Here is a 72,089-nt window from a genome sequence, read left to right on the forward strand (position 1 = left end):
TTCCACTTTGCTATTACCACTACATGTGCACTCCGTGTTGCTGCACCATACTGCGACCCTTCAACGATAGCCCCTAATAGCGTGGAAATTCGCAATGGCAATGGGCCTGCCAATGGGTTGGAAAAATCGCTGCAAACCGTTTTACCGCTGCGATGTTTTTTCGTTGTGCAAAGGCAAATAGGACCAGGGGTTTGCTGTTGGCCAGTGTGCCGTGAACACCGTTGAGGATCGTCCTCCTATTGGATGCATAATTCAAACGCCTCTCGGCCACCTGCCCTTATGCACATACACACACACACACACACACACACACATACACACACACACACACACACACACACACACACACACACACACACACACACACACACATACACACACACACACACACACACACACACACACACACACACACACACACACACACACACACACACACACACACACACACACACACACACAGACAGACACACACACACACACACACACACACACACACACACACACACACACACACACACACACACACACACACACACACACACACACACACACACACACACACACACACACACACACACACACACACACACACACACACACACACACACACACACACACACACACACACACACACACACACACACACACACACACACAAACACACACACACACAAACACACACACACACACACACACACACACACACACACACACACACACACACACACACACACACACACACACACACACACACACACACACACACACACACACACACACACACACACACACACACACACACACAAACACACACACAAACACACACACACACACACACACACACACACACACACACACACACACACACACACACACACACACACACACACACACACACACACACACACACACACACACACACACACACACACACATACATGCACGCGCCCACATCCACTGGTCTGAGCGGTTGATGAGTGAGGCCGGTTTCGACAGGCGGACATGTCGGGATGTGGGCCCCACAAGTGGAGTCGACGAACAGCGGGCCGAGGGGGGTGGGGAGTAAGCCATGGCAAGAAAGAAAGCACTACGAAACGTTCAAACCTTTTTTGGACGTCTCGGTTTCGGAGACATGGTCCGCCTGCAGGACATGCGACACTTGATGCTGATGCTGGTGAAGGACCCTTACGCCCGACCGTCAGAGAAAAAGAGGGTGCCAAGCAGCGTTTGTGCATGCCTTAAATTATGTGCCTGTCCATTGCGCTGCTGGTAGCTTTGCCTAAACACACCGCCACACTCACGGACGCGCGAACAAAGAGCGGAGTGGAGTAAATATGCTGCTAGACGCCCTAGTCCTGGCTGGGGGACAACAGTTCTGCACGATGGATGCACATCGAGCATGAGCTTGAAGGCGGAAGCGGATTTGAAGCCGTCGGTTGAACGCGTTGAACACAAACGACTCCCGCTGGCTAGCATGTTACCCGGGAACAGCAATACATATTTGAGGCATCCGAGCGAAAAGCGGATTGCGTTCCAGGTTTGGTTTGAAATTAAGCACACGCATTGGTGTGGGTACAAAGCAGTACGCTAAATGTTAAAGGAAATAAAAATGATTTGCCATCAAGACCGGTGAGTTAAAGTAGTTCACCGTTGGAACAAGATATTCCAGTGACCTTTCAGACCGAAAGCGCCTGTCCGGTGGGATGATGTGTACGCCATGCTCGTCTACAGATACCGAATAAGGCTTCACGAGAGGACATCAAGTTGGTAGGTGCTTTTAAGGAAATTTACCCTTCCGAAGTCGTCGGCAAAGGTCCAACAGTGCCGGGCACGATCGTGTGGGCCGAGACGTTTCCACTCGGGTCACCGTGTACGAGAGCTTGTGTTGTGTGTTCCATCGATGCGTACCTTCTCGGAAGCAATTTTGAACTGCGCGCTGCAAAGAAGAACGGTACTTCGCTGCAGAAGTCCTTCCGATCCCGGTTGGTCCCGGTTGGCCGTGACAGCGTAGCGATGCGGTGAGGTTGCACTTGCCTTTGCCCACCACCAAGTGGCCACCCAATGGACGGACGACTGCTTGCACCAAGCACCAAGCGAGAGCGGGCCTGCGTCATCATGAGTGCAATCATAATTGAACAGATGGGGACGTCCAACAAATTGAATTCATTCGTTTGCATCTCCTTTTGCATGCCCGTTCTGTTCTGTCCTGTGTGTGTGTGTGTGTGTGTTCTTCTGCCAGTGGAATCGTTTCGACCGAATGTTAGCTTTGATCAACCCACCGGTACCCACGTGTGACCGTTCGGTGAAAAGCAATGCCGGAGGCAGTCCACACTCCTTCCCCGTAACCCGCTGTGGCTGTGGCCAGAAACCGTACTTTTCGTCGTGCCCGCGCTTGGCAAGCAGAAATTCGAAGCAAAATTGTGTTCCTTCCGCTCTGTAGCCGGTGTTGCCGGCTCGTGTTCATTATTTGACCCGCTCGTCAGGCAACATCATTATACGTGGTTGTGCATGGTGCACATGCATGGCACCGCACCGGCACGGATGCACATGATGCCCCGGGATGCCGAATTTGCTGCTGTTGCGCTGCTGAGCGTAAACACAGAATGGAACCGTTTCGACGGGGATGGGCTGAGACTCGATTTTCGGAGCACAATTTTTGCATGACCAACCGGAAACCGGAAGGGTCAAATTTGAGAACAAAGGTGCGCTTAGTTCGTTGGGAATGGGTTAGATTTGGTGTTTGGTTCGGTAGAAAAGATGTGTTGAAGGACAACATAAAAGGATGAGGGCTTGAGTATAGTTTTGCAAATGCAATTATTAGGTTTGATCGGAACGTTTCATTTTAATAACATTAATTTTTAACGTTAAGTAATTTTAAGTTGTGGGTCAAGCTCAGAAAAAAAATGTATTGAAACGTATTCCAGGTCATGGAAAATGTATATTAAATAACCAACAATAACGTGAAAAACTGTGTATTTTTTGCATTCAATTGTTTCTTAAATTCTTGTTTCCTAACTTTTTTGACTGGTACGCTTCATTTTCATCAAATTAATTTATGTGGATTAACAGTTCTACTGTAGTTAATGCGTGACTTTTACACATCTATTATACAGTACGAATGCAATAAAATGTTTAACCATATTTCAGATCCTCGGATCTGTTTTTAATATAAGCATCAATGAAAAACGCTTAAAACGAATTGCTGCTCATGTTATTAGAATGCTACCGGACGATCCAGCCCGTGCAGTCATTTTAGACCTTCCGCACAGTGGAGGATCAATCCTCTTGGAGGCCAAGGGCGGAATTTATCGGTGTTAGGGAGGTGTACTTCAAACATGATTTAAAAACACCAGCAAAGCCTCGGTCTGAGCAAACCTCAGACTTCTGTTGCGTAGCTCTATAAATGGGCCATTAAGCTAGTCTCTTCTGTATATATAAATCGGCATAGTTCGGTTATCGTTTTACGAGTACACATGTACCGGACCCTCCTTCATTTAATGGTACCAAAAGAAAAATCGCACTCACATGCTAACTTAAGAGAAATGTTCCATTGTAGGAGAGGGAAGGGATGTGGGAAGGTGTTGTGGAGGATAAATCCATTGCGCAATGTTACATGTGATCTAGCAATCATAGTTCATATCGAGCAACCATATTACCGTCAAACATGAGAAATTTTTCAATGAGTCGAGGATGGGATGGAGGGAGGAGGGAGGGAGAGGGAGGGATTAACACAACCGAGGCATCCCTTTAAAGCTTACACCGGAAACTACACTGAATGCCATACGATTTATTATGTTTTTATGTTTTATGTAGAGAGGATTTTGTTGATTTTTTCATACATTATAGCAAAGGTTTTTCAAAACTGGAACATTCCCGAAGGGAAAATAGAAAAGGAACGGGTAATTGCAAACCTGCAATTAATAATTGCAAACAACGCAAAAGGCTAGGTCATGTTTTTGTGTTGAAAGACTACCTCCATGATCATTCGCTCACGTCGATGTTTTAGGCGATGAACAAAAATTAACGGTTGATTTCTGTGGTGAGCTTCTACTTACTGAACTTTTTCAACAGTTGATCATGTTTTATAGCATTCATTGATCCATTAGGTGCAGGGCCACGAGAGTTGACAAAATGCTGACAAATTTGTCAAGTGACAAAATTAGCTGGTCAACTGCGAAACACCACTATACCGTTGCCGCGCATACAATTGTTTTTAGATTTTCGTTACCAGGAGAGCATGTTTTTCAAGAGGTGACATTTGCAGCTTGGGATAAATGTGCCCATCACTATTGCATTGCATATTATCAAACCCGTGAAAGCGATCGCTAGTGTAAGGAAGATGGATAAAACGGAAAGCATCTGTAGCATATCTGCTATACAGTCTTAAAAACATTCCAAAATCTATTTATGTTGAAATTCACCCCATGCTCCTCTATTGAGAACAAGAACTGCAATAAACAATTAACGCAAACAGCATAAACCTCAGGCGCAATTAGATCAAATATTAATCGCTTACAAGTTACAGGTACATATTCAATGCACACAAGTTACAGGTACAAATCCAATATGCAAAACATAGAAAAAAAACATACACCATAGGCATCGACCGCGCAAAGAGCTTAAGCAATGCCAATCCATACCCAATCAATACGCTATGTCAAAAAAAACCCATCGCGACCTCATTGCAAGACAGTACAGGTGCGCTTCACGCCAGAGTTGCAACCTTTGCAATATAGCAATAGACCCTGCGCTTGACTTGGATGAAGTTAGCAACAGGAAATGACCTGTCCATACATAGCTTATATGAAACAGAACTACGCCACTCAATTAATAAGAACTAGAACTCAAGAAAACAATTAAACCAACCAATCAAAATTTAGACAAACAAAAGCATCAAATTTCAACTAGTTCGATATTTAGTTTAATGGAAATTTCCATCAAATTTGTTCTCACGATGTATACCCGTAATTATGATATAAAATAAAGATTGACCGATGATTAGACAGTCACTCGCAGCCACGTGCACACGCGGTTACTGTCGTAGTTGATCGTCATAACCAAAAGTCATACCAGTAAAGTGTTATTAGTGTTATGGGGGACTCTGTTCCATAGTCCGTCCGAAAGAACTATCGCATAGTGATCAATGCGCATCTATAATATAACGCGTCGGCAAATATATTACAAGGCGACTGTGACACGTTATATCTATAATATTACATGGCGACCGTGTTAGTCCAAAAAACATGGTGAAATAACAACGATATATGGTGAACAAGAATAAACAATATTCAAGTATATTACACATCCTTCATCTCGCTCAAACTTTCCGTCTGCTGGTACGAAATTCCATTCAAAACCAGCTGTTTTCAGATTGCCGATACCAGGAAAGCATCCGCGGAAGAGGTAGCACCTAGTACAGCAAATTTGCTCGAAAACCGCCGAAAAGTATGCAATGTTTAAACACTAACTTTCCCGTTGGTCGAGCAAAATTTTTCAGCAATTTTGGTCGAAAACCGCCGAGAGGTATGCAATTTTTAAACACTAACTTTCCCGTTGGTCGTGAAAAATTTCTTCGAAAACTACCAGTTTTCGAATGTATAGTACCAGGATAGCATGCACGGAGGAGGTAGCTCCTGGTACTAGCGCCGTAAGGTATGCAATGTTTATACACTAACTTTGCAACCAACTTGCAACGCAATGCGCCGTAAGGTATGCAATGTTTATACACTAACCTTGCAACCAAGTAAACAAGTAGCAAGCAAGTAACTTGCAGCAAGATGGCGCCCAACTTCGTACTTGCATGCAACAAACTTGTATGCAAGCTTGCATGCAAGTTCTTGCAAGCAAATTCTTGCATGCAAACTTGCATACAAACTTGCATGCAAACTTGCATGCAAACTTGCATGCAAGTTCTTGCAAGCAAACTTGCATGCAAACTTGCATGCAAGTTTGCATGCAAGAATTTGCTTCCAAGAACTTGCATGCAAGTTTGCATGCAAGCTTGCATGCAAGTTTGTTGCATGCAAGTACGAAGTTGGGCGCCATCTTGCGCGCCATCATGCTGCAAGTTTCTTGCATGCTCCAAACTCGCATTGCAAGTTGGTTGCAAGGTTAGTGTACAAACATTGCATACCTTACGGCGCTAGTACCAGGAGCTACCTCTTCCGTGCATGCTCTCCTGGTACTATACATTCGGAAACTGGTAGTTTTCGAAGAAATTTATTCGATTAACGGGAAACTTAGTGTTCAAACATTGCATACCTCTCGGCGGTTTTCGACCAAAATTGCTGTACTATGTGCTACCTCTTCCGTGGATGCTCTCCTGGTACTAAACATTCGAAAACTGGTAGTTTTCGAAGAAATTTATTCGATTAACGGGATAGTTAGTGTTTAAAAATTGCATACCTCTCGGCGGTTTTCGACCAAAATTGCTGCAAAATTTTGCTCGACCAACGGGAAAGTTAGTGTTTAAACATTGCATACTTTTCGGCGGTTTTCGACCAAAATTGCTATACTAGGTGCTACCTCTTCCGAGGATGCTTTCCTGGTACTATACATTAGGAAACTGGTAGTTTTTGAAGAAATTTTTCTCGACCAACGGGACAGTTACCCAAAGGTCGCGTTACTCAAAACTTGGAACTAATCATGACCGGTTTTGGACGTCGCGATTCGGTCTAGATTAGTTGCCAAAGAAAGCAGGTTGGACCGCTACTCCCTCGCGCGGTGAGGTGTGTGGCTTGGCTAAAGCGCTTTTTTTTAGCTTTTGCAAATATTTAACGAACCGAAATTTAGCGAAAGGCAAACAAATAAATTAAAGTGGTGGATGTGGTACACGTGTTTATTATTACTATTTGTCTTTTTTACACTACTCTTCGCCTTAGCATTTATTCTTTGGCTTGCAATGTGTTGTTCTGTCGTCCTGCTACTGCTACCACATATGAACTGTGTGTGGGGAAAGTGAAGGGAAGACATTAATGTGATATTATTTTACACGACACATTAACACCCAACAGTAGAACTTGCCATTCCGGCTAGATTTCGCTTGCTGGTCAGCTTCTTCGGCCGCGTCCATCTTTAGGAATTTAGCCACCTGTTTGTAAAAGCACTGGTACGGCGTTTGCGGTTCAAATCACTCATGTTGATAAAATAAAAATGTTTGAACACTTTCGATGTAATCACTGGAGTTGGTTGCTCAAGCTTATAGCTCAAAAATCAAGCTTATGTACTTTAAATGTAAAATAAAATATAATTTTCCGATAAAAATAATATTAACATAATGCCTTAAATAGCAAGCGGTGCAAAATTTTGTCAACATTTTGTCAGGAATTGTCGGTCAACTTTTTGTCGTGGATTTTCTACAAAATGAAGTTTGACAAAAGCTCACAAATAGTGACAATAGCTCCGTTTTGACAAATTTGTCAGCATTTTGTCAGTTCTCGTCGTTAGTTAAGGCAGTTGGCGTACGGCCGCCTGATAGGACATTAAGCAATTTTCCTGAAAGCCTGTCAAGCGAACTTCTATTCTATTATTCCTTGCAATTATTTATAATACTTGTTTTTATTTTTTGTTAATTTTTTTACCTTTCAATAACTAATGCATGCATCCAACGTTAGTTATTTATCGATTTGTTTATTTATTTATTTATTTATTTATTTAGTTATTTAGTTATATATTTATATATTTATTTATTTATTTTTTTTTATTTATTTATTTATTTAGTTATATATTTATTTATTTAATTATTTATTTTTTTAATTATTTATGTGTTCCTGTAGTTAATTATTACATATTCATTTATGTATAGTTTAGTAATTCGGTGTCGGTTCGTTCGAACAAAAAGTCTAATGGGTATTTAATAGTCATCAAAAACCGGGCAAGTACAATTAGCACACACTAGTTGGAATGACGTCTTGACTTTTGAACTTGTGAAGCTCCCACGGAACAACAGCATCCTTTTTAATTTCACAAAAACTAGTTCCACCGGATAATCATCTCAAACTGACCGGCAATAAAACCTTCTAGACCTTAGAGTTCAAATGTGATGCTGTAGTTTAAAAAACCATCACCAACACTGACCAAAGGGGGCTGTAATCCCGAATCATCTCGTTACCACAGTTGACCTCCACGAACCGGTAAACCGGATGCTGCCTACCGTACATCCCGAATCCCTATAAATGGAGAGAGAGAAAAACTTGTTTTTCCACCAAACAGAGCATCCAGTTTTCAAAACAAGACAGGTTCATCTCAATTTGCGCATCATTAAAATCCTGTTTGCCTTCCGCACGGCGTACGATTTGCTGCGAGCAAAACCCTTCATGGAATCTGTGTACCGATTGCCGGGCACAGAGGTTGGGTTTGCCTGTGCCTCCCCCTCCGGATGTTACTGTACGACAATTTATCTGTCAAAATTAACACATACTTTTCACTGCTTGACAGCAGCCGTGGAACAGTGGAGTGTGGAGGGACCGACCGGTCGAATTCGGTGTAGAGGCAGTGTAAGTAACGCTACTTCACCCCCATTTTTGGGGAAGTGATTCGCTATCCCGGACGTATCCCGTCACCGTTGTAAGTTAAATTAAAATGCGGCTTTTCACCCGTAATTCATCTTCGCGCGTCTAGTGTACTATCCCTGGTCCATCCCTTGTACCACGACAAGGACGCAGACGAGGATCACTTTATTTTGCGCTCTAATTTATGCTCCGGCAGCTCGCCGCTTTGTCTACCGTGCCGTCCCATTTCCCTCCCAGAGTGGGTTGCAGCGAGCGACAGGCAGGCGGAACCGTAACGAAACGAAGCAAATGGACCCCGTCCGTACCGTCCGATACACTCCACCGACCGTCTCGCACCTTTCACGGGCTCCTTTCTGCGCGTTCGGCCATCGTTCCGTAAGCCTCGCGTAACACTTTATCCATTTCATTTCCATATTGAGTTGCTTTTTCCGAACCAATCAATCTTCCTGTTGTTTCACGTTACACTCGGGCGGTCTCTTTCTGTCGGTTGGTATGTGTGTGTGTGTGTGTCGGTTGTCGGTTCGATTGCCCGTAGGGGTCCGATTGCGCCGGACGAACGGTTCAAGCACCGGCACAGCGGTGCGAACCCAGAGGGGATGATGTCCTTTTAGCGCTGTTTGCGTTGATTCGTTCCGGTTGGCGCGACCTGGATGGTGGAGGAGTTTGCTAGTGAACACTAACAAAACATTTGTCCCCGCTTTTCCATTCTCCGTAGGACGACCGACAACTGTTTCTTAGCTAGACGAGGTTGATTGGAAGGATTAATCGGATAGGCGAAAAGTGCTTGGTGGTTGCTTTTTTTTTGGTATCACACCAGTACACCCGGTTCCGATGAGCCTGGGGACACTAACACACACACACACATACATACACATACAAAAACCATCCCTGTCAACGGTAATCTCCCTACTCGAGGTAAAACTTTAAGCCGACCAGCAAACAGAACCTCCCCATGGCACCTAATCCTGGCCTCCTTGCCACGGTGGCACGGTGACATAAATGAGGAGAAGATAAATTAATTAATTAATGCTGTATGATATAACACTTTAACTTTTGGTCATCATCCGGCTACTATCCGCACACGTTCGCACACGTTCACACTCGCTTTACTCATTGAGCGATCGTTTCCGTGCTGGAACTGAACCCTTTGCAGACGACCGGGCCTCGGTAAAAAATCCTCTCCATTCCCTTTTCTTCCTGTCTTACCTGCGCCAAAAAAGTGGCGACGTTGGGATGGGAAACTCATCTCAAATTCGAACCCAGGCCAGCAAAAGCAAACAGAGCACCACGGAGCAACCACGGTCGTCTAATGATTGAAGACGGTGACGATGCCGATGGACGCTGGTGCATGGGTGCCGGTGGCGTCTTGTACGGGTGCAAAAGGATTAAGGGAAACCCGTCACCGGCTCGAGAAGATGATGGTCGCGCTATCGAAAGCTGGCTAATACGACGCTTCCGTGCACACGGTCGCACAGATTGAACGAGCGTGCGAGAGACGTTTTTCCGGACGGTCCGAATTCAATAAGTAGAAATATCATTTTCCTTCTGCTGACAGACCCGTACATACCCGTGCGGGTGAAATATGGAACGCATTAATTTGAATGATTTTCGGGAAGACCAACAACCCGAAGTGCTCGGCGAGACGTTAGCGACCGGTGGGAAACTTTAAATATATTGATTCGAGTGTGAAAAGGAGACAGTTACAGTTTTGTTTTAGTCACAAGCGTCCGAAAGTGTATTAATGTATTGTAGTTTAAAAACAGTAAAATCATAAATTTGTTACTCACAAAACTGTTAAGATTATTATTTCATTTTAATTACTTGCACAATTCAATCATTTTCAATACGGCAGTACCTGCATCCGCCACAGTATGCTGAATGGCGCTGCTTCGGTAAGAGGACATTTTGTGTTGCACGACTCTCCTGTTCGGCTACCGAGTTTGTTGCACGACTGTCCGCACCGTAGCGCAACGTGTAACGTCAGACAGGACGAGGATTATTTTCTCTTTCTTTCTTACATTTTTCCTCCCACTTATATAATGTTCTTATCAAACACACATACGAACAAGTTTTCTACGTTACAGATTCTTTGGTTTTAAAGAAAAAATAACTCTTTTTTGTTATTTTCTATAGCACGTATAGCATGATTGAATGAATGAAATAAACGTATTAGATGATTCATGTGATTGTTTTTGCTTCTAATAGCTATTTTCTCATACATGCACATTTTACATACCGAAGTAATTAAATTGGATGATTTTCCGATCCTGCTGTATGACGTCGTTTCTGGTATACTCATTGTCCCTTTCGCTCTCTATTGCTCTCACATTCGGTCACTCTTAAAAGCGCACACACATCCTCTTCCACATGTCCTTAAATCGAAGGTTACCGATTACCGCCCCCTGCGCTCTGCGTGCCTCAAGATATGGCACTTTTCATCCATCCAAGCATGATGTGATGTTTTGTGGACAGTTAATCGAATGGGAGCAGCATCCAGGCCGGTGCGCGGGTGGAATGATGGACCCCACATTTAACGCGCTGTACGCGTTAAACAGTACGCGTATGCTAATGCGTGAACGTGAGTGACAAATGACGCCAGCAGCCGGGAAGAACATGCTCATTGTCATTAGCGATGTATTTGTCATTTGCGAAACGGTTATAATTAATAGCACGCTGTCAGATGGTTTATGGTGGCCGGTTTGCATAACGGGGTACGATATAAACATATTCCCAGGCAAAAAACAGTACCCAGTTTTGTTGCGGTGGACAAGTCAGTACATAAAACTGACATTCATACCGGGTTTTAATTATATGAGCAAATTTTTCTATTGCAAATGGTAAGTAGAGCAGGGTTTAGAAGTAGCTTTCTTCGATGTAGTAGGGTGATGAAACGCTTGTGGACTTAATTTTGTGTTTATTTATTTTGCTCAAGGATCTACATAAGTTTTACCTACCATTTATTGCATTAAATCAAACATTTTTCTAATATAATAGCAGAAACTCTAGAAAAAAGTGTTATTCAGCTACTCAAAATTCGTCATAAAATCAGTAAAGCGTGAATTAAAAAACTTCCTTAATCGCTAATGTAACTTATTATGCTATTTTGACTACTTAATTTAAAAGTTACTTCACTAAAGAACATTTACAAGGGATTTTAAAGTAGAATTATCAAATAATGAAAAGCTAACACCAAAAAGCAACATTGCTGCGCTTTGCGTGAACACACGTGTGGGGTCTCACTGTGTCATACGCATTGCATACCCACAGGAGTATTTGTGTGTTATTCATAGTGCGTTATTCTCTCACCTGCGTAATGCCCCTTTACGTTCGGCAATCCGCACAACACACGAGGACCCCGGTCCGATTGGGTGTGTATGCTTTTCTTCATTGCAATCATTTTATGCTGTTAAGAAATTCTCCTCATTGTTTACTAAATTACATTTTAACGATAACAAATTCTCGACAAAAAATATTAAATTCAACGTATCTTACCTTGCTTGTTTCCCATCGTGCGTTTCGGATAGCAAATTAACCTTAATTTAACTCCACTTGAATTGTTTCATTTTTGTAAACATTTATAGTTTTTTATTTACCGTGGTTTTTGTAAGTACGTTTTGCATCATCGTTATACAATATAAGTGATTTGTGTTTATTATTTTTTAAATTGTTTTCTTATCCTTTTCTTCCCGCCCAGCACGTTTCGGGTGCGTTAAAGTGTGTGGGTGTGTGTGTGTTTCTGTGTCTGGTTTCACTGTCTTCAATTTAATTCTCTGTACACTGTTCGGTCTTTTTGTTATAATTTGCTCTATATGTATATATTCTTTTCCCCATTTTTTTGGATTTATTTTACCGTGACGTTTGGCTCTCATTCGTGCTGTGAGAGCAGACGATACAGCGTTTCGTCTTTTTAAAGTTTCCTGCTTGGTTTTTGTGGTTTGTTGTCTTCTTGCATTTACTACATTTCTATTAATTGCCATGTTTTTCAACGCATCCATGCACAGTTCACATTCCATTACCTTACTACGGTGAACAGTGTTTCTCTAGTACACGCACGCTCGAGCCCATTACTTGGAATGAGATGCCGTTTCGCAGCAGCCTTCATTTCGATACGATTTGATTCGTGTTTAGTAATCTACTTCTTCACGCACACCTTCTACTGTATGATGTGTGTTGTTTTCCCACTTTTTCCCCGTTTATTTCTTGTTCTGTTTATAAGTTTAATGCCTTTGTTTTCAATCGTACAAAAAAGCTTACAGCGAAACGGTACTGGTTCCAGCGGGTTGCCTTTGCACACAAGATTAACACATGCCAGGATCGCTTTCGTCCCCGGTTTGGTCTGCACGCCACATTACCTCACAAACACTTAGCTTCAATTTGTACATTTATATAAATTCATAAAGTTTAATAGGAATCTTTCATTGTTTTCTTGTTTTATATTCGTTTTGCTGAGAATGTTCATAATTCTACTGTCCTTGTTTTCTTGTCCGTTTTGGTTGCAGTATATGCGTGTGTGTGTGTAAGTGTGTGTGTGTGCGTGGAAATTTCACTGGATTCAAACGGTACCACACACCTCCGTTTTTTCATTAAAATAATCCCCACCTACAAACAGGTGGAAATGGATACTGTCGTGTTTTCATGATCGCGCAATGATCGCAAGTGTGTTTGTGTCGCATTGGGAAAAGTCTTCATTTATCACGTGAGGAATGTACGAAAATGGATGCAAGGGGAAAGAAATACTTGAAAATTAACAACTACACCCTTGTTGCTAGATTGTATCATTGTTACATTCATCTTTATTCACCACATTTCCACATACCTTGTTTCACATTCTGCTAACCGTAGCGCACAAACTGAACTTTAGTGACGTTTTTTTACGTTTTTAAAAACAGTAAACAATTCGTTCCATCCTCGTTATCACTCCGGGGGAAACTGGAAGCGAGATAATCTCGGGCGTCAGTTCGTAACGGAGAGTAGGCTGTAAGGAATTGTTTAGCTTGTGGTGTTTTTTTTTTTCTTTGTGTTACACCCTATCAGCCTAACTTAAATCCACTTGCTTCGCTGCAATAAATAAGGTGCATTTACGACGATGAAAACAAATAAAAAAAAAACAAATCCTTGCTGTCCGCGTTCTGTTTTCGCGCTAATGGTTTCGTTTATAGGATATAATATGTGCATTCTTTCCACCAAAAACAAAAAAAATAGTTCAAAGGCAATTTATCAACATTCTTAATCAGTCTTAACGTAGGTAGAAGGAAACAATTGAACGGTGTCGTGTATAGGTTTAGTAAACTAAAAAAGGAAACACTTTCTTCCCCAAATAAGGAGAACAATAGACGAAAATGAGGAGCCTTTTTCCTACGCTATATGGTACAGCTGCCACAATCGGTTGCTAATAAAACCGGTAAACGGTCAATAAAACAAGAGAAATAAAATACCTTAAAAACACCTTCAAACATCTCACATCGATCAAGGTTTGTGAAGGGAAAACAGAAAGAAAAATTGCAAAACGTTCACAATTTCACAAACACTTGTCAAAAAGATTAAATGATCAACAGGGGACAGAGACAAAGGGAGAAAGAGAAAGAGAAAGCTAGAAATAAGGCATAAAATGGGAACAAAAAAAAAAAAAGAGTGCAAAACAACACATTGCAATCGAAGGCAAACAAGTCGGCAATCATCCGGCGTTAAGAAAGAAAAACAAACGATACAATTATCCTATTACAAAAAGGGTAAAGTTTCACAACTCAACAAAACAACGTTCCTAGGTAGAAATAAATTTGTGCAAGTAATGGTATAGCAATGCTACTACAAATTACAAACTGGCCAACATCCTTGCTTGCGGTTGTTTTTCTTCCTGCGCCCGCCCACACTACGGGCGCACGCACCAAAAACCCAATCAATTGTTCTAACGTTTCCCACCAGGCGGCGCTCCAACAGTTTGGTGTACGTCTGTATGAACGTGTGTGTGTGCGTGCATGTGTTTATGTGTATTTTCCGTCGAATTAACTACTACTTAAACCACTAGTTTCCTTTAGTGTATCGTTTCGCTTTTATTTGTCACTTTACTTTGCACCCTTCTGCACATTTCTTCATAATGTCGATAATGTGATCGCGGGAGGGGGGGAGTTTTTTTGTGTTGTTTGCTTAAAATACTGTACACTTGTTTGCAAGCGTCTGGCAGCAACGGTGTCGTTTAGTGAAGTAAAAAAGGAAGGATAATAATTTAAAACATTTACCATGTTTGGTTGTGTGTGTGTATGTGTGCTGCCAGCTTGTTACAAACTAAAAACGAGAAGAAAAAAACCTTCCTAATATATAAATGCCTTTACTGTTCCATCTGTATTCGTCTTTTTGTTGTTGTCCGGAAGGGATTCATATACAGCTAATATATACAACAAACATGCTTGTATGTTTGTGTGGGAGTGTGTGTGTGTGTGTGTGTGTGTGTGTGTGTGTGTGTGGAGGGGTGTATACGTTTATGGACTTTGCATCCAATAAACCATCCTTAAACAAAAAGAGGAAAACAAGGGATGAAGAAAATCTTCTAAAACCTGTATCGAGGTGGCAGTCGCTTGGCCACTCGGCTCGGCTCAGTTACTATAACTTTGGTATTAATGCCTCGAAGAAAACAACTAATCAGCAGGGATGGGAGAAAACCGGATTTCCGGGAGAATATAATGTGTATATGTGTGTTTGTGTGTGTGTGTGTGTGTGTGTGTGTGCTGTGTTTTAAACTGCTTACTGCTTATCGATCACGTTGTGCTTATATCATGTTTGTCGTCGTCGCCCCACATAGGTTCACCGTTCATCCGAGATGCAAAAAAGGACGTACCGGTCAGGGCATGCGCGGGTGGGTGGTGGCGGTAGGTCGCCATGGTGACGGCCCCCCTCGGTTGCATGCCGTGACCGATCGTCCGCCGTCCGTCGAAGGCGGCCATTGCTGGCGGCTAGTAGATGCGGGACATCATCCGGTTGGGCGGCAGCTCGTACCCACTCCAGGGAGGGTAAAGTCATGCCGTTGCTGCCTCCTCCTTGATGAGGGCGGCTGCGGCGGCGGCTGCTGCTGCGGCTGCTGCGGCGGCTGCAGCTGAAGAAGACGACGAACCGGACGGTGAACAGGATGCACTGTCGTCCGTCGAGACGCCAGCGGCGGCGGCTGCGGCTGCTGCGACGGCGGCCGGCAACGGTGGCAGCAGCAAACCGGGCGGTAGCTGCGGTGGCCCAACGTGCGAGGGTGAAGCGGCGGCGGCGGCCGCCAACATCGAGACGGGTGGCTGCGGCTGCTGCTGCTGCTGCTGGTGATGGTGATGGTCGCGGTCCCGTTCCCGGTCCGGGCGCTCCCGGTGATGGTCCCGATCCCGGTGGGCGGCGAGCGCCATCTGCTGGGCGGCCAGCTGCTGCTGCTGGGCGGCCAGCTGCTGATGGTGCTGCAGTTCCCGCTGCTGCTGCTGCTGCAGGTGCTGCAGTTCGCGCTGTTGCTGCTGCTGCAGCTTACCCTGGTTGACGACACACTTGCGCATGTGCTTCTCGAGCGTGGAGGGCACACTGAAGGGCATCTCGCAGAACCGGCACCGGTACACGTCCTTGCCGAGCCGCCCGTGCGTCTTCATGTGGCGCGTCAGCTTCGAGCTCTGGGCGCAGGCGTACGAGCACAGTTCGCACTTGTACGGCTTCTCGCCCGTGTGGCTGCGCCGGTGCACCGTCAGGTTGGAGCAGTTCTTGAACACCTTGCCGCAGAACTCGCAAGTGTCGTTGCGCAGCTTGCTCTCCTTCTTCATCATCGGCTGCAGCAAACCGGCGCCGGATCCACGCCCAACGCTCCCATCCCGGCCCGGTTTCATGTCGTCGAACAGGGCGTCCCCGCGGTGCAGCCCGGGCAGGCCCCACCAGCTATCGCTGCCCTCGAGCTTCATGCGCTTCGATGCGTCGAACGGGTTTTCGAAGGGGTTGAACAGCGGAACCTGGGGCAGCTGGGCGTTGTGGTGCTGCAGCATGTTCTTCGCCAGCTCCTGCTTGATGCGCAGGGCCGTGGGCAACCCGTTCAGCTTTTCCGCCAGCCCGGGGATGGCCATGGCGCTGTTGTTGTTGTCGCGATCCTTACTCGTTAGCTGCAGCTTGAGCGCATTGCCCGACTCCTGCAGGGCCTGTTTGTACGCCTCCGAGTACTGGGCGATGTTGGACAGCCCGAACTTATCCATCAGCTCCCCGACGAGCGAGGTGGACATTGGCAGCGATCCTCCGCTACCGTCCTTCTTGGACTGGCTCTGCGTGCTGCTCATGCTGAGATCTTCGGCCTCGTCGTCCTCATCCTCGTCATCCTCATCCTCATCGTCCTCATCGTCCTCGCCGTTGTCGTCGTCCACATCGGCGCCACCGTCGTGGCTCATCCGGCGATCGTCACCATCCGCGTCCAGATCGTCCATCAGCTCGTTGTCCGTATCGTCCGGATCGCTCTTGATCGAGTCCGCATTGCTCGCACCCGAGTCCGGTTCCGAGACGGCCGCCGACGAACGCCGCCGCCCATGGACCATCTTCATGTGCTGCTTCAGCTTCGCATCCTTCGCACACGAGAACTCGCAGCTGGTGCACTTGAACGGTAGCTCCCGCGTGTGGGTCCGCCGGTGCACCAGCAGGTTGCTCTGGAACCGGAACTTCTTGCCGCAGAACTCGCACGAGTACAGCGCATTATCGGAGGCGGACTGGATCGACTGCTTGTTCGGTGGCGTCGAGGCGGACCGGGGCGTATTGCTGATGCTGATGCCCGCATCCATGCCGAGCAGCTCGGTGTGCTTCTCCGGCGGCGTCAGGCTCTGCGGGCGCGAATTGTTCGTTAGCGGCGTCGGCGGCAGCTGCGACGGGGACGGGCTGGCGAAGTGGGACGGTGAGTGCGGCTGCTTGCGGGGGCTGGGCGAGTTGGAGGAGTTGGAGGTTAGGTTCGCGCCCGGGCTCGTCGTTCCGGCGAGCTGCCGCAGCCGCTGGGAGTAGTAGTCCATGTGCGGCTCGAGCCCTCCACCGGGGGTGAGCGTTAGGGCGGCCCCGCCAGCCGATGGTGGACGTTCGGAGGCGGTCGCACCGGTCGCTGGATTGAACTGCTGACTGTGCGACTTTAGCTGGTTCGCTGCGGCAACGGCGGCCGCCGCAAGGTTGAGCCCGTGGCTGCGGAACTGCTCCGACATCAGGTGCTCCATGCGGAAGTCATGGTGCGCTCGGCCGAACAGCGGGCTGTGCGGATGGTGCGGCGGCATCCGGAGCAACCCGAACGGGTTTGGGTGCAGCTCGGGCGGTGGCAGTAGTGTGTGGTGAGCCCGCAGTGACGTCGGTGGAAGGCTTTGTGTCGATTCGCTGCGCGACGGTGCTAGCGAGGGCGCTGTCGTGACCGCACTGCTGGATGGTGGAGAATGGTGCACGGAATGGGATGGTGAGGGGGCTGCGGTGCTGAAGGGCGCCGCTGGTGGTTGCGGAGTGCTCGATTGCCGCAGCGATTGTGGCGCGGTGGAGCTGGTGGTGAGGGCCTGCGGACTGGTGAGTGCCAGAGCTACCTCCATCGTGTGATTGACCGTACTGTGACTTCCGTTCGAACTGCTGCTGCTGCTGCTGACTGTGGTGGTCAGCTTCGGTCGCTTCGTTCGCACCTCGAGCTCCTCATCGGACTCCGCGTCCACACCGTTCGCGGTTGCGGCGCTGACCGTCAGCTCTAACCCGTTGCTCGGTGTGTCCTTTTCTTTAAGCGCTGGCGACCGGATCTTCGGCGGCTGCTCCTGTTCCCGCTCGATGGAATCTTCATTTCGGCTGCGGCTTGCACATCTGGAGCGCGGCAAGATCGGTTCCGGCTCGTCACTGATGTCAGTCACCTTCTGCGACTCCGGACGCGTCGTTGCCGGTCCGTTCGCTTCCTCGGAAGCGGCCGCCGATTCCGGTGCGTCGGATTCTTCGGTCGGTGCCGCACCACCGTCCTGGTTGCCGGTGCTCGCCAACGATTCGACGTAGATCTTCACACCGTGTGCATGCTGGACGTGTTGCACCAACCGCCACGCCGAATGGTACTTGGTTTTGCACGTGGAACAGACGTAGTTGCTCGGTTCTGCATCACAACAACGCATTGCGGTGGGAAGAAACAAACAGACAGAAAAGAGAAAATAAATACGATTAAAAATAAATAACATTACGAGATGAATTATTTGTTGTTGTTGCTGCTGTTGTTGCTGTGGGTTGATGGTTCTGTCGCACATTGTATAAACGTTGCACATCCGCTGTGGATCAAAGGATTGCCGGCACGGCGGGCGTAGTTTTCCCGCTAGAGAGCACAACAACAAACAACAAAAAATCGGAATCGGAAAATGATATAAATATTTGCAAACCCACCAACCAGATAGAATGCACTCGCCGGGGTGGGGCGAAAGAGTCCCACTGGGAGAAGGGGGGTTGTGAAGGGGTAGAAAATGTTTTTGATGGAATTCACTACCAGAGGCAATCCGTATTAATTCCACTACTTTTTGCCCGATGTGCCACAAACCGAAGCCGGATTAAAGATACGGCAGGGCGGGACTTTTCCATTGGCACAATATTTACATGTCGGTCGGTCGCAATGTCCTGTTTATAAAATTGCATCCCCCAAAAACGACACTGGGAGTGGATGGACGTAGTGGTGGCCGTCACCGTGCATGTGCATCGAAACCAGCAGCAATTTGAGTACGCTTTCACGAATGTTTTAATTAAAAAATAGCTGCAATGTTTTCCCCCTTTTGCTTTGTTCGATTTTTTTCCCTTTTTGTTTTTGAAGGTTTCCGAACCATTGTGTAGTAGGCATTGCGTTTGCGTTTATGGTCACGGGGGTTGAAAAGTCCAGCGCTAGTGTGGCTGGTGCAAAATTTCATCCATTTGTGTGTGCGTGTGTGTGTGTGTGGGGCTTAAAAAAATGTAACATACACTCAAATTTAATGTGCTTCAACTGTCCATAACCCACATATGGGTTCGTGGTTTTTTTTTATTTTTGTTTTTGCAAATTTTCCCGTTTCTGCTGTTCTCGGGGAAAAGTTTCCCCAACAGACCTACGTTTGAACTGCACATACGCGAGCGCGTTTCGTTCCGGGCATCATTTGAATACCAATGAGCGGACACTTGGTGTAACCAACCACGGTTGGGTATTACTACCCCCCCCCCCCTTCCCCTTCCTATTCCCTTCCCTTTACACCACCCCTGAAAAGAAGGCTCCAAAGAAGCTAAATGGCGATTCGCATTTCACCCCTACACCCACACACCCACGCACAGGACATAACCGGATGCTACGAAACCGGATGAGCAGCAGATGGTTCACGGGAAAACGTTTTATTGCAGCATCTTACAACCACGAACATAGCGGGTAGAACACACCGTCCACAACATCCATCTCGTACGGATGCGACGACGCGAGTCTGGCGAGTTTGGTTCCATTACATCCCATTACGCTGGCCGCTCGGTTCGGTTTGCTAAAGTTCCACAGCCTAATCCCCCACCCCCTCCTCCCACCCTCTCTTTACATTCACACCTATCGGAAACAACAAAGGGGACTTTTCTATATTGCGTTATGGAAATTTATAGTGTTTTTATTAAAAAAACAACAGCAGCAGCACCACCACAAAAAAAACCATTATCAAACAGGCCGACAGGGTTTTCCCTTCTTTTTTTTTGGCTGTTGGTACTATGCTCGTTTTACAGTGACAAAGGATGGCCGCAATGGACACCGTATGGATTAAAAAAAAAAGAAGCAATAGGGTGCACAATACGGTAACTATTGGGCCCGAGCTGCTACTTACCGCTACCTTCTTCAAAGCGATTTTTTTTAAAATCCTCCCGCCCCCCCCCTACCAACCCCGATGACGGTGGCTTCGTTTTGGCGGTGATTGAAAAACTACCGCATCCAATTGACCGTAGCCGGAACATTGGGTAGCCGTCCGCGTGAACACGGTGTGTGACCATAATCACCTTCGATGCGAGGCCGGGTTGATAAATATCGAAGCAAAAAAAAAAAAGTACGGGGATGTGAACATTTATTTTATTGTCCTGACAAGACTTAATCAGCCGGCGGAGTGCCTCCTGATTTGCTGACTCCCCTCACTCCCCCCCCCCCTCCCCCCTTTCGTTCCGTCCACGGTGTTCAGTTAGTTTCGATTTTTGACACATTTTCACCGCACCATCATTCCGGGCACGTACGAATGGAAAGCGGCCGGATTTTGTCCGGTTTGTGTGAGGGTTTGCTGTGTTACTGTTTTATTTTCCGTATTCTTTGTGCCCTCTAACATGGGGGATGGTTGGGTAAATAACAAAGAAAAAAAAAAAGGAAAGGAAAGCGACACAACCGCAGGGCGGAGAAAACCGTTGGCTACGGCATTTATGAGCCGTGGCCGGAAACCGCATCCCATATGTGTCGGTTCGATATCGATATATCGGTAGGAGGAATTTCCAATTTTGTTGAGCTTTATGATTACTTTAAAGCCAAAATTCGACACGATTTTCACTTCATTTATCATGGCTAATCATCGGGTTGTGTTCTAGTTTTTATGAGTGATGCAATCGATCGAGGGTTGTTGTTGAAGAAGCGTTACAAAATAGACGCGAGACGACAGTTCTACGTTGAAGGGATGTATGTGTTTCCTGCAGGGCAAACATATTCATGTCTATATCATCATCATCATGTCAACGAACTTTAGAAGGGATATGATCGGCAAACGGACAGAATGCTCCAGACAGTTTGCTGTGGGATGAATTCGGTTCGAAAACGGGGTGGAATAAAGCACAACAATGCTGATATTGTTTTCCCCTTTCGCCAACGCATTTCTAGACATCGCCCCATTATAGAGTTGACCGTTTCTGTGCGATCACAGCACATTGGTGCACACCTACCAATGACAATTAATCACCCGAGGATGGGTTCCTGAGCATCCCCCATCCCCTGCACCGCTTATAAGTGAGACATACATGCGTACACGCCCCTTCGGTACGAAAATGGGCGAAGGCGAACCCTGCAATTACAGCTCTCGCGTCTCCACAGGGCCACACAGGTACGTGCCCAATTTCCCGCGTGCGCATTGTTCTTGCGAATTGTCCACCGCGGTGATGCTGTCATCACACCGGGCGATGGAAACCGCCCCAAGCCCATGATCCTGCGGGATGATGTTGATAATGTCTACGGCATCACACCCCATCCCACCGTGTCCCGTCGACGTCCGTCGATACTGGCATTCCGCTGCAAATGCTCCGCGCAATCATACACAAGAGCTTTGATTGCACGACCAATTTTTAAGGTGTGCCACGCGTTTCCCGACCTTACCCCGTCCGCGATGCTTATGGTAATCATCTCGCGCTCTGTCTTGCCCATCGAAAACAGGGAGAAAAAAAAAGATTAATGAACAAATAACGCCACGATCGGTCGGTGCGGCAGTGTTCGATCGCGACGGAGACCTTTAGCATACCGCCCACTCACCCACTACCACCGCGATTATGTGTGTGTGTGTCGTGCATTTATTATTGCCCTCCATTTGAAAGATGTGCATGGCATGCTGAGATGCGTTACCCTGTAGCCCTGTAAATGCAGCTGAATATACACGACTATCAAAATCAAGAAAAAGAGCAGTAAAAGGCCAAGTTCTCTAGCAAGTTGTCGTTGGTTTCAGGTATGGGATGGGTGGCTGAAAATATGCATCCCCCAGACAAGGTGTGTAGCGTACGGGTAGCGAAACAAAACAGATGACCCTCAATACACACTTTTTTTATGACGCATCTCTTCTCGCAGGGTTAACCGTGTGTACAGTGTCATTTATTTTTTTCCAAACGATTTTTTCCTACTCATTTGATTAATACCGAAAAAAAAGGAAGGGTTTAAATGCCGACCACATCAACACCTTCCGGAGTAGTTCGAACATAAGGTTCACCCTTTTCCCTTTCATTTTCATTCCAGCATTCGCTTCCGTTTTCGTGGAAACAGACAGCAGGGGATAAGACAAAACGCCAAGGAAGAACCCTTTTATTTTAATACAACAAAAACACACACAGAAGCATGATGATCCTCGGGTTAAAACGTGCACTTGAACGAGCGCACGGAAGCACGCACGCGCGCGCGCGCGCACGAACAAAATCCACGTGCGACGCATAACCCCCCCTAATCACTGTACCTTTACTGCGTGAAAACTCCGAGCCAGGTGAGCTTCTGTAGCTCGGCCCAGCGTAAAGCGAAAGTGAATTAAGGCAGCAAGGAATACAACCAAACATTAAAAAAAGACCTTCGAACCCTTTCAAAAAGGTCGGAGCGAAAAAAAAAAATAGACGCGGAGTTGGGAGCAAATGTAAATGAATCGAAAGTGATGCGCCCGTTGCGTGTGTTAGCCACGAGCCAACAGGATACGTGGCCGCTTCCGTTCCGTCCTCGGCGAAAGGGGTGAGAACGGGAAAAAAAAGCGGACAGACAGTTACGGGTCGACAGCATACGGTGCGTTTGCGTACCAGCTGGACCACTCGATCGAAATCGAAAGCAACTGATCAAACGCAATCCGTCGGAATGCTCGTAAGTGGAGGGGAACGGTAGAATCGATAAGATTACAAAATAATCTACAATACAGAATTTTTAAAAAAATCTGGATACACCTCCCACGAAAATGTGTCTTGAAAGGCAAACAGCGACAAGGGGTTGTAGGGTTATAAATCGATCGATTTTACTTGGCTTTTTTTAAAGGAGCCACGATCGCGCTGAGAAATGATGTCAATAAGAAAGATGATCTGATAATGATCAAGGTTTGTTTTTTGTCTTCTTAGAACTGTGGATAAAAAAACGCGCCCAAAACACCCATTGACCCATTAATCATGAAATGAAAGATCGAATATGGTAGATCGGCAAACAGGACAAAAAAGGGGTCTGAAAAGATCTATCTGGGGGTTGGTTTTGTTATAATTCTCCTGTGAGTCAGCCATCTGATATTGAGCAGTATTTATTACACAGCCGGGTGAGTGCCTGCCATATGTCCTTTTTTAGGTGAACTTCCTCCTGCAGCATGTGTGTGGAAATGGAAAATGGATTGCAATAGAGCAGAACCCTGATTGACCATTGATGTATGTACCAAACATACACTCACTTGTCGATGCTTATTTAGAGAAATATTTTATTCACTCCATATATGATTCCAACTCAGGAATGCCTTAAAATACGGATAAGCCTCCCCCCAGTCTGGAGGGGTTAAACACATAAATCACACATCGTAACCACAATCCGGTCATTTTGCCAATCACATCGACCGTGGAAGGAGCCGCCCTTAGTGCCGTCCGAACCGTTTTCCCTGAGTAGTCACGTACGCGTGGGAACCCTTCTCAGTGGGTTTGATTTACATATCCGTGTTGGTCCCGTCAGGAAAAAAATGGACCCAAAATACGGATATAGCCGCTAGAGTGGAGAGACTGCCATCCGGGAAAAAATCTGACCGGTTGGACCTTTACCTTTTTAACCGGGAGAAGGGTTAGGGCACCCCCTTTTTTCCTCTTCCAACAAGATGCCGTGCCCTTCGCAAAGGAAACTGCTGGGCGCGTTTAATCTGCCGAAGGACGAAAAATTGTTATCACTTCCGGTGGTGGGGAATCCGCACTTAGCCTTATGGTGTGCGCTTTTCAATGGTCAAACCCAGTTCGTTTTTTTTTTGTCGAATCTCCCTTGCCCTTTTTTTCAAATGGACACCTTACAACGGACGTGGTGTCGAATTTTTACCTCGCAACAAATAAAAAAAAAGGAATCCCATTATCAGCTTAGAAAGGTTACTTTGCCTTACTTATCCTGGCTAGCCGGGGATGAATATTTCTTTTATGGGTGAAACGAAAGAAGCGAGATTTATGCCGTTTTCGCCCCTCGTGGACGATGTCAATCCATCGTCCGAAAGAAAATCGGATGTGGAGATACATTTTCAACACCACTTCCGACGCGCCTCCGTTTTTACGACGCACCTTGGGCGGGAGGACCGAAAACGGTGGGTTTGGGACATTGTCCAATCCACTTGCGATGGCGGATGTTTAATTGTTAACCCATTCATCTGCCAGTACACGGCAGAAGGAACGCAAGTGAGAGCGGATAAAGACGACACCCGCCAACCGGAAGCTCAAAAGGAGTCGAAAGAAGAAGGAGCCAGCATGGAGAGAGGAAAAAAGGGAATCCCTTAAGCAACCGGTTCGGTAACCGGGGGAGAAAAAAAACTACGTAAAATGAATTGGAAATCAGTGAGAAGAAATACAAAAAACAGACACACACAAACGACACGCCATTAAAACAGACAACGTGAGCAGGTCGTGATGAGTCCTGTTTCCTCTAATTTTAAACCGAGAACCCAACCGGCGGCTCGTGACCGGCCGTGGCACGCGAGCTTACGCATCAAACTTGTTTTTTTATTTTGTCTACGAGGAGTTTCCCGGCCAGGACGGATGCTTCGGGTGTGCAGTGAGGCCAACCATAAAAAAAAAAACACCGAGAGGATAATTAACATAAGTACGCCGTGGCGGTAACATGGCTTTAATATTTATGTCAACCGTGAAAGCCAAACGGTTTTGTGCATGGTTTGTGGCCCAAAGACGGTTCAAACGGTCGGCGTGTGTTTTTTCGGGTGGGATTTTTTTTTGTTAACCTTCAGGCGCGATGAGCTTGTTGAATCAAATGGATAAATTTTGGGAATTCTTGACTCCATCCCGGCCAAAGGTGCGTACGGTACGCGGATGCTTCCGGTTTTCCCGTCGTTTATGATCCTTCCGGCACCGGGAAGAGTTGAGCGTTGATGCACGATTCCGGGGCGTAGGGAAATTTAATAAAACATTGTATAATGAAGCACCTTTGCCAGGGAGAGTTGAAGCCGGGTTTTTGTTTATTTCTAATGAAAATGGTCTGTTAAGTGTGTGTGTTTTAATTAACTCTTTGTGGAATATAATTCGTTCTATTCGTTAATTTTTCACTTTCCCTGTTGTTTGGTAGGAATTTTCCTGTCTCTGTAGTTGACTGAAGCTGTTTAGTTTTGTGTCTATCAATTTAATTTCTCTCTCCCAATATTGGACACAGTTGGAAAAACACCCGGTGCGATCATCTGTGCCAACCCGGAAAAGCTAACCAGGGCTAAGCTTAATAACCCCTTACTTACAGCCCGAAAACGTTCGACACACGCTCGGTACGCAACGCAACGCAAAAGTCTAACCGCTCGCCGGATCAACGACAAATGAAGGTTAATAAATCGGTTATAGGGACCTCCGGTCGGTTTGGTTTCTTTTGTTTGAAAGTGAAATTTTTCCTACACACGGGCCAGAAATAATGTGTAACGGCACCGTACGGCAACCCCTTTCCCGGCACCAGGTTCCAGGCAGGCAGGCGCAGGCAAGCGCATTGTCCCCGGGAGCCGTTGCAGTTTTTTGTTTGTTGAATGCGCCCGGATACTGGCCGGGAACAGCACGGAACGGTTTGCTACTGCTGCTGCTGCTGCTGATTATGATGATCTCGGGACCGGACCGATTATGGTGGCGTAACGTACGCGGCAAAAGGTGAAGGTGACGGAGGTGAACGTGGGATGGGTTTAAATTTATGCAGCCAGATGCTGCGTCATTCACCAGCGTAAACCCTTTTCGAACGGCGGGCGACATGCAGTGCGTACCTTTGTTCTCACCCTGGAGGAAAGCCCTTCGGAGGTCCTGCCGGTTTGTCAGCAGAAAACCGCTCACAGACAGTACGTGTGTGTGTGCGTGTGTGGGGGGAAAACGTTTCGTAATGTGACCACTTGTGTCAGGCTCCCTCAAAACCATCCCCCATCAGACATTGCGCAAGGATGGGCCACTTCTTGATGGAAAAGGATTGATTTCCAATAGTGTCGGTGCGGTGACAAATAAACTCGCCTCTTTGTTAATGTACCGGCTTCTTTGCGTGATGCGTAATCCGCCACACATTGAAAGATACCACCACCCGAGGAAAACGCGTCGAGTGCGTGTATCAATTACGGTTCGTTTTGTCAATCGGGCGGGCATCGGTTTTTGCCATTTTAGTCACGCAAAAGGGAAAGACACCCGAGCGGCTAGTGGCGAGTGTAGAAAAACAAATATTACCGAAGAAAGAAAGGATTATCTCCGGCTGGGAGGATTACGGGTACCGTCTCCGGTCTCAGGGTGCCCATATGGTCGAACAGCGCGAGACCCGGGTCCGCCTGGCCCCGTCGTCGACTGTCAAGCGCAGATGGCGAACAGGGAGTTCGTCTTGGCGGAGTATCCTTCGCAACCGGGTTAAGTAGCCGCCAATCTTCTCGGTCCGCCGCTCTCGGTGCGACACTGCTGCCCGTGACACATGACGTCATCCGTCTGTCCGTTCGTGCCACGATAACTCACCGCTGGCCCCGATCCCCCCGGGCCCCCTCTCTTCGGGGGCTAATATTGACATTTTAATTTTCCCCGTCCCGGTGTGTACCATCTGCACACGAAATTTCCCCTGTTGGAGGGGACGTTACTCCTGTCGGTCGCGTCGAGAAAGGATTGCGAGATTGACGATCTTGCCGCTATTGAAAACGCAAGGACGCCAGCTTAGCGCGAGCTTCTCTATTCGATCCGATATCCATCATCATGCATTGATGCGATTGAAAAAGGGAATTAGTGCTCGGAATAGGATTTCACTTCGCCCACGTAGCGCAAAGCCGTGACTGTGGACGTGGAAATGAATTTCTTTTCAGTCAGACCAGTTGGTGTTGGTATTGGGATATTGAGCGTGTCTCAACGCGCAACCGGAACACTCTGATGGCGTAAGAGTCCGAGAGGCCCTCCTTTACCTACTGCGGGCAGACGAAAAAGAATTACAAATCATCTGACGCTTGAGGCAAAGTGGTCTCCATGCGACATGCAGATCTGGTCACTCCACCTCCCAGCAAAACATCTTGGTACGATGCCAGCCCGGTTATGAACGCGAACGGATGAACCGCAAAACCACAAGGGCAATAACGGAGGCACAAAGTGCCACAATCGACCGGATCCCGTACCGTGCCTGGTGACCATATTTCTTCACGATGCATGAACAACGAAAAAAAAAACCCTTCCGTTTTTGGTGGCCAAAAACCAGCGAGACAACAATTCGCTCCAAACAAAAGTGTCTGAACGGGGTTCCCTGGAGAGGGGGATGGGATGGGAAGTTGACTTTGCATACGACATCCGGAAGTCATCGGAATCTCTGGATGGGGTGGGGTTAGATGCGAGACAGCAGCCAGATATTGCTCGCGAGTGCAATAAAATAACACCATAAAGACCGCTGGTGGTGGACAAACGAAATTCGCGCGCTGGCAAAGGGGACCGTTTTGCGGTGGGACATCGCTCAGTGCGAAAAAAGAAATAATAAACTGAAAACTTTTTTGGTTTGGTGGCCATGGTGTGGTCGTGCTTGAGACATACTGCAAGCAAAACCCCCACCCGATTGCATGAGATTAAGTCCGGACGATGCGAGGCGAAGAAACGATCTCAGCTTGTCGCTCAGTGGTCAACTTCCGACTCGGAGGGCGATACATGATGCTTCAGGACGGTGAAATGGTTGGTTTCCGGTTGCTTAGCCATCCACTGTACACACACCTCACTTCAAACCCCCCCACCTCCACAACATTCCCCAACACTTCATCCCCAGCGGAGAAGTCATTGAGACATTTGACAGCTTAACCCCTTTGCATTTTTGCGCTGAAAACTCTTTGATGGTAAAGCCACCCAGGGTGCCCGGCATTCCCGGCAAGCAAAAAAAAAAACACACACACACACGCTTGACGGCAAACGGAAGTTACTGTCCTTCCGGGGCTGGGCTTTACCGGCCCATGGGCCCGTCGTTTGCGTCATTATCCCACCCGGTGCCGCACCGCATTGCAAACGGTGCCCCGGGAGCCTGAGCCGTACGGCAAACAGAGTGAGCACACGTCCGCAGCACCAGGTAGCCGGGCAGGGTCTCATATGAATGGGAAATACAAAAAAACACACGAAAACCCCCAGCGAAACAAAGAACCGAAAAGGATTCGTAAGAGAAATGCCACCTACGGTGGTGGTGCGACGGTACCACAAAACCGTTCGGACATGACATTCGGTGTGGGTCGTCGGATTACTTCCGGCCGGACCCGGCGTTCCGGCGGGGCCGCAGTAATGCGGGTAGGTAGTGGAGGGGCGTGAGGACAAAGGATGAGAACATGCAAAAGTGGGCCCTACTCGATGGGCCACCACACCGTGCTAGGTCCGTCACGTGGGCACGTCCATCCAGAGGTGGAGTGGACACGAACACCGAACCGATGTGTGTGGAAGAATCGTGACACTTTCAATAGCCACCGCAAGGAGCACTAGCACAATAAAGGCCGTTTTTTTTTTTTTTTTGATTCGTCCTCTCGACTCCTCAACGCCGGTGGTTCTACGTGGACAGGGCGAATTGTTTTTCGTGTCTTTGTCGAGTGAGATGGAATCGATTTTTCTTCCCGCTGCACACACCGGCCAAATGCTGTGGTGGCTGGTCTGCTTTTAATCAAATGGCACTGGCAATGAAGGTTTTAATCACCTGGGGTTCGTTTCTGTTCCACCTATCCCCTTCCCTTCATCAGCTGTTGACCAGAACGCATTAATGCCACTTACTGTCTTGCTGTTGCCATGGTTGGATGGATTTGCACAAGTGTTTTGCAGTGATTAGGTCGATTGCAGCCCGTTTTTTCCCGTCTCTTGCCGTTGTTTTGTGCGTCCCTGCGTTAGTGCACAGCCGGCCGGCCCGGATGGGTTAGGTCATTTAGCAAAGCATGCCAATTCTGGGTCGTGAAAAAAGAACTGCTCGTTGCCGGGCTTGCAAGCATCATACAGGGGTGATGTGATGAATAATTAATCAAGCGTAATTGATATGACCGGACATGGAAGCCCTCCTGCTTCGTTCCGTCCAGTGGTGAAGTGGTCAACTCAATGGAATGGGATTTTTATCCTCCGGTTGTCGACAACAACAAAAAAAAAACCCCTTTTTGCATAAAGAATGTGTAAGGATTCTTCGGTAGATAGTGTCAAACATGTAGCAGGCACCCTGCTGACCAACGGTCTAACATTGAACCGGGTGTTTGTGTTGCTTCCTCTCTCTCTCTCTCTCTCTCTCTCTCTCTATATCTTTCTCTCTCACTTCAAGTGTATGCAAACCGACCACAGCCGGTGACGGAGCGCCATCAATGAGTGCAATTTTAATTGAAGTGGTCCGAAGGGTTTTCCGTACGTTGCCTACTTACCGCTGGCGGTGTTGTTGGATTCGGGCGCATCGGAACCACCCTTCAGCCGGCTCTCGTGCGAACCGTTCCGGTGGGTGGTCTGGGATGGTTTTCGGCTGACGAACTCGTCCTCGCCGCACGACGACGGATCGATGTCCATGCGTTCCTGCTTGATATCGGCCGTTCGGGCGGACGGTTTGTGGCTGCTGTCGTGTAGGTTGCAACCGAGCGGACTGGCTCCTCGCGACGTGCAGTGGGTGGATGCGTTTTCTGGTTCTGTGAGTAAAGGAGAATGCAAGAAATGTTTGCAAAAAGAGAAAACACACACACAATGATTAATAAAAGTTAGCACGAAAAAGAGTTTGTTTAAAATGACATAAACATAGAGCTAGGAAAAACATCGAGCACAAAGTTTTATGTGTATGAATATATATATATGTTTGGAAAAGACATTTAAATAAAAAACATAAAAGCAACCCACAAAACTAACTAACAAACAACAAAACAAAACGGAGAGGGAGAGCATTGAAATAGGAAGTAAAACGAATTATCATCGAAAAGGACACGGCTTTGCTTTGCTTTCGCGCTTTGGCTTCGCACTTTCGCACAACTTCAACGGCACTCATTGCTTAACACTAGGCAATCATTTATTTATCGTAACGTATCACAGCAAATCGACGACTTCAAACGGGTAGCGTGGGGTGGGGGGAAAATAACAGATTGGATAAGGAAACAGTAGAAGGTAACACGATAGAGCGAAAGGGAAGAGTGAATAGGAATAGAAAGAGAAAGAGATAAGAAATAGAAAGTTCCTCGTTGCTGTTGCTCAGCGCTAGAAAAACCAAGAAGAGCGTTAGTTAACTCAGTTAGCCGCAAATTGGATATCAGCACACACACGCACACACACACGCACGCACATACACGCACATACACACATAAGCAGAAACACATCAGGGTAGTTTTGTTTCTGTCACAACCCCAAACCCAACCGAAGGGGGATGGAGCGTTTCCAGGGCTTTTGTTTTACAAAATCGCAATCTAGAAAGCAAAATCGAATGCAGTCAGGACGGGCACGGACGCGAACACGGAACAGGGAAGGACGCTAAAATGAGATACTTGATAAAATTTGGTGGTTTTTTTTTCCTTTTACTAAGACAGTTGTGAAAGCTATCCAATAAAACAGATTAACAAAATCAAAAAAAAGATATGTAAGCTGAACGAAGTGAATAAAACAAAAAAAAAGGTCACAAAATGAAGGTACAACAGACTAAAGCAAACGCTAAATGAAAATAAGTAAAAGTGCAAATTAAAACCTTCTAAGGGAGAGCATAAATAATGAAACAAAAACAGAAACCTTTAGGAAGGTAAACAACAGAACGCAAGTACTAAAGTGGACAAAATAAGGCGAAAACAAAACAAACCAAAACAAAACAAAAAGAAACAACCGAAACCAAAATACTCACCATCGCCGAGCTGTTTCGGTGTGCTGGACGCACCGTCGCGCAGCAGTTCCGCCGGGCTGGTCGGGGGTGGTGTGTGGACACGATCGAACGCCGTACTGGTGCTGAGCGTGGTGGTCGTGATTTGCTTCACCCGGCAGGACACATTCGGCATGGAGGCACGTCTCGCCGTGATGCTGCTGCTGGTGTTGCTGGTCAACATCAGCCGCCGGCCATCGTCCGAGTCACGATCGGTTCCACCAGCTGTTGGAAGGGCAAACAAACAACCGCAACAGCACGGTTGCGACACGGGGATCGGCCGGTTGAGTATCGGTTAGGTTAGACATCAGGGCACGGTGATGGTGCCGGGGACTGCTTACCTTGCGTGAAGCACTGGCCATAGTTTTCCTTGTTACACTGGAGCACTTTGTGCTGGATGAATCGCACGATGTCGGAGAGGGCGAACGTTTTCTGACACGACCCGCATGTAAGGATATCCTGCGTGCCGTCCGAATCTCCCGTTTCGGAATCTAGATGTTGGGTTGGGGGAAGATGATGGTTGACGTGAAGAGTGTATGGAAAGAGCGGGAGGGATGCGAGGGACGAGAAGGACGAAAAACGGGGTAAAAGGACACACAGTCAAGCGGTAGCGCAAATGGTCGTGGTGGTGGTGGTAGTGGTAGTAGTAGTAATAGTAGTCGATAAGGAATACACAGAAATATAAAGCAAGTTGATGGTGGCATTGGTGGTGGGTGGTAAGTGCACAGGATGGGAGGAGTAGTAGGAGATTCAGATTTGGAAGGCGACAGTGAGTTCACAAGAATAGAGAGGGGGAAGAAGAAATAGGCGAAGAATTAAAAATTATTATCTCATCACAGCTAATTTAATGAATTTAATTAGATTTCTTTGGTTCGGTGGCGTTCGGCGGTCGTCTGGTGAAGGTCGGCCAGACCAGGGAGGAGTTCGAGTTCGTGCTGCTCGTGCTGCCCGTGCTGCTACTGCTGCTACATGTGCCCCCATTTGCTGACGAATTGTACGTTCCCGGGGTGGAGTGAATGAAAATTCCGAAGGGCGGAAAGAGTTGAGTCCACGGCAAAGGAGCATTTGAGGACGAGTTTAAGAAGAAGTTCTCCCCATCCTCCTCAGCTGCAACCATCCGAAGCCGACCGGATTGGGCGTCCACGGCGGCATTACGGGTATGTCCATTCGGGCATTCCAGCAGCGGGAGGACATCACCGTGTTGTTCTTTACGATTTTAATTAAAGCTACTTCGGTAGGGTTGAGGGGACTGCCGAGCGGTGGCTGACACCGAGGATGTCTTTGAGGGCTACCAAAATCTGACCAGTTATCCGTTTTGCCGGTGGAGACTGGTGGTGACTTTAGAACTCCACCGCCGTCCTAGGCGAGCGTTGGTTAGTACTGTGGAGTAGCGCATCGTACCGCACTAGACCGAGGGGGTTTGGTTTTATTTTTATGAGCTACAAGAATAATAGCCACCTTTACCAAACGGTCCACCCAGAAACCCCGGAAGGCTTTCGGGAGCGGCATTCCAGCTTGACACTTTTATAAAGTACCCAGTGGCTCCCCTCCTCACCGGGGCCGGGGTGGTGGTGGCCAGCATAAACGCCACTACATTCCAAACGCGCGGACTGGGAACTTTCTCGTCGAAAAACGGCTCAAGACAAAGGACATACCGAGGGATAACAGTTTTAGTGAGTGATAAAAGTCGGCTACCAATTTTCCCCCAACCCCCCCCCCCCCCGGGACCAGACCAGAAGGGCGCACCCGACGCGAGTCCCCGGCGGCCGCTTATTTATATCGAGTGGTGTTATAAATTGCGCTATTTTCATTTTTCGGAATTAATATAATAAATTTCTCGCCATCGGGTTTCGGGTCGTAACGAAACGGCGGCTTGACGTCTTGGCGCGGTTACACACGATACCCTACCCCCTCCCCCACGTCGGTTATCGGGGGATAAATCCGTTCGATTTTATATCGTGTCCTTTCCGCCGCTCCGATGAACACAGCAGGCAAGATGAAAGACAGGCCACACAAGGGTGTTTCGGTGCACGGGAATGAATTTCACCCCAAGCCGCCAAAAAGGATGCGAAACAAACTCCATCCTTGCATCCGATGGAAGATGTGTAATTAATGTGTTTCCCTCGTGCGACATTCAGCTAGGGTGGTGCTGTAGTGCTGGGCTGTGGCGTCCCGTCCTGTTCCCCGTTCCGAGGTGCAAACGACGCGCAATGGAACACAGATTCGAAGACGCAGAAGTGGAAATAAAATTGAAATAAAAATCTCAGCCCATCAGTTCCAGCTCCATGGTGGAGTGCACAAGGAAGAGAGAGAGACACTAGCGCGGTCAGAAGTTAGGTTAGTCATTAAACGCTGGATTGTGGCGCTGTGTGCCATAAAGTGCCATTGGGTGGCTAATCTTTTTTCCTTTTTCCTTCGACGGACAACTCCGAACTCCGGCGTCGAACGCGTCAGGATACCAATTTCCGGTGGTCTTTGGCAGATCAATCTTGGGCCACTTCTTCGAGGGCACCAGCGGGGTGGGTTTATGTGCTCCCAATGAGTTGACCCACTTGAACCCGGATTGTGTTGACTTGTGTGTTGCTACCGGTTACGGGAAATGGAAACACATTAAATGCAGAGCGATAGCACGGTCGTCAGACACTTCATGCCTGGCAATTGACCGTAAAAGTGCAGAAGCAAAACAATTAATATGATAATTTTGTTGCATTAGCCGTTGCGTCGGAAGCCTTTTCCAATTGATGTGGCAGTCACACACGCTCCCAAACGCTCGACTGTTAATGAATCTTTTTTTTTTTTGGGTGATGGTTATCGTTCCTTTCGTTTGCTGACTAGTCACAATCGATAAATTATGATTGACGCAAAGGGTAACGGCAACAATGTAGCAATATCGTAAAGTTAATATCGATGGCATAATTTTTTTTATCGTTAAAATCTGCGACATTTCAACCCACGGTCTTATGTTTTATGCACCGAATAAATGTGGATTTAATTTTTTGTTATATTGCAGCAAAGCAGTGTACGAGCATGGCGCCATTCGCTGGCGTTATGCGCTACAATTAAGTCCTGTACGAAACGAACCGCAATCGAGATGTAGTCTGAGAAGGTCTGCCGATAAGCATCACACGCGTGACACAATGTTGAGCGATATGATATGGTTGGGATTGGGCCCCGATCGTCTCTTTATGGATAGCAACTATCAATAATTTGATAAATGAATTGGACCGTCCACAGAGCACCATTAGCTCGGTCCATATTTTTCCCTTTCAGCAGGGCAACAACAACAAGAAAAAAAAACATTCCCGAACTAGTCACGCTTTGTCCAGCAGTTGTACTGCGCAGAACAATACCCACGCCCCCCCCTCAGAGAAGCATCGATTGTGTGTCGATGCACAAAAACAAAACCCATTCCGGCCGACAGAGCCGACTGGCGAAAAACTCGCACCCCACAATGACTAATGATCATGGAACGGGCTTTTATCAATCGAAGAAGTGAAAGAGTGCATACGCACAAGATAAGCCGTAGCACAAACAGAACAAAAACAACACGAAACAATAGAACAGTTTCGGGGTGGTCGCTTTTCACGCACAAACAAGAAGTGTCCTTTTTGTGCGATTGTTTTTTTGACGTTTGTTTGTCCATTCGCGTACTGGCCCCGAAAGCGCCACCTAATAGCGGGCTGGTGTTCCGTCCTAATCGGGAGCAAATTGATGTGCAAACATGTAGGTAGATGGTGGTAAAGGCAGGGGGAGGGGGGGAAATTAGGGGACAGCCCGGGCAGGGCTGCCGGTAGAATAATGCTTCGGGCCACGACCCGGCTGTCATTGCGTCATTAAATTAATAAAACCACCACATCCCGGCCCGGACCGGCTGGTTAGCGAGCGAAGGGCGACACACCAATCCACATCACAGCAGGCCGAGAAATCGATTGGAATGGATTGGAATGGATCAGCGCCGGATCAAAGCAGTCGCCGTTTCCTGGGTGTGAAGCAGATGGGGGGAGGTAGGTTCTCGCCCAGGGATTAACACCCCGGGAACGACTGGTGTGTGACTACACTTGTCGACTCCTCGGGGGACTCGCCGTCGTAAATCAGGCTTATTTAATTACCCTTATTGCGAGTGGTCAATGGGACCGTTTTCGGGAAGTTTGTCAAATCGGTGGAGGGGTGGTGGTGTGAAAATAATCCCCTCGACCAGAATGGGGGTTGGTATGCTGGACACCAAAACATTCACCACAAATCAATGTAATGTCCTGCCACGCTTCACAACTTCTGCTCCTGCTTCATGCCGTCTCATTCACTCGTTCGCTTTTCGAATTGACCGTTGCCCATCGATGCACAAGGGGATGATTGATTTTATTGCTATTGCTTCTTCGGTGTGCACGCACTTCCTACGAACAACGAACGCAAAAGAGAACGGAAAGACACGAACGGACGAGCACAGCAGCAAACGAGCAACGGGCTGACCGCTGTGCCGGTCCGGTTGTGTGAGCGAGATAATGGTGTGTGGTGGGAAAAATGGGCGTCCACTTCGATACACGCACCAGGCGCACACCATACACGCGTACACTGACCAATGGACTGCGAATGAAAGGGGTTGCGCGTGTGTTTCCGGCGAGTGACCAATGGAGAATGCGATGCGTTCGTGCTGCACGTGTACTGCGAGTGCGAGTGAGCCAGACAGAAAGGGGTGTGAAAGAACGGGACGGGACTTCTTGTACCGCGGGGGTTGCAAACGCACATCTGCACATCGCACCGGAACAGGCAGTGTTAATTACGGTGGACGAAAGGATTAACCGACCGACCCATTACTTACCCCGCTGACAGTTCGAACTGTCAATCGTTTTTCTTTTTCTTCCCTTGACGTGTGACGCGCTTTGCCGAAAAATGCATACCAAAACTGCATCCCTTCACAGTCCATTGAACGGGCCTCCCCCTCCACCACCCTCAACATGCGCCATTGTTGTGTACCGGAAAAAAGCACCCCGGGATCAAAAAGAAATGACAACCGACCAAGATTGGACTGGTTTTACGTTTCAATTCGTTTGACTGTCGGCAGGGGCAAACGATGTTCGAGCAGATCGAATATGCGCGTACCTAAATCTCGGTCAACCAATGGTGCATTTTTCGTGGCGAGTCACAAAAATCGGTCAATCATTGTCAACCATCATAATTTACCCTCCCCCCCCCGCAACACACCCCTTCGCTTTGCACCCCTGTGCTCGATCACCCGCGCGATCCAGGTTTCATCCCTTACAAAACCATATTCATCTACATGCATTTCTCGTTGCATGCTCTCGTTTCCACTTGAAAGTGCAACTGCAGCAACTGCATCGTGCGTGTGTGCGTGTGTGTGTGTGGTGTTGCAGCTGCACGGTCCGAATAAAATCACAGAAAGGTCCCTGCGATCTTGAGGGGTTGGTTTTAGGGGTTGGTTGGACGAGAAACTCGCGGCTACTTGGCGTTTGATCGCGCGCGCACACTCGTATTGGGACAATTGTCGCCCCGTTCGGATCCTTGCGTTACGTTTGTGGGCCTGCAGACGGAGAATAATCGAACCAGCCCGTTTCCTATCGATTGCTAGGATCGTAGGAAGGCATCTGAATTAGTGCTGAAAATGTGCTGTACGACCACATTCCAAAGGTTTGCCCACAGGGCGGCAAATTATTTTGATGTTCACCCTGTTTGAACGAAAAACCAACTTCTTACTAAGAACCCTTCGGTGAATTTGTTTCCTTCTTTACCACCCGAAGAACGAAATCTTGTAAAATTCTTCTCATATGCCCTGCTGCTGCTGAAACCCCGCGTGAAAGTGAGGCAAGCATTCATGCGCGCATACGCAACGCAACGCAAAGCTGGAAGAGGAAACCTTTATGTAAATCTAAACGATTGTTCCAGCATCCTTCAGACGCTAGTTGTGCGTCTTACAGATATGAAGGACATCGTGGAATACAACGCCCTTTGGTCCATCGCAATCCATTCCTAAGGTGCTTGTTGTGTGTGAGCCGAATTTTCCCTGACTGCTTTTATTCAGGGGTCCAAATGTCCTTCAAAACAGACGACAGTCTTCGGAGGGGATTTTTTGTATTTTTTTGGGAGAAGTGCTTCAAAAAAGCTGTGTACAAAATGGAAGTGTCGTAAGACGTAAAAACACCCAAACAATAAATCACTGCTCGTGCCGAATGTCTCGTGTGTCATCGGTGTAGGAAAATTGTTTCGTGAGCTTGTTGTTTATCGCGATCGCGCTCGACGGGAAAACAGGTCACCGATATCGACAGAAGCGCTATTGTGCGCGGTTCCATAACATATATCTAATCTGGTCTAACCTGTACCAAAAGCAAAAACCATAATGTCCATCGAAGGAAAATTGCTTGTCCGCAAAATAAGGCGACGAACACACACACACATACACAAGGACACTTCGGTCACTGGGGAAAAAAAAGGTCAAAAATATCGGAAAAACGTATGAGCTTTCCTGCAAACGGTAGCAATATTTCCGCTAAATGAGCTGATAGGTATCGCGGAAAAACGCCCGTTGCGCGTGCACCGTCAGCGAAAACAGGACCGGAAAAACATTCATCGCTGGTGTAATGCCTTCCCAATGGCACACAACAATCCCAACCGGACCAATATGCTTTTTCCTCCCACTCCCCCGCACGCTACCGTCCCCGTTGGATGGTCCGGAGAGCGAGCGGAATCAATGATAATAACGTTTTTCCGTTCCAATGTTTTCCACCGTTTCGGGTGATGTGGTGATCGACTATTTGATTGACTTTCGATGCATAAATTATTGGCCCTGTCCGTTTGTGAGACAATCGTCCAGGAACACCCGGAAGCAGGAAAACAAGCGCTGTGTGACACAAACGCACATCCTGCCGGAGTGGACGAGCCGTGGTGGTGGGGTGGGAAAAAAATATTTTCATTTATTTATTCATATCGATTTTGATTGAAACCGAAACCGGCCAAATAATACAGATCGGTTGGGCGGGCAAGGATGTGTGCGAACGGGGAGGAAGGCCCTGTTAACCTTCGAAACCGCACAAAAACCGTACGCACTGGACGTCAACCGTAACGGCGCGAGACGGACAAATTCGATTAGGAAGTTGTAAATGATATTTCGGGTGGTGAATTCGGTCTATTGCACGCCACCCACGGGACGGTGGCTCCTGTGTGCGTGTGTGTGTGTGTGTGTGTGATTTTTCCTTCCGCTGTTCTTCCTTATTCACCGGATCGCTAGGGTGGAGTAAGATGGAAAACAAAACCTCCCTCACGAGACAAAAAAAAGCCCCGGCGAAAACAGAGATGTAGACGCCTTGGGCTATTTCCTGATGATTATGGACATGCACTCGGATGCGAAGAATTGGGTGTTGCTTTTCGCTACCGAAAATATGTCCAATTTGGTACGTTCCTCCTGACTCCTTGCTTTTCTCTTTTGGCGGGGGGGGGGGGGGGGGGGGGGGCAGATGTCAAATTATTGATTTGATGTCACTGGCCAGAGAGAAAAGGGAGGACAACAACCACCAACCAAAAAAAAAAAACCCCCCCATGGAAAACCACCGAGGGAATTAGGAATAACTGGGACAACGGCAACACAATCGCCTGAGGACATTCCGCTACTGTCGGAGCTGATTGTTTGATGCGCGATTTGATGCGTGCCGAGGTTCGCGGGAGCGTGATTAAAGCCCGGTATTGCGGACACTCCCCTGTGCGCCCATGTGTGGTGAAAGTGTAACTTTAAGACGCGGAAGTCGCGGTAGATAGTCGCGAGAAAAATGTGATAAATTCCAACTGCCACCAAAGAAACTAGTTCACAGTAAACTTAACCAATCACTAAACAAACGTTGGTCGGTTTCGGAACGATCCACCACCTCTCCCCGGTCAATGGCTGTCCGTTGTTGTGGGTGGTGAGTAACGGTTGAGCGAAAAGGGGGTGAGTTAAAAAAAAAAGAATAAATAATGACACACCGCGAACCAACGCCACCACCAGCGCAGAAAAAAACACACACCGTCAAACCGACGTTGATAGTGGAGTCACTGAAGTATAACAACGCCAGAAAAGAATACCTTGTACATATATTTGCATTGTCGCGTGGGTGGTTATGGTGGCGAGTGAGGAGAGCGAGGGGTGGGAGGGGTGGGAAAAGGAGGGAAGGGACCCGCAGCTTAAAGCGGTAACAACCTTCTGGTCATTGGAGCAATAATCGGTTGAGGCCACCAGTACAACACCAGAACCCATATAGAGCGCGTTATCACCCGCCTTTTGTCGCGATGAGGTTGACGAGCGTCCGCTTAAGCTTTGCCTACCACCTGCCACCCATCTCCCTCCCCCTCTCCCTGATCGAGACCTGTAGCTTATCTGGGTTGGGGTTTGGAGATGAGGAGGTGGTGGGGGTAACCAAAACCCAATATTTGCCAACCCGGACCCGGAGGATCACAGACACCCGACACCCCGCAAGAATAACCGGACCGGGGCAGTGAGAAGGTGGACCGCTTTTTTTTTTGCTTCTTCCCTACTCTGTTGCTTATCAGTTTGTTTGCGGGTGTGCGAAGGTGGACTGCGTCGAAAGACCTTTTACCCGGTCCCGGCACAGCGCGAGACTTCCGGGGCGAAACAGACACAAGGTGGCCGTTGGCCGTGGCCATGTGCAGTGTTTGTTTTTTTTCCCCCCCCCCCTAACGCCGGGAGGAAACAAACCGCCACATTGTTGTTGGCTCTCGCGCGTTTATTTGCGTCGATCGTTTCGTATTTCTTTTGTCCCCGTTTGCATATCGCTAGAGCCGTGTTGCTTTCGCTCTTTCTGTTGAACCGGATTTTGAGGTACGCATAGGGTTCTGTTTTTACTTCTAGCTTTTATTGCCACCCTCCGGGAGGAACCTGCCCGACTAATCGGTATGCTGGTACGGCCAAAGGTGCGGGCCGTTTGGGTCCTCACTGTTGCCCAGGTTGCCCATACAGTGTGTTGGCATCGGTATAGGCCACCTTACCGGGCAGGTAAGCGGGCGATGCACGATAGATAAGCGATGCCAATGCGAACAAGGTCCGGTCTGTACCGCAGTGGGGTCAAATATGCTGCTGCTGCTCCGTGGTGGGTCGGTTGGAGGGTGAAACACCCACGCATCCCATATCCCCCAAAACACAAGACGGGAAGGTGGAAGGACGAAGGCGAGGGTCCTCAAATCAACACGGCGACGTTACGTTCGACAACCGTTGCGGTCTTATCAAGTGTCAAATAACGGCACGAGGGCTGCACGGCTGCAGCTGCATCTGTCTTCCCATACACTCCACGCGGTGGGTTTCGCATCCGCGATCGATAAATGATGGACGCGCGCGTACGAGCGTATCGCTTATCAGCTATCGGAAAGAATTGTGTGGGAGTTTGTAGCACACCCTTGCGAATCACTCTCGTTCTTTTTTTTTTCAAACCTCCCGTGTTGATTCGCGCTTATGGGGGGGGCAGGAGGAGGAAAAGCGGGAAAAGTTTCACATTTAAACGACCGTTGGGATTTAAATAACTGCTTGCACTGGCGAGCACTGTTTGGTGTTTAGAAGGCGCGTAAAAGGGAGCATTAGCGAAGGGTGCAAATTACACGTTTCACCGGCAAACGCGGAAGGTCCTTTGCATCGGCACTAAGGCAAGAGCCAGCAATAGGCTGCATGGTGACTCCCTGCTCGTGGTGATTCCAGGATTTTTTTTTGTTGCCCATTGAGAAGGTACCCCTTGCCGTACAATTAACCCCCGGGAAAGGTGACCGGCCAACCCTCCCGCCCTCCAAAGCGCCCGGTCACTCGAAACCAAAAGTAAACCTTTACTGTGTGCTGCTGGGAGCAAAACGGTGGTTGGAAAAGGAAAACTCACGATCGCGATTGTGCGAGTAGAATCCGGCATCCTCGCTGGTGGACAACATCTTGGTACCGGGTGTTCGGGTCGACAGGGCAAACGGGCAATTCCAACACAATTCTTCCACCATGCACAATGGAATCACAATTTTCGCTGCATACTATTCGCGCTGTTTCGCGTGCCGTTCAAACGTGAAATCAAAATGCGTGCGTACTATCCTCAGGTTATGCGCTCTCTTCACTATCGCTCGCGAGGCACAGACCTATTTATCACCGCACGCACACTGCGGTTTATCACAATACTGTAGCGAAACTCATCGGAACCATTCATTCACAAAACTTAAGGCTAAAGAGCCACCGGCAAGGAATCAACAAAACACACCAAAAACAAACGAAACGAAAAAAAAAACACGACACACAAAGGAAAACCCCCCCGTGGTAGGAAAATGTTTTCTTAAAGTGTGCACTGCTTGCCGTTGAATGGAGGGGGGGAAACGCTTTAAAAGGTTGATTCCATCGCATTGGAAACTGGCGAAAAAAAAACCACCACGAAAGACACTACGAATTTTCGCACTTTTCACACTGTTTGTCACCGAGGCACACTTTTGGCGCGTTTGGTCATGATTTTCCTGAGGGTTTTTCACGCAAAAACTGCTGCTATCAGCACTGACCAATGGCGACGAAATTGGGGCTGTGGCCAGTCGTTTCGCTTCTCCCACACTCGCCGGACGGTCTTGGTGGAAAACGGTCAGCCTTAAAACGCGAGGTGGCGGCTATTCGAGTGGATCAAACACGTACACGGTTTCGTGCTGCTGCTGCTGCTGCCGTACGGTATCGGTCCGTTCGCGACGACGATATTCCGGCGTGTGGTGGAGTTCTCCGTTCGGTTTGTCCTCGCCACGGTCGCCTCTCGTCTGGCACACGCACACAGTGAAATGTACACGCCGATACGGGCGGAAGCGAACGGAGCCAGGCAGAAACGGGTGGTGCGGTGCTTAATGCTGTGAAGACGTTGTCCACTGTGGACGCAGCAACCACGCACTCGCGTTACACGGTACGGTGGGAAGGCATGCGTACTGCTCGCACACACACGCACCGTCGGTCAGCACCGTTCTCGCTCGCGCCGCATCGCCCTGCAAGGAAAAAAGGACCAACGGACGGACCAACCGGGCACCCTTGTGTGAGTGTGAGTGCCCCCTTTTGTGTGTGGCTCGTGTTTTTTTTTTGCTTTATTTGCGAAGAAACAGAGTGCGAGAGTGAGAGAGAGAGAGCGAGCGAAGGAGAGCGAGAAGAAAAAAACAACCCTCATGACACACACAACTGCGCGGAATCGCTCATCTCGCTGTACACTGCGTTTTTGTGAATAGGGGTGGTAAAAAGAGTACACACACCCATACACACAAACACCGGGGTGAAGTATCCTTTTTTTTGGGTGACCCTTAACAAAAAAAAAACACACACACACTGGACCAAAATTCTCGCTCGCGTGGATGAGAAAAAGTGAGACAAAAAGCGAGAAGGAAGAGGGAGGACAGCACACAGAAGGTAAAAAAACCAGCGAGTAACTCTCACCGGTGCACTCTCACCGTGCGCTCACTCACCCCTAACGCAGGATCTCACCGCTGAGAAGGAGCGAGTGAGAAGGAACGACCAAAATAGAAGAAAATCTCACAGCTCACTTGCGCTATTTGAGGGGTAGCATTTTTTTTGTGTCGTTCGTGTTGTTGCTTTATAGTTTTTCCCATCAACGCACACACAAACGCACGCGTGTGGTGAAAAGAGTGTGGCCGCGAGGTCGGAAAGGAACCGGCGGCGCTGAGAGAAGCACACAAATTCACCACAATTTTCCAACAGGACGCAAAAACTCTATCCCTTTCGGGAAGGATGGAAAACTACGGCGGTCAAGGGGCAGCGTTTGAATGGGTGTTTCGGTACGTTTGGGAGCCGGAGCGAAACGAACATACCACAGCCGAGAACGTAACATGTGTAGGTGCCCCTGTATGTTGTGGGCTGTCGCCGGAGCCACACAGTGTGCCAAAAACGCTTCACCCTTTTCGGGGGGGTTTTTTTTTGCCAAAACCGACATACACGATTGGCCATCGGAGTGGCCCTCGTCCACGGCTGCACACATGGGGTGGCTCCCGGGTGACCAAACGGGATAATGCTGGTGTCCATTGGCATGTGCGGACCATCGTACGTGAGTGAGCAGGATGACCGAACGTGCGGACAAATGGAAATGGTAAGGACACATATCTTTGCCATCGATGCGCGTGTGTGATAAGAAATACTCGAGATGATTGAGAGTATTGTGCTGGTGGTGAGCGGATTTCAGAAGGCCACACACACGAGCGATTAGCTACGAGGGAGGGGGTTTTCCTCGTGCCTGGTGGGACGGGGAAACGTTTCATCATTTTAACTCTTTGTTGAAAGTTTCGGTGCGATTGTATCTGCGTTTAAACTTTAAACAATCAAATAACTTTAACATGGATTTTGAAAGGCATTTTACAATATTAAAAACTTCACATTAAAGACACTCCTTTGGAACGCCGGCAGTGAGTTGTCGTTGATCTTGGTTACCATCTAGACCGAAAAAAAAACATCCCAAATGCATCCGATGTCATCTTCCAACTGCATCATTTCTATTCCCACCAATAAGAAAAGGAAAATTCTAAAAGCTTCTGCGCGGATTTATGAACCCGTTGTGTCTTCTAGTGCAGCAGATTCTTGTTCCATCGTCGAAGATTGAAGCAAGGATGTCTTTATAATCCACATACACACCTCCTTCGAGAAATTCATTTCCGTCCAATGCATTGAGCGAACAGCAAAATGATCCTTTCGCTACGATCCCGATCTCATTCTTCATGGGGGCAGATCCGTCCCGGTTTCGGCCCACTGTGCCCTCAGCACAGCTGGCAATCGATTAACGGCACAAATGGGAATGTAAAGAAAATAATCGTCTTACACCATATACGCCGCCGCATCCTTTCGGCAAATCTCCGGTCGCCGGATCGATGTTGTGGGCGCCCCGGCCGGAAAGAGGGAACGTGCGAGAATTGGCTTATATCCGGTTGGGCGATAGTCTCTTGCTGTGTGTTTGTGGTCGGTAGCGCGCGATTCGATCGACCGTGGAAAAGCCGTTTCCCGGCAGGAATCGCGCTTCCGTTGCACCTTCGCACGCAACCACAACTGGGGTGAAGATGTGAAAATTAATCAACGTTTTTGCTTGTGGGCACAGCGACCAACCAACGGCACGGGATTCTTTTGTGCCGTTGAAGTGAAAACCACACAAAAACACACTCCTTATCATGGTCACGCAAGGATGCGTAAGAGATAGTGAAAGCTTTGAGGATTTGTTTTTTTTTTTATTACGGCTTCGATATTGTGCTTCTTGAAAAAATCTAAGAAAAGGAAACGATCCTCTCACAGGATGACAGTACAAATGACATACGAGTGCGCATACTTTTTTCTTACAACACCAAACAAAAAAAAACACGAAATAAAAAATCTCTCCCAAACAATCGCCGAATAACGGACCGTACAAAGCAGTTATGTGTGTGAATAGACGAAAAAAAACGACAGCCTTCAGAAGAAAAAAAAACATCGCTTCGGAACGTTCCATAACGCAGGATCAAATTCACCACATCCGTCGTCCTTTGGCCGATCGACTTCCGTCCGACAGCGACCGGGCTCCGGCCATATTTCTCATTCACTCTGGGCCGGATATACCGACACCGAGACGAAAACGTAAAAGGAAACAGCGACCGAACCGAGTGACGAGTGTTGGCGAAAGAGCGAGAAGCCACCAGCCCGGGGAATGAATGCTTAATTATATCTTTGATTTATATTAATAACAAAACCATTTCCTTACCGTCGACCGAGGAACCGGGCTGGGTGATGGGAAATGGGGTGAGGAATCTAAATAAAAAAAACGAACCAATACACACACACACACACACACACATACTCGGGTAGCGATACAAAAGGAGAAAAAAACGGCGCTAGAACTGATGACTGTTGAAGGAATATGAAGAAAAAACAAACGATCAAGAAAAACCAACTGCTTCGATCCTTTTGGGAAGAAATACCGTTACACACTCCGAGGGGTGGTAAGGATCCGAAGGCCCTTCGCAAGGAAGGCCAGCTATCGTGTTTTATGTTTTTTGTAGTTGAAGGGCAGATACCAACAAGAAAAAAAAGTCCTGGGGGTCTGCTTTTCACCGCCGTACCGTGTGGACCTTTCCTTCCCAATCACCTTCACTCCCTGGCACGCATTAGAATATTTTCGCGTTGAATGTGTGGCTGTTTAATTTTAAAATGCATGATTACATGCCCAACTCGAAAAGGATAGCTGGCATACGTATTGTATGTCTCTTTCTCTCGCTTAGCTTAACTTCAATAGCTTACGTCCTGCGCGTAAGATGATCGTGCATCAAATCTTAATTCCACGCATTTCCTTACGATGACGGCGAAGAAACACTCACTCATCTCGTGTGGTGCGCCAGCTATGACCGTGTAGCGACCCGCCAGCCATGGCATGTGTGTGTGTGTGTTGGAATTCCGAAAACCCGAGGGGTAACGTTTGGGAAGCGTTAAAAAACAATTTATGCGCTGGTTCGACCGACCCAATCTTCGACTCGATCACTGCCGGGAGAGCTCGCAGCCAAAGACGCGTATGGTCTGGCGGGATTAGAAGACATATCTACCCCTAAGGTTTTTTTTTTTGTTTGGTTTTGTTTTCGTGTGCCAGATTTATTTTTTCTTTTCTTCCCGTACGGACCACCGAGGCCAAAAAAAAAACAAAAAGGACGAATCGAATTTGCGCCGGTGCGTAAATGTCCTCGCGGATAGTAGCCAGGGGTCCAGGGGATGAGATTTGTGAATCCCCCAGGTTTGATTCAGAGCCTTGCAAGCAAAAAAAAGCCCCGAGATGCGGTGCTGTTTTTTCCCTTCTTTTTTGCCATCTTTTCTTCCGCAAATCAATACCTGGGAGGGGTATATAAAAATATTCGCCTGTGCGTTAAGACGCCTGGTTTATTAATAAATAAAAAAAAAAAAGAGACGAGAAGACGCTTGATGATCATTGGCAAAAATTTTCCCATTCCTCATAGGGATGCATTTTGCTAGCGCATCCTTTACGGGTAGCGGTCCATAGGGTAACCAGGACATTAAGGACATTCGGTCGGTAATCTATCTCACATTTTTTTGTTCGAAGCTTGGAGCAAGGGGAAAGGATGCGTCCTCGGACAACGTCGTGACACGGTGTCTTCCACCGGTGCGCGTGAGACACCGGGTGTGTGGACCATAATGGACCGTGAGAATTGGAATGTGTCTTAAAAATACGCCAGCAGGAACAGATGGGTTTGGGCAGCGGAATTTTTGCAAATGCAATTTGTTGTCTTTTTTGTTGTCGTTGTTGCATCGAGTTCGATAAAAAGTTACAGCTGAGATCAAGCTGAAAAAAAAATCTTCTGATCACTGCTGATCGAAAACGGGACAGGGAAACCAAAGTACAGGATATGTTGGATACAGAAATAGAGGGTTTTTTTGTGGAAGTACTCTAAACCACCAAGCGCAAATCAAAAGGTACATCTGTTGGGTTCAAACTAAACGAAGAATTTCAGGACAAGTATTTAATTTCTCATGCAAACATTGCTAGCAGAAATGATAAGTTGAAAAGCATAGCGTAAAGAATGGATACATCTATTCGAGTGAAACTATTGTGCCTTTTCGTGGAGTGTCTGGAGGAGGCCTCCAGAAAAGTGTCGAGCCAGTTGGACAGCGGCCGGACATCGAACAACATCGTTACACAGAAACAAAGCCGTTTACTTACAGAGAGATGGAAAACGAACTAATGCTCTAGGTTTTGTGGGTTGTACGTGAGGAAGCGGTGTAACAGCTGTGCCCTTACCTGTAGAAGAAAGAAAGACATTCAATTAGTATGACGTTTCGAAACGGTTCATCGAGCGGCAAGCGTTGACAGTTTGGCAATTTACTGAAATGCTTTTCCCATTGCATTGGGTTCGACAACGAATTCACTGTACGATCGGAGGTCAACCGAACGGGTCAGGTTAGAAAAAGGCACCCATCATAATGTACTCGCTCGCTGGACCAGCACCCCCCCAAAACCAAGCCATTGATCGAGACCTCCCCGCAGCATGTGATCTTTTGCGAGTGCGAGGGTTTGTTTAGTTGCTGTTGCTGCTCCGGAATCATATTCTCTGTTGCATCACTTTAGCTCGCACCACACGAGTACCAGAGCCCCAGTGGCCCCTGTCAAAGGGTGGCCCCTCCAGCCATCCCGGGGCGGGATCATGCACACCGGGGCACACCTTTTCCACCGTGGTGTTGGTCGCGAAGGTGGAAAACGTGAGTAACCCCTCATCGGTTCGGGCCGTGTAGCGTCGCTCTCTGGCCATTCCCGTGGGGGGGGTGTGTTGTTATGAGGGAGGTTTTAGGGGTAGCTGAACCGATTTGCAAGATTTGCCCAATGATAATGTGGTTTTGTGTGGGACCACGATTCCGACGCGCATACTAAACGATGCTTTTGCAGCGCAACTTAAAAACTAGATCGAATTGAAAGCGTGTTGGTCGCAAACGAGAGGAACGATTTATTTTCCCACCGAAAAAAAAAAAGATCTCTCAGCCAAATTCAGCAAAACACTACAGCAACGGCACAACAACAGCATCCCAACGGCTAATCTCTTGTCCGATAGACGCACATCAAACACATAAATCATACATCGCCAATCACTTGTTTGGGCTTCCCGTGCGGGAATTCACCCTCCAACACAGGGATTAGCTACCGAAGGAAAGGGAAAAGAAAGCAAAAAAGGAAGCGACACAATCGACAGCAATTCGTGCATTCGTTCGCCCACGCAGTGTCCGTTTGATGAAGGATTCGATCTTTCACCCGATTCCAAGGCTTCCCCTTGTGCCCTTTCTGCAAGCTACAATTATCGCATTGTGGTCTTTGTGTCCACTGTTTGTGGGGTGAATGCTTGGCGAAGGATGTGGACCTTCCCGACCCGTTGACCGATTAAAGGATGAACTTTCCAACGGGACGGCACAAGGGATCAACGGGATGACCGACGGGAATGCCGGGACACGGAAAATGAGGAGACAGATTTTATGCCGAAGACCGAACTTTGATTGATTCGTGCGTGGGAAAGTAAAAATGGGCAGGTGGATGGTTTGATGAGATGATTGGTGGAATTTCTGGGAGTCCAGAAATTATACTTCAAAGGTGTCCAATTATTTTCTTTTTATAAAATTGTGTGGAAATTAAGGATACCTTAGAAATATCCTTTTCATCCACAATAAGTTGTACTTTTTTGCGGAAAGGAAATGTCTCGTCTCATCTGTCCGTGCACGTTCAAGGGTAATATTTCTACGGTCAAGTTTGGCGGCAGCTCATCAACGAATGCTGTTGTGTCCAGGAATAATTTACATATTATTTCTAGCATAAACAATCCACCCCCTGGAAATGGAACCCCTAGGCATACGCCCCCTTTGCAAGTACGGAATAGGTATCATACCTCCGTGGGCCCGTTACAACCGCTACAGCAAAAACTGCACTACCATTGCAGCGGGTTGGACCCCTAATAAAATTAGCAACAAAAAAAAAAGAGGCACAATTAAGTTTGGACAAAAAATTTCAAACAAAAATAAGCAACCAATAAAACTGTTCGAACGAAACGAATGAAAGCGGGCCGGTGTACGTGTAGCTGTTTATGGTTTTATGGTTTGTTTTGAATGTAGGCTAATTATTGAAACAAAGACGCATCCCCGGAAGGCGACAATGGCGACCACCAGCCTCAGGGCGCAAGGCAGGTAGGCCTTCAGACGGGACGGAGGTAAAATGGTACGCTACCACCTAAAAGTGGGCAATTGATCTTCGGTAGCGGGCACAAGTGCAGCTACGGGGTTAAACAACACGGCACGATACAGGGGATGATGTGTCCTTTCCATTCCGCTTTACCACACAGCCGTAGAATGGCCGTTCGGTTCAATAAAGCAATAAAAATTCATCCCTCCACCTTCAGGGGTGGGTGAAGAAAGCGCTCGGTCTGTGTCTCCCGGTGTGTGCATCTTTATACATCGAGTGGGCATTGTTTTTCACACACACAAACACGCAAACACACAAAGACACAGATCCCGGAGAAAAACTGTGGAATGAAGCTTTTTATCTCCTGGTTGGTCTCACACCCGGCGAATGATTAACGCAGCTAGTTGGGTGGACAGTGCGGACGCGTACTTTTTTGTCGTCCTGTCTCCCTTTTTTTTTATGCGGCAAACATGCCAGCGCAGGTTCTGGACAACAGAAGCCGTGGATTCTGTGCCTTCTTTATTGGCATGCGCGTCCGTTTCGGTTCCCCGTTGGGGGTTTTCGGTAACGTATTATGTCGGTTGTAAACAGCTCGTAAATTTAATCGGTAAGTGGGTTTTTGTAGCTTGTGTGCCTTTGTTTTTCGAGTTTGAGGATTGTTTTTTGTTTTGTCCGGGTCATGATTGTCTTTTTTTGTTGTTCTCTATGTGTGTGTGTACAACAAATGTGATCCAATGAGAAGGGATGCATTTGTTTGTTTGCCTGCAATGTTTTGTTTTACAACCGGTACGGATGATGCCGAAATTTGTGATGCTATTGCAACCGAATGTTTTACTTTCGCATTTATGATCGATTTTTGGTGACATTGTGTGCTGGATTCATTTTTGGGTCCATCCAGATCATTTGCACGCGTGAGTAGTTTTGTACCTTTGCGATGGATTTTATGTGTTCTTAGTTTTTTGGCAACAAGCATTTTTAAAAGGTACCGTACGATAATGATAGTTGTTTACGGCAAACAACACAGCTCCTTCGATGTACCCAACAGATGGAGCGACGAAAACAAAATTTTGCCACACAACAGCTTGAACGGTTAAACGCACACTTAAGGCTTCACTCCGTACGATGTTCGATCGTCGCTTAACGCTTCAAAAAAAAATGTTGCTATTTATTAAACGCGCCGGTGTTAACTTTCCCATTTACGTACGTCAAAATAGAAAGCAGTGTGACATTAGAAGATAAAAAAGAAACCATCAATAAAAACGCTCCCTTTATCATGGTCGGTCTTCCCTTACGAAGGAATCACAATTTGCCGTGCGGTGGCCTGTGAGCGATTAGATATGCGGGCCGATGGGTAAGCAAATCTGGTACCATCTGTTGACCAGAACCCGGCTGGACATTGCGGAGGCATGTCACTTTCGTTTTCTTCGCCGTTTTCTTGTGCGCCACACGAAGAAGGCCCAAAGACCAAAAACTCGGGCCGAAGGCGCAAGACAAGTACAAACAAACTGGTGAAGGGATGGTGAATAGGGGATGAAGGAGTGTGAGGGGGGTTTCTTCACCCCCCCACCCCGCACCGTGTGCCGTTCTTCTTGTTTGATGGAAAAGATGCAGAACCGCAAACCGTAATGACATAATCCGCTTGCAGTGCCGTTAAGGTCGCTTCCCTGTTGGTTCCACCGTAAGGGATGTTGATGGTGCAAGAGCATGGAATCAGATCGCTTTTCATAGGGTGAGACGAGAATGGGATGGATGTCAATAGGGGGGTTGGTCCAAGTCACGATCATACTCATGCTGTTGCTGCTGCTGCTGTGGTTGATGTTTTCGGGAGGATGCAAAACGATAGCTGACCACTTGAGAAAACGGTTCTGGTTGAACATGCTCAATTCATCTTTGCAGGAGCATTAGCGCACTAACCAAACTTTTCCGAAACCTCGCTCACTCACCACACCCGGACTTTTCCAAGCCGAGATCGCGGAAAGTCACGGGGGTGGCATTTGAAGGAGAGAGAAAAAAAAACACTAAACAGACAGGCCGGTCAGGACAAACGTGGGATAAAATGCAAACAGGTTCACGGATGTTATGAAATATTATGTGTACCGAGATGCAAATTCATGTTAGCGTTAGCAGGGGCAGAGGAAGAAAAGCGAAAGAAAAACAACACCAACACAGCCCCGGTTCCGATAAGTCAAGTGATTGTGATATTCTAGAAGGACGCACAGAAATAGGAGCGCGAACATATCGAAGGATCCGAGAGGAGAGCAAAAAACGACATCCCCGAACCCGAGAACGCCTCGACCACATAACAAATTAAATTTGTCATGTTGTGCTCTGGCCATACCAATTTTTTTTTCGTGGAAAACTTGCAAGCCGTTGAACGGGAGGACATGGAGGTGGATCGTGGTGTTAAGTTTTTTTTTTTTTGACTCATGTTAGTTGATTTAAGTGTCTAAAACGCAGCAAAGGTCCGAAAAAAAACGGCCTAACGGGATGGTATCGGCTAACAACGTTCGATCGTTTTGGGTTTGTTTCTCATGATCCGCTGGTCAGTTAGAGAAGAAGCGTCCAAAGAAAGAGGCGAAAATTTAATGAGTTTTTTTTTCGGGTCTCTCGGGGTTTGTCGGAAGATGGTTTTGTGGTGTCACGGTTTGAAGGAATGGCAGGACTACATATCGGTCGGTGGCTATTCGTTTCTCACGAAGAATCTCGGGTGACGAGTGAGATGTCTCGTACGGCGTTGTGGGTACGGGTCTCTTGGGAGCCGAGGAGCGGACGATAACTCGAGTGGTCAGCATGTGGTTTGTGGTTGCATGAACACATCTCAACATCTGCATTTTGTGTTGCCGGTGGCTTACTTGTTGTTGCGTGTGGTACAAGTATTCAACAAAACTACATTTACTTTTGAATATTTTTAAGTCAATTAGTTAACCAAAAACCAGGAAAATACATCAGCAACTCTGTGAACTATCAGTTGGATTTCGTATACACTTTTGACTGTTGTCTCCAGAACTCCACATGCATCAGGCACCATTGCAGTTCTTATCCTGAGCACTGAAACTCCGCTACGTGTTCCCACCGATGTACGTGGCGTCGCCGTGTAGGAGGTCAATAAATCATAGAACCAAGCACACCGCCAAGAGTCGTCGGCCAGATCACGGCGGCTGTGTATATTTGTGTTTGTGTTTATAAGAACACTCGGTACCGGGGGGCTTCCAAGATGCGAAGAAGGGACAAAGTTACTCCGCTGCTAAAGACGCCCGCAAGGCACTCCCCAGCAGAGCCCGAGCCCGTGACTGTGGCTGGTTGAACCAATGAAGAAGAAAAAAACGGAGGCAGACTTTGCGCGCGACGGACCCGGGGCGACGACACATTTGCCAACCGATGCTACTCATATCCGCGTGATTTATGCGCACATGGGGTCCATTAAATGCAACAATTTCATCATCATCGAGCGTCGGAATGGAAACCGTACCAGTGTATGTAAGGGGGAGGTAGATGGTAGCGACTAACAAGAGTTCCGTGTGTTGTAGGCTGGAGTCTCGTCAGGAGGTCTGCAAAACTGGGCGCAATAAGAACCGATCCACAATCGTGGACATGGTCCTATCAAACGTGGTGGAAACGACAAAATGTGCAGCAGTGGACACAATTTGTGACTCCGAAAACTCGGGCGTCGGATGAGCTCCCGAGGCTCCAAAGCACACGGCCCGGCTCGGCAAAGGTTCAGGCCGAGTTTCTCCGGGAGGTCATCCGGGAAATTCACGATTTCGAATCGGCACAGTTCGGCGAAAAGGGTAGAATCAATTCTCAATCGAAATCGATAGGTCAAGCGGTGGTCACACATAAGCGGGGCCTCCTAGTGCTTTGTCTGCGAAGCTCTAGATATATCTAAAATGTTGACCAGAGTGACTTCAGAAAGCAATGCTTTACGACATACCTAACCGGAATAGAAACTTTACGGAAGCAGATGAGGGAAATTCATACAAAATGTACGACGACTGCGCTTGAAATAAATATTAGCCACTCACCCACACCGCAGCGAGCGACCCACTCCCGGAGGTCCCGTTTGAATTTCCCACGTGTCTCCCACACGTACCCTGGGTGGGTTAGGTCCCGTTTGTTTTCAATTCGGTTCGTGCAGACCATTCCTGACCTATACCACACGCTACGGGGTGTTGCATACACACATGGAATGCACTTTCTTGCAGCCGCTCTTCAGCATGTGCATTGCGCTTTACGATGCGCCCATCCCACCGTGCACCACCTCTGCACGGTAGCCGGGGAGGGGATCCCATCCCATCGTCCCCATCCACAACCTTCCCACACCGGCTTGCTCTCGTTCCAAGCCGGACGGTAAATTAATTGTAATGAGAAGATTCACACGATTGTATTCAATTTGAAGTGTCCATTTTCATAATTTACCGTGCGCAAGTGTTTGCGCCAGGGCGCACTCTAATCGTTCGCCTGGGATCTCTCACCTTTTTGCAGAAAACCGGGTGGTGCAAGCAAGCTGGAGTGTTGGAAGCAAAACAAAACAAAAAAAAAACACGAGCACAAAACGAAACTGGTGAAAGATTGCGCGAAAAAGGTTAACCAGCAATGGATGGAAGCTTACCACAGTGCTCGCACACGGCCAACGATGGCAACGGGTTGCCGATCAGCGCGTCCGTTTATGCCAGCCAGTGCCGACCGATCACACTTGCCCATGGGTCGGTGCTAAAAGATCATAAGTGAAACATGTAATTTATGCCTAACGGTCCGGCGGTTGTTACCAGCGACGAGCGACGGGCGAGGAAAAGAATTGCACCGGTACGGAAACGGGGCAGTTTGGTAGTTAATTTAACGCGTCCTTTCGGTGTCTGACGTCTGGTGTTTGGTCATTTGCTGGCGTTTTTGGAACGGTTGATGGTCATGGTCGTCACGGGGCTGGAGGTGTTGCACTTTGTGGCAGAAAAGAAGAAATTATCATCAGCGAAATCGTTTGCGGCGGTGCTTTGATGCACAAATGGACGACTATCAGGCGGTTGTATTTGAATTGCAAGCGATTTGTCGCTCGGTACAATAATACCAGTCGATGCAGTTGCGGGGCTTTTAATAGGTTTAGGTCATTCCGGGGAGATATAAATATAATCGACAGCTTTCAGTGGTGGTGCAGCTGTGAAAGTGGATTCATCATTCGACGCTGGGGGTTGGTACGGTTCGTACTGCGAGGCACAAACCAACGAATTTGCTGAGGTTTCTGTCATTCATCGAGGCAGAAAAAGGCAAACAAATCATATCTATTGAGGAAGAGCGGTTGTTCTTAAGGTGTATAGAATATATTTCGCAATTTGTTTATAAAATTTAGCATCAATATCTTCCAGAAGCGAAAAGATTCACGATTTCTAAAGGCATTTCATACTCAATTCAATTCTCAATTCTCAGTTCTAGAAGTTTGCTTCTTTTTTGTCAATCTTTATTATAGAGCCTCAATTTCATTGACTTTATTAATCCCGTGAATGTATAGGCAGTCATGCATACAGGGGATTGGGTCCGGTCGAGATCTTGAACCGGTCCTGTTCCTGTGAAGACTGACGCCATCAATACACGCCATATCAATACACTACCGAGTTGCCTCAGAGAGAAGATAACTTAACATTGCCTAATTGATTGATAACATGCCAACAAACAATTTCTATAATTATTATCAGAATATCCGTAATTCTTGTTTACTGTAGTGAAAAATATGTATTTTTAAGGAATGATAAAGATAAACCATTCTCTGTACATTAAATATTATTTACAGTAGCTCACATTGACAATCACAATATTGTTCCTGGAAAATTTCGAACAATTAAAGGCTGTGAACGAAAAAAAAAATCACTTTAAACCGTTAAGATGATTGTCAACGTAAAAAAGAACTCTTGGAAAAATGGTCAAAAGCTCGTTCTCGGTTTTATCAATGAACTCGCGAGAAAGCGCGCGCGAAAATCACGCGCCAACGTGGTAAATACACTCGCCACCACACCACACACCACCTGCGGCGCAAAGCTGCACACACACACATACACACACAATAAAAAAGCCCACCAACCCACCCTCGGTAACGCAATGGCCTCCCCCCCCCCCTCCCAAACGGGCAGCAGCGTGAAAGAAAAGAAAACGCAAACAAAAACCGCGTGCAATTTGCGAACCGCGCGCGTCTGCTGCGTTTGCGGCACGCGGTTTTAAGACGCGGAAAAGAAACGAAAAGAAACGTTAACTAAGGCGACGCGAGAAGGGCGAGGGCAGGAAGGGGGAAGAGGAGGAGGTGCCCCGAAGGGAAAACTCCCACGCTTCGTCGTGAGCTTTTCGAACCGCCCGGTTTTCCACCTTGCTTCGAATTTCCCTCCTTTCTCCGTTTGTCCACTACGCGCACTGCTGGTTCGGTTTGAAAAATTAACGAGACAAGTCAACCAGAACCAGCTGGCCGGAGTGGGTGGGTGATGCTGCGGACACGGGGGGGTGCGAAACGCGCGCGCGAGCAAAATTATGCTACGCGAAATTGCAACGCGCGTCGGCGGCACACAACAACACGGCACACAAACACAAAAGGGCAACAAACGGATAATCCTCACCTCGACGCCTGATGAAAAGCCGTCCGAAACAGAGCCGGCACTTGGTGAGATGCTGTGGTGAGCGATGAGCTGACGATGAGAGATGAGCGCGGAAGGTGATTAATCTTCGTTTCGGTGAGACAACTTTAAGGTAGGTCCGAACCATGTTGTGATTGTGTGTGTGTGTGTGTTATTTTTTTTTTTTTGGGGAAGAACGCATTTCAAAGTTTATTTTGGTGCTGTGCGGTGTGTGTTTTCCATTCAACAGTCCGAACGACTTTCTTGTCGGTGCGCTGACGTTGACACTTGAATGCGTCGAAAATAAAGCTCTCTGGACGTACGGCCGATGAAGCGGAAGGGAGTGCGCTTGCTACGATGCAACGATTGCACTTTCACCCACACGGTATGCACAGCACCCCGGTTGCTTGGACGCGGCAGCAAATGACGGCTGTATGCTCTTGTATGATGGTTATGATTTCGCAGACTCACACGCCCGCGTACTAATCACGCAGCTTTCCTCTCACGCCGCACGCAGCCGGCTCTCTCTCTCCAAGGGTCAAAAGACACCGTATATCCGGTAGGTGGCGTTGCAATTAAAAATTAGCGTTAGCAGCACACAATTGTGTGTGGCGAACAAGGCGGCCCTCCACCGTTGGTCCCGTTTCACACGGGACCAACGGAATGGGGCGCGCGAAAAGGGCAGCTTTCAACGCACCGCACGGGCTTTTCCCGATGGGCACAAATCATACACGAAGGGTCGCACAATCGCCTGGGATGGGATGGAAGAGGCAAAAGGGCAAAGTCACTTTCGTGACATCGTTTCAACACCGAACGGGATCCAATTCGCTCGATCTCTATTCCAGCAGCTGGCGGGGAGAAGCAAAAAAAAAAAAACCTCCGTTAAAACACCGGCCGTATGTGGTGCATGATGGTCCTACACCACCTGGCACGCACTCGCGGAGTTAGCGTGAAGAAGTACGGTGCCCTAGGTCCACTGATAAGATCGGCCTCGAAGCGGGTGCATCTTCGGCGGCCGACTAATGAACTTCCGCCAACTTCCGCAGCGAGTGAGCGAGCGAGTGTGTGTCTGTGTGGGATTGCAGTTCTTTTCCACACCAACTCCCACGATCATGGATTCCCAGCGTGTGTGTTTGAGCAAGGGAGCTGCTTGGGAAGCATGTGGGAATATGGTCGCTTCTGTGACCGCTTCTAATCACCGCAACAACAACAGCAAAAACACAGCGAACGAGTCCGCTTGAATTGCGAGTGTCGGTTCCAAAACGGCACCGAATGGCAACACAGTGTCACGGTGTACGTGGCGTGGCAGGAACATGGTTGTCTTACATGGTCGTCTTGTTAATCCTTTCCCCGCGTATCGAGCCATGCCGATGTCCAACTAGAACTTTGCCCTTCCATACAACACAAATCCCGGTTTGCCGGTTCCCCTGTGCAGCATGATTTATGATGTCCAAAGTCGTGGACGGAAACGGTCGAGACGGTCAAGCAGCGTATTCTTCACAGTTCCCACGACGTTTGTGTACTTCGCTTGGGCGATCGAGTGACGATCGGGGTAGAAAGCGCCCTTTTGGGTGCGGTTCCGTTCCGTTTGTGGCTGAGCAAATGCATTCGTTATGAGCGTAGTGAGCACAGGTGCGATGTATGATAAATTGAAACTGTTAGCAGGATTTGATTTTTCACGGTTCGGCTCGTGGGTAAGGCGAGATTAAGATGAATCTGCACAAAAAGCAGTTTAATCGAACTTCCTGGGGAATTTAAATTCTTAGTCGAGTCTGGTTGAGAACTAGCAGGCTCCAGGAAAGATAGCTTGGTGGTCCAGAAGAGAGAGCACGAGAGTATGAAACGAAACGTCTCGGGATCAAATCCCAATTTCATACAAGTGTTATGTGCTTTGTCAACCAGAAAACTTTCTCTCTTTATACAATATTATTAGAGTGTTACTGTTTGAAAATTGTGTGTGTAGATTTTATAAGATAATAGTGAGTTTTTAGTAAATTTTAATACAAGAAATATTAAATAAAATAACTGAAAACTATTTAATACAAAATTTTCACATTTCTATATACTTCTGCATTATTAGTTCTGTAAGCTTTAAACATATGCACATTAAATGTCCCAGTTTTAAATTATGTGTAAGTAAATGACTGACTATTCTCAATGTTTTACTAACAACAACACAATCGAATAAAAATAATTTTTAAGGTTACAATCATTGTTGCAGTTAAAAGTCAATACTATGACCTGAACTGTTATATTTTCTACCAATTCATATACAAATTGCACTATTTGTTTCAATTGGGAAGATCTTATGATGTTCAATTATGCTCCTTTATGAGTTACGTCAGCAATTCTCAAAGCCAACTGCGTTAACTGTATATCACGAATTAAAGATTTGCTTTGAAGACAGGCTATAGCTCAATTAGGAACACATATGGTATTGATGCAATTGTTAATTGAGATTTTGGAGATTTCTGATCAAAACCTCAATCTACAGACGACAGGATTCAAAGCAATATATAGCATCACCCAATATTACTTAGGATAACATTTGAAGAACCATAAAATTTCTATCGTGTGTCTTACCTCAAAAGAGGTTACCTCACGCAATGTACTCCAATATTACCTCCCCTAGATCCTTCTTCAATCAATACAATACAACTTGTAATTGTGACCCCACACCACAACACGACACGACGCACACCCGCGTCAAGTAGTATTTAAATTAGTGTTGTTTTATAAACCCACTGCTAACGAATCGTTTTGCTGCATTTTGCCCTAGTGCAGCTACAAATACTTTCACCGCTCCGCGACATTTAATCAAAATTCCACCACTAACTAGTTTTCCTTGTTGGGGGTTGTTTTGGCGCGTACCGCCGCAGCAGTCCACCACCGCTGGCACGGGGTTGGTGGTGATTTTAATTTGAACTTAATTTCCATTCCACACACCACTCGCAATCCGAACCCGGTTGTATGGCTCCAGCCATTTAACTCCTCTTTCCTCTCTCTCTCTCTCTCTCTGCACCGCAAAAGCTGCCAAAAAGGGGCTTGCGAATTCAATTAATTCCCCGTTTCACCAAAATGCACCATCGGCGCGGGATCGATTGCCTAATTAACTATGCTACTGCGCGAGTGCCGCGGGTAAACGGCACACACATCTCGCGCGTGTCGCACGACGCATTGACATTCCACCCATAAACCGAACGCACGGAGATGGTCGGCCCGGCTGTGTACGTGTGTACGAGCCACCTTCGCCACAGGCCACAGGAACAAGGCAAAAGACAAAGTTATTTCATATTTGTCGCCAACAGTTACGCGTGTTTGCATAGAAACACCGCATTTCGTCCACGACCTTACCCAATGGGAAACTTCTTCGGAGGTTGTTGCAGGTTGTGCCGTTTGCCGTGTTGCTTTCTTCCTGCTTTACACAACCCCGTATGCTCCCCGCTCCCCGGCATGTATGCCGCTTAGGCGATCTTTTGTCATCTGTTTGGGCCATGTCCGCCGAGAGGGCTGCGAGTCCGCCGTGTTTTGTCGTCCGGTCGCTGGCTGGAGGAGCTTCCAGCAGCAGAGGATGGGCAGAAAGGTCTTTCAATGGGTTTATTGAATTCGATCAACACAGCCATCCCGCCGGCATCCACATTCGTCGGATGCTGCTTCGTCGAAACGCAAAACCCTAATGGCCATCCACAGGCGCGCATCGATCGAGCGTGAGAAATTATATGCACGGACGGCTCCGGGTGGACCGTCGGTTCGTTCCTTCCCGGCTGTTTGTTCGCTACGCCCGTCACCTTTTGGGTGCGATTGTCCGGATTTCGGGTGCGCCGTGGGTGGAACGCCGGTTGGTAAGCCTTTATGCTTTATGCATAAAGTGAGGCGCACACAGCTCACCTCCTACACCCCAAACCCCCTCCCACCCCCCCACGGTCGGAGGAAACCAGAAAAGAAACGAAGAAAATGGCTTAGGAAAAAGGGGTTTTTGTCTTCGCGGGGAATTTTTTTTCGCCGGCCCTTTTCAGGTTCGTTCTCCCGGTCCCGGAGCCTTTTGTCACTTGCAGGAGACGATGATCGGGGCTGTTTTTTTTTGTGTTCCACTTCTTCGCCTTCGTTCTGACCCATCGTGCTGGCGGCGGCGGCGGTGAGAATGGTTCTTTTGCTGCATCGTTCTTTAAAAGCCCAACTCGACGACAACCGGCCGAATTCAAAAGTGACTTCAACCAGAAAGGACTCCCGCGTTCCAACCGCACAACGTTCCCGGTTGACCGTGGGGCGAAGGGTGAAACTATAAATAATATTTACTATTATAGAAGTTGATTTATTGTGGGGCAAAATTGAAAGCCTACCCAACGTACAGCGTCCTCTCCCTCTCCCTTCCAGCCGAATGTATGTTTATTTTTTGTGTGTGTGCTTCCGCGAGTGTGCTTATTGGCCCTGGGATGCTGATGCTTTTAAGTCGTGACCGCCGTTTAAGTAGTGGCATGGCACGAACCGACAGCAAAACAGCGCACAGGGCAAGGCGAAAACAGAACAGGAAGGAGTTAATATTTAGAGTGACAAATTTTTATCCTTCACCCGGCGGCGGCCGGCGTGTGGATGATGATTTAGCAGCAATCGAAAGGTGTTGGCCTGCCAGATCGATGGTGTTTTGTTTGCATCGTGTTGGGTTGTTTCTCTCTTTGCTGGGTGTATTCTCTGCTCAAGGACTGATTTATTGGGGCGCGTCAGGACAATAATGGTGCGCGAGGTGTGATCTCGTTTTGATGGTTTTAGGATGGTGTAAGGATGTCGTGTGCATTGATGCATTCGGACAGTCGGTTTTGGGATAATTTTAATAGATGGTGTGTGAAATTACGTATCAATCAGGATGGTTTTGTGTGATTTATTAAATATGTTTCTTTAAGGATTATTAGTGATTTGATTGAAAGGTAAAGAATTCTAATTCCAAGTCTAGTTCCAAAGGTGTGCTGCTGTATTGTCTTGAAACAATTTACATCTATAACAGGGTTTGACAATAGAAAGGATGTGGCGTGCTTAACTTACTGACTCTCGCAAGCGAATAAGAAAAAAAACATGAGAATGTTAGAAAAATGCAAAATATTTGACGGTATCGCAAAAACTGGATATGGAATCGCGTGCACAATTTAGTGAATGTCAAGTCTTCCAGGCTGTTTATGCGCAAGCGGATTCAAGAGTTGAGTAGTAAAATAAAATTTTTGACGATTATTTTTGATAAAATCTTAACACAAATATCACAAACAACACAAATCTTATTCGCTTTCGTGAGGCATGCCAAGTTAAGTTAGGCATGCCATATCCTTTCTATTGCCAAACCCTGTAAGCATCCCCTAAATCAGACAATGAAATAATATTAACAATTTCAAGTACAAGTTAGATAATAAATTAGCAAGCATTTTTCGTCAAAACGATGCGCAATCGGAAACCTCGTAGCTTGATGACTCGATAAACTGTGATCGGAACAAGCGATTGGAATGCAAAGAAAGGGGCACACAAACATGCCCAAACACATCCCAGTTTGCAACCGTTTCGTTTCGGTTTGTTACATTTTATCAACCGCGTAAATGCCCGTTGCTGGACCCAGCATCGTCGCGTTCCGAACAATTCGCCATTTCGAGTTGACACATGTATTGGGGCGAACAAGGTGCGTGTTCGCCATACGATATGGTCGATTGTCCTACATACATGGCCCATGTTGCAACCCCCATCCCCACCGTCACCATCGCCACGATCGCGATAAGACGGGGGTTTTATCAGCTTCATTACGGTTCGACGCTCATGGGGACGCGATAAAATTGTTAAACATTGTCGCTTTCCAACAGGCGGCACAGGGGTTTCCGGTTGTATTGTCACGCATATTTCGCTGCACTATTTGCGCTACCCCGCGCCGGTGGACTGGGCGGCTGGGCCATTGGCCATTCTTATCGCCGCCACTTTGTTCGCCGCTTGCAGATCGTTCAACTCACCGTCGGGAAAGCAACATTGGCAGGCACGAGAGAAGAAAAAAAACCCACGAAAAGATAAAGAACCGATCGTTGCACCGGGGTTGTGTTGGAAGCTTTAAGCAAAAGTTTTTAAAAGCGGTTCCATCGAGATGCTTTAAAATCATTGATTTTTCAGCACCCCACTCCTGCTTCCAAGCTTTTCCAAGCGGCAAGACGTGGTCCTGTTATGCTGCTTGCTATTATTATGTGCGCCCGTTGCTTCTGGTTTTTTTGTCTTATTCCTCGCAGAACGCAGACCAACATGAACCGTTTGGCGTTCGGTTTGGCAGCCGCGACACGAAACGTGCCCAGTCGTTTTAAAACAAACACACGCGCAAAAGCACACCCCACAAAAGCAAGGCAATGGACGCAAACGGCAGAAGCGCGTTTCGTGAGTGAAAATTTTTACCGCGCGAACTTTTCCGCGAACATCATCACCGTCATCATCATCATTGCCATTCTTGGCCAACACCGAGGGGGGGCTGGGGTGGTAGTATGCAAAAGTTTTCTTTTCACGCTTTACGCCTCGCGTTGAGAAGAATATATAAAAATAATCGTACGGGTCGTCGGGCCAGGTCGGTTTGGGTACGGGGGGCGCCGTGAAGCCGGTGAGCTGTGAGTATCCTTACGGTTTGTGAAGTGAGTGCCCCGTGGTTCCCGTCACATTTTATGTATTCTACTCGCGGGTGAAATTGCAAGTCCTCGTTTTTCGCGCCCCGGCATTCTGTTTCGTTCGCGATCTTTGCCTTCTTGTTTTTTTCCACCCCCTCCGTTCAAGGACCACGGGCACGTGGCAGGCACGGGCAGTCTTTTTTTCCTTTTTTTTTTGTGCTCGAGCAATGTTGTAAATTTAATTTTTGTCTCCACTTTTTCGGAACATCTCGGAGCTTCGGGCACGTTTTTGCACTTTTTCACCGCGAAAGGAAGCGACTGGTGGAGGGAAATGTTCGCGTTTGCGTTTGGAATTTTTCCTTCCCTCATACCAAAAAACACTTTCCCTGAGCTTACTTTTGCCTTTTTCCTTTTTATTTTGCACCAACGGAAACCTGCTCGGTTGTGCTCGGGAGGTGATTTCTGTGTGTTTGTGTTTTAAAATTCACCGACAAAGTAAAGTGAAAGTGCAGAATACTTTCATCATCTGTTGCGCACAGAACGGGGTGTCCCCAGCGAGAAGACGACCCCCCCTCATGGGAGGGCCATCTTTTGCGCGGATGTTTCGCTCTTTGTTTATCTCTATCGCATCTGGTACGCAACTTTGATCTGCAGTGAGGTAAACAAAGTTTGCGTACAGTTTTCGTACGCATTGCCTTTAAACATCCTGCACCGGTCGGACGTTTCTATCGATGCGCTTAGGGGCCCGATCGATGGAGGCGAAATAAATAAAGTCGCTCCGAACAGGCGACATCGATCAAAGCGGGAGAGTTTATTAGAACGTCCCATTAAGAATTGGCGTTCTGGTCGACGATCCGCCGGGTTTTGTGGGCAAACATTCTCACGATTAATTTCACCAGATCGCCATTCGTTTTCCCTTTTTCTTCTGCGCTGCCAAAGATGCATCCTGTGTAGCTCCGGTTGCCGAAGATGCATCCCGCGCGATATAAACACACCACCCGCAACCCGCTACCGAGGGCTCGCACAACAACGTGCAACATAAATTTAAATTAAATTCAATTGCACCGCATCCGAGAAGGGGGGTTCCGCTGCTTCCAACCATCCAGAACCTCGAACGTGGAGACTTGGGACGTCTTCAGATTCACGGTTGGTTCGATAACGATCGGCCCATTGCTGCCTCCCGTTGCTAGGTTTGGCTAGCGAGATGGACGATGCCGGTAGCATTGGATTCGAATTATGGTGGAACCCGTCTGTATCGAAACGGCATCGGGTGCAATCCATTCCGCCGGCTAGATCTAGATCTAGCGCATCGCGGCCCTGCCATCCGATTCCGCCCAACTGCGCGGCAAGGTACAAAATCAATTTACTTCTGTTTTATGGATTCGACAACGGTTTGCGGTTTGCGCTGTGTTCGATCGGAAGGAAGATTGCACACCGTTATCAGCACCGCGACCAGTCCGAAAAGGGGGGTGGGGGGGGGATCCCCATCACAAAGAAGCTGATTTGGAAGGAAAGCAAACATAAATCGCATCGAGAATTGCGCGGCACTCGCACTCGGAGAGATCATAAATCTTGGCCTGGTGCTTTAGTGCGGCGAGCACATTACCGGGTGATGATAGGGGAGGGGTCTATCGGGGGAGGTTTTGTGGCCACAGCTCGTGGGAAATTAAACGAGACAATGTCGGCTTCATAGAGCGATTTTTAGGTAAAATCCATCCTTTAAAAAGCAGACAAAAAATCTCTTTAAAATAAACTTTCCAACGATTCCAGCAAAAATAGTCACCAGTTTTTGCCAAAGGTCATCGGACTGTGTTCGGATCCTTCGAGGATGGCAGTGTGTTGAAAGTGAGCTTGCTGGCCTTCGGGCTAACCCATTCCCCCCTTGTCCGCACTCACCCATCAGAAGAACCACCTTCACCGTGCAGATAAAAGATCTCGTCCTCCCCAATAGCCGATTCAAATGCAGCCACAGTAAAATGTTAACCCCGGTGTACATCGATCGTAATCGCACAAATCGATTCACCAATGGGTTTGCAAGGCGCTCGCTTTTTTTTTTGTTTCGTGTTGGCAGTGTTTTTGATGATGTTACTTTTGTTTCCCCCCCCCACTAGTCCAAAGGGCCAGCCAGCAAAACGGAAGGGGGTTTTTTGAACTGTTCCCATCGGCTACTGCTGCTGGCCGTTCAATCGACGCCGGTCGGCACACAACATGACAACTCGGAGGAGCGCATGAAAAAGCGTAACCAGCGAAACGATACACCTGATCGGAACGGACTTCTGCAGGGCTCATTACCGAACGGGGATGTAAAGGGAGGCCCGCTCTTGATATACGCGCTGGAAATTGACGGGATGGAGAGCCGGCGTGGAAATTATGCAGTTTAAAATATTCAAATCGAACTGCAACAGGAAGGCTAGGAACAACGGCACAGAAAAACAAAAACGGAAACCCTAGAAAAAATAAGCGCTTCTGCCAAGACCTTTACGGAAGGCAAAAGGGGTATTTCGTAGGGGTATTTTTTTTTTTTTACTCGGACCACACGATCCATTTAGAGCGCATTAAAGGATCGCTTCACTTATCTCGCTTTTGCTGCACGTTGGACCTAAACCATTCAAACCCGGATTGTGTCCACAGTCGGTGGAATGATAAGCATCAGCGAGTAGCTGACGCTCGAAGGAATATCATCGGAATAAGCCAACCAACCATCACCGCGGGAGCAAAAACTGGCCACGATGGGGTTGGGTTGGACAACCGAAGGAAAAAAAAAAGCACATTGTACGATCGCCGAAGGAGAAGGGCGCGCAATTCGCTGTCCTTTCGCAAAGATCGGTGAGATGCAAATTGAGCAGTAAAGTGATCTTGCTGAAAGTCCATCTGGAGGAGTTGGTTGGAGAGCAACCAAACAAAAAAAAACCACGACCCTTCTCCACCCCAGAGGCTATTGAACTGGGCAAGTGAGCAATGGGAAGCAGAGATCGGGACGCTTCGAATGAGATTTCTATCAATTTTCATATTTCGGACCAGCGGCATCAGCGGTGGTGGTGATCCAGCATTTCGCAAAAGGTACGGTAAAACCACCATCAACCATTGGCAGGCCAATGATCTTGACCTTCGGAAGCGAAGACCTTTCCCGACTTTGGGACTTAATTATCTTAATCTATCTTTATCCATCTCCAAAATGGATACCGACCGTTGCATCTCCACTCGCTCCAAACCTCACAAAGCCGGGTGTGCCGCAGTTCCGCCGGGACAGAGGAAAATTGCCCCCAACCCCAACCGGCACACCCATTTCCCACCGGGTTTCGCGATGTGCTGCGGCGAAAAGTAAGACATAAATTTTCCATTCCCTCCTGAAGTCTGTCACATTCATCTACATTTCAAACGGGGCGACGACGAAGGCGTAGCAGACGATACGGACAGTCGCAGCGGACAGTTGCGCTAGCTGCAAAAAGGCGGACGACCTGGCCGGGCTGGCAGTTTATTTCTCTAATTGACCACGGAACGTCACATTCATCTCAATTTTACATGATAATCCCGGCCACGCTGATCGGTGCCCGGAGACCGATTGAACCCGGGGATCCCGGGTTCCTCTGATACGTGCCGCGCCGCGGTCGGTCAGCGACGACGACGAGACAACTGTCACCGGCTGTGGCCACATGTGCCGGGCGGTGGTTGAGCATTCGGCTTACGGTGCTGGCACTCCTGTGGGAACCCGCGAGAACCCAGCACGAGAAGACTTCATTTCCTCGGCATCTTCAGTTGTCAATTTATGGACAGTCGCAGGCGGCGGCGCACGGCTTCAGTGCCGTCCATGGGCACGACATCGGGACGGCGCGATTCGCGGGAAGAACGCTGTGCAGTGGCACTTCCTGACGGACGGGATGGATGGATGGATGGATGCGCGAATGGCATGATCATCATCGGCGGATTCCTCCCTTCCCGAGCGAGGTGAGCGACGGCAGTCATAAAGTCTCATGCAAGATCTCTCCCCATTTTTCCCTACCAACATTCCAGGGTGTTTGTGGGAAACGAAATTACGACATCTCGCGTGGCTCATTCCGTATGCAAACAATGTGCCACATGTGTGCACATCTGCAAAACTGCCCAAGATGCCCTCCGTGTGCCATGACCTTTGGCGGATCACTCATGCATCCATCCATCCGCGGCAGGGCAGTGTGTTCGTGACTTTGGAGCTTATTAATTGCCAACCCCTCAGCGACTTCTCCACCACCACAAGCACCCACGCAGTTCCACGAAGCTCCTGCGGCCCACAAAAGCTTCCCATAGGCTTGGTGCGTAAAGGGAAAATCTGTCTAATCTAATTAACCGATCTATGCGCATTGCAGTGCGCACCGCAGGAAAGAAGGTGCATTCTAACGGTGCTCACCGCTCACCTAACGGAAGGAAAGGTCTTCCAGCTTTGTATGGCCCAGGTGGACGAGATCTTGTTCCCCCCTTCTTTTGCGGGTTGCGTGAGATGAAACACGTTCGTTCCCACATATGCAGCTGCCCTTCACCTTGCTGGTGGGTGGGTGGGTGGATGTGGGGTACGACAGGGGGGGGGGGGGCTTTATCTCAACCCCTTGAGAGCTGCTCTACACCTGTCCCGACAGGGCAAAACCCGCAATCTGTTCGTGGTTCGTGGTTCCGTTTGCGTTTCGGCCCAAATCGGGAATTGATGAAGTGCATTTTAATAATTATCTTCATCTTGGTTGCGCACTCGCAGCGAAACGGAAGCGCCACTCGATCGGCCTGCGCATTGCAATACGGGAGGCATCCGAGGCCCGACACGATAGGCATCGGGTGCTACGTAAGAGATGCAACAATTTTGGATTACCATTTCACCTGTGTGAAGCGGGCGGAATGAAAGTTGGCGATGATCTCCGTCGAGTTCGATTGTGTGTGTGTTTCGCGCGTGCATTCGTCTGCGGGATTCGAATGGTTTTTGATTCGAATGCGTTACATGCTGAATTATATAAATGATAAATATAAAGCCTTAGATTTCAGACAGTAGTTCGCCGAGTAAATTCACCTTTCGAACTGTCTGACTGTTGACAGCAATGTCAATAGTTGAATTATGTACAAATTTTACTATACACCTTCAGGTATGTGAATATGTTGGAGGCATTAAGATATGAGAACTTTAATTTGTTACTTCAAAAACTGGATACATATTTTACAAGTTAATACTTTACAATTAACTCATGTCCCAGGTACGTCTACTTCAATCAGTGCATTTATCAAGGTTTATAAATACATTGACATATTAATTTCTTTGTATTATCTCTTCCATTCCTTTTGAAGTATTTTAGTGTTACATTTAAGATACATTATGTAATTATCAGTGGTAATATGGTGGACTAATATTCGCCATCTAACCGTGGATTTAGACGCTGTATATTCTCAGCCATTATTCGTAATCTAAAATTACGAGTATTTTTTTAGGTACATATTTTTATATACTAGATAGTATAGTATTTTTTTAAGTATAAAATTTTCAGTGTACAGTATGGCAGACAGTGCAGCAAAGTACCAGAAGAAGCACCGTCCGCAGCAAGAATTGTAGCCGTCCAAAAGACCAATAGCTTTTAATAACTGTTCGAATTATGTTCTCGTCCTTCATTGCAAAACCATAGAAGAAATACATTTTTCTACAAAACTATCAAATTACAGCTAAATACATAAACCACTGCAAATGAGTGTCAAGATTACACAGCCTTCACTGTAATCGCGATTATAGGGTAGACGAACCATAATTGATTTTGACAGTAGAGTGCAATCTTTTTATCTAAAAATTAAACGTAATCTCTGACTAGACAGAAATATTAGGCGCAATTGATGAGATTATACAGCGTCGAAACCCACGGTAATATAATGTAACCATCTTATCAAATGGCTATGCACTATATTAACTTAAACCATCTATACACCTTGGTTTAAATGAAATTTCTTTAAAAAAAAACTTCTAATGCAACAGAAGTTAAGTGAAAATGATTTCAAACCATCAAAACAGCCCGCTTGAGAAACTGTCAGCTCATAACCGCTTCATAACCGCGGTTTTCCTTCAAGCGTTCTAAGGACATCTCACCAGCGTACCAAATTCTTGATCACTTTTAATTAAAAACCAACCGCTCAAGTGCATCCGATGCACTCGATAACCCCTGTGTGGCCCTATGTCAAGGATGCAATTTTCCGGGCACGGGCACTAGCGAGGTCAAACAGCAACACCCGTCCACCGGGGCTTATCGACTTGATGTTGTCCATCAAGTCCACGAGGCAAAAACTCCCATTGACCAATGTCACGCAGGGAAAAGGATTGGAACGAGCGTGGTAAAGAGATTGATCAAATCTCGCTTTTCAATAGCAAACAACAAACAAAAAAAAAACCACTCAAACCCATCCTCGTGAACCATTTCCAGGAACGTTTTCTCGGGATTGACAAAAGTGCACACACTTGAACCGCCGTTGGGAAGGGTTTTTTGGGTGGGGTTTTGCGTTTAGGCGCAGATTTTATCGTTCCTGCGACGCTGAGGTTTTTACACGGTTCGTCGTCAGTACGAGTGGTTCGGCAGGACAATCAGTTGCTGGACGGTCAGATGGTTTTTGGAGGGAGAGCGAAAAAAAACAACAACACACCAACCCGCACAGGAAGCTTGTCGTTCGATGGTTGTTATACGATGCGATTCGCTAACAATAAACAGCACACCAAATCATAAGCCAATACAGCAAATGCGACAATTCGTCCGCGGTGTCCTGACGTGTCTTCCGGTAGCAATGAGTAAGAGGCAACGGTTTTTTGTTCGCCCGGTTTGGCTCCGACCCCTCCCGGTATGGGTTAGTCACCGTTGGACGACGAGCGTTTCCGCCTCGATTGCACTACGCAGTGGAGTTCTATTTTTGTCAATTTTCCACAACAACCGCAAGGCGTGTGACAGTCTGCAGAACGGACGCGCTATCCGTCCACCGAGGTACAATCAACAAAAAAACAAGCCGAAAATTGGATACACATGCCTTTCCGCGTGGAAAATGCCTTTTTACCACCGACCGATGGCGACGAGGGAAACGGGAAGCAGTGGAACAATAGTGCGGTGGCTGTGGTGACATCGTTTCTGATGGCAAAATTTTTTGGTTGCACCACCCGAATGTGCCACGGCGCAAAGGGAACCCCACCCCACCTCCCGGGAACATGATTATCAATCGGCATCATCTGCAATCGGTCCGCACTGGTCAATGGATGGGTTACGGTACGGTGTTACGCAAAAGGGCGCCATCACCATGGTTAGCGGCAAAAGGACCCCCCGCCGGGAATGGGAATGATTTTGTTGTGCCGGTTGTCGCGAATTTCGAGTTCACCGCGAAGATAATGGGATTGTTTTCCGAAAACCCTTCGGTTCGGTGGAACGCCGTCCGTTTCTCGCTATGTCACCGTACGAGTACGACGAGAGGGGCCGTTTTCCACAGGCGCATCAACGGTTGGTGACAATGAGAACTTTTAACCAGCCGGCCTGCCTGGCAAATGAGCAGAAATGTGGCACAACCTAACAAAAAAAAACACAAACACACACAGCAAATTATGCCGATACCGCTCACTTGCTCTGCCGGGGTGGAAATTTTCGAATGCTTGTTGTAACGCGTTCAACGCCCGCAAATGGTTTGAATGTCGAGGTATGACGAGTGCCCGGGCTGTATGGACACAATGATTGGGTAGCGAATGCGGACAAATTATCTAGCGCTCACAGGCACGTTTCAAGCGATGGTTTTTGTAACGTAACCTTAATTAAAACCTGTTTTAAGCTAACCTTACCAGTGCCCGTTTACTCCTAGCGGTCCGAACAACAATATGACACTCACCTGCAAATAGAGAAAGGAAGAATAATTTAGACATTTGCACTAAAGTCGTTGCGGTTTGTCTCGAAGCAACCAAATTTTTGACAATTTGCATCAAGTTTTGTTTAAAATTTATCATATTGCTAACAGCTGGCATCAATTTTTGCTGTATTGCATTAGTTTTTTACTCCAGATCAGCAATTTTTGTATTCCGTTCATTAATTTGTCGGTTCTTTATGGAAATAAGATGAGTTTTGTTCTGAATTTTAAGTCCTATAAGGACAATTCAAGCATATGCGTTACAATTGATGAAAAAGGTGTATAAATGTATGTAGAAATAAGGTTAAAACTCCCCTCTTTTGACTATATGCCGTAGTTTTAAAGAAATTTACGAACAATTTAGTCAACTTCAATGCAAAACTGACTGATTTCTCCCGAAGTCTACTTAGATCTCAAGCTTTTAATTTTTGATTTTATTTATTTAATTCATCTGATCATCTGATTGTTCAGGTTTCCAAATCAAACACTTATATGATAAATGTAAATAAAAATTCAAATTTCATCAGACAAAATTTAATTACTTGGAGACTAACCATTGTTGGACGCTGTCATCAATTGGTCACTTCGAAACAAACATTCAAGCGTTTCATTTATTCATTCGAAACAGACAAAATTTAGCAACAATAACAGTAAGTATTTTGTAATCAAGTACAAATTCTGAACAAATAGACATTTGTTACACAAGAAAATTCTAAACTTATCTAATTAATTATATTCAATCAATACGTGGGTACCATCTGACACATCCACACCATTCGCAACACAACCCAAATCAACTGCCACCGGTTGGCCAACTGCGGTGTAATCGATCGGTTGATGCAAAACGGGCTACGGTGTCATCGTTACCTAACAATTGCCAATTGCCCGCGGTGCGGTTTTGGCCAGCGCGCCAGCGTCGCCAGACGGACTAAGCTGCGGTTTTGCGCGCACAAACCGGGTCCAAGATGCGCGCTACTCCAGTTTCTACCGATGCACCGGTGGCAGCAACCTTTTTTTTTTGCGTAACCTTCGCGAAAGTGGCACGCGCTGCCACACTGTCCACACAACGGGTAAAGACGCCAGCGCGTATCGATTACCGGGTCTGGCTCCACCGTGAAGTCCTTCGAGATGCGTTTCGATTAAATGCCTCTGCTCCAGCGTAATAATGTGCAACCGAAAAAAAACCTCCCGAAAATGGGTGCACACATATGTATGCACACGACGCGTGTTTGAATGTATGCGTGAGGGTTGTTTTCTTAAGAAAAAAATGAAATACCACCTCGAACCATCAATCACCGGTCTCCTCCCTAGACCCCCGCTTGTGGAAAAGACAAACAACAACAGCAACCAAAGCCCGATTCGATCCAATCGCGCCGCTACACCTTTCCGGCGCAGAGCCAATCAAAAGCGTTCGCTGTTACTCACCGGTTGACACACATGCATCGGTTTGCGCGAGCTGCTGCTTTTGACCACCCGTGAACATTGACGCGCAACGGGGTAAAAACCTTGCGCGACAACGAACGCTACGCATGTATCAAAAGCGCGAGGTTCCCGTTAACGCGCGCGAGCACGGGAAAGAGAAAGAGCGCAAGAAACAACAACCCCGATACCAGCGCCGGGACCTCCGGATCGATCCGCAGCAGGCTTTGGGTGGTGCGTTGGACCTGAGCTGAGTGACTTGGCCGCCGACTGCCACCACCATCATAAACGAGTATTCAAATTAGTCGGCCCTGTTGTTAGTGCTGGTTTGCTTTCCACCTCTTTTACAAAGCAGAAATATCCCCATTGTTAGCACGGTGCTGTCCGTGCTGGGTAGCGAGGCGGCAAGGACCTCAGCGGGAGGGACGTCCGGATTAGGGGTGAGCAATTTGATTCGCGCCTTTTACGCGTGTGTGCTCTCAAGCCCACTACCCAAGCAGCGCCCGACGCACAATACAAATGGAGAACAAATAGGCTACGCGGCCTGTACGGTGGACACAGTGCGAACACGGTTGACGAATCGAAACTTTACATGACAAAGCCGTGTCGCAACCGTGGATTGAGGTGTGACTTGGAATTAATTGGCCCCTTGGTTCCTTGGGTGAGGGTCGGCGTTTGATCGGACATTTTGTTGCACCGGTGCGATACGGTGGATCCAATCAGACACGTACCGAGTGTCGAGTGTC

The 72,089-nt window shown here is 47.5% G+C and overlaps 1 protein-coding gene across 1 annotated transcript; it reads right to left on the reverse strand.

Annotated features, from left to right (window-relative positions):
• Positions 1 to 14,957: 14,957 nt before the first annotated feature.
• Positions 14,958 to 41,109, reverse strand: LOC128310590 (B-cell lymphoma/leukemia 11B-like). The gene is made up of 5 exons (XM_053047270.1): positions 41,061 to 41,109; positions 31,545 to 31,694; positions 31,189 to 31,428; positions 29,747 to 30,001; positions 14,958 to 18,594 (listed from the first exon to the last, which is right to left on the reverse strand). Exons 1-5 carry the CDS (start codon positions 41,107 to 41,109, stop codon positions 15,524 to 15,526), a joined length of 3,765 nt encoding a protein of 1,254 aa, XP_052903230.1. The 3' UTR covers positions 14,958 to 15,523.
• Positions 41,110 to 72,089: the final 30,980 nt, after the last annotated feature.

Source organism: Anopheles moucheti, chromosome 2 (assembly GCF_943734755.1).
Source record: "Anopheles moucheti chromosome 2, idAnoMoucSN_F20_07, whole genome shotgun sequence".
Taxonomy (NCBI): domain Eukaryota; kingdom Metazoa; phylum Arthropoda; class Insecta; order Diptera; family Culicidae; genus Anopheles; species Anopheles moucheti.

Bases quoted from the DNA above. Each gene is read 5' to 3' on its own strand.
- LOC128310590 (XM_053047270.1), bottom strand. From the start codon at position 41,109: ATGTTGTCCACCAGCGAGGATGCCGGATTCTACTCGCACAATCGCGAT. The intron at 31,695-41,060 runs GTGAGTTTTCCT...CCCAACATCTAG, and splicing joins CTACTCGCACAATCGCGATC to ATTCCGAAACGGGAGATTCG. The intron at 18,595-29,746 runs GTAAGTAGGCAA...GTTGTGATGCAG, and splicing joins ATCCAACAACACCGCCAGCG to AACCGAGCAACTACGTCTGT.